General features: G+C 40.6%; 1 long non-coding RNA gene across 1 annotated transcript; it reads right to left on the bottom strand.

Annotated features, from left to right (window-relative positions):
• Positions 1-34,116: 34,116 nt before the first annotated feature.
• Positions 34,117-47,101, bottom strand: LOC131243832 (uncharacterized). The gene is made up of 5 exons (XR_009170203.1): positions 46,865-47,101; positions 46,652-46,774; positions 46,451-46,554; positions 34,781-34,872; positions 34,117-34,221 (listed from the first exon to the last, which is right to left on the bottom strand). It is a non-coding gene; the product is annotated as an uncharacterized LOC131243832 (long non-coding RNA).
• Between the last annotated feature and the right edge of the window lie 24,988 nt (positions 47,102-72,089).

The following is a 72,089-nucleotide window of genomic DNA, read 5'->3' as shown; positions in this document are numbered from 1 at the left end:
GATGTGTTCGAGTCGATTCCTGGATTACCCCCTCAGCGCGAGATTGATTTTACTATCGATCTCATGCCTGGTGCGACACCCATTTCTTTGCCAACCTATCGCATGCCTTCGAGTGAAATGGAGGAATTGAGGAAGTAGATAGATGGCTTGTGGTTTTATTCGACCTAGTGTGTCTCCTTGGGGAGCACCTGTTCTGTTTGTTAAGAAGAAGGATGGTTCCTTGCAATTATGTATTGATTATCGCAGGTTAAATCAGGTGACTGTGAAGAATAAGTATCCTTTGCCCAGGATCAATGATCTATTTGATCAGTTGAAGGCAGCACGGTACTTTTCGAAGGTTGATCTGCAGTCAGGGTATCATCAGTTGCATGTCAAGAATGAGGACGTGTAGAAGACCGCTTTCAGGACTAGCTTCGGCTATTATGAGTTCCTTGTGATGTCGTTCGATCTTACGAACGCACCGGCCGTGTTCATGGATCTGATGAACAGGGTGTTTTGGCCATTTTTGTTCCGATTCTTCATTATTTTTATCGATGAAATTTTGATATACTCTGCGAGTCGGGAAGAGCGTGAGGAGCACTTAAGAGCGGTTTTGGATACTCTCAGGACGAATCAGCTTTTTACGCAGTTCAAGAAGTGTGATTTCTGGAAAGAAGAAGTCAAGTTCCTAAGACATGTGGTGTCTAAGGAAGGGATAGCTGTCGATCTCGCTAAGGTAGCTGCAGTTCAGGACTGGAAGCAACCTGGTTCGGTTACTGAAGTGAGAAGCTTTTTGGGTCTAGCAGGCTATTATCGACATTTCATACGAGACTTCTCGAAGATAACCAGACTGTTGTCTCAGTTGACACGGAAAGACTTGAAGTTTGCTTGGAATGGAAAGGCGGAGATAGCTTTTTAGGAGCTGAAGGACAAGTTGACGTCTGCCCCCGTGCCAGTATTGCCAGATTAAGGGGTTAAGTATACGATATATATTGACGCCTCTCGCATTGGTCTGGGTTGTGTCCTTATGCAGAAGGACAGGGTGATTGCATATACCTCGAGACAGTTGAGGAAGCATGAAGAGAATTACCCTACACACGACCTGGAATTGGCAGCTGTCATTTTCGCACTAAAGTTCTGGAGACATTACCTCTACGGAGAGGAGTTCGAGCTCTTTTGTGACCACAAGTGCCTTAAGTATATTTTCACACAGCATGACTTGAACATGAGGCAATGCCGATGGATGGAAACATTGAAAGACTTTAAGTTCGATGTCTCTTACCATCTGGGCAAGGCAAACCTTGTGGCGGACGCGTTGAGTCGCAAGAAGGCTATAGAGTTTGCGGCTCCGCTAATGATAGCAGAATGGGACATGATAGAATTTGTGTGAGACTTTGAGCAGAAACTTATGGTGGAGGAGCCGTATGAGGTTATCGCACACATTCAAGTACAACCCCTCATTGACGAGAGGATCATTGCACCTCAAGCAGATGATGAGATATTGGCGAAGATGAGAGAGCGGGTTTGTAAAGATGAGGACTCCGAGTGGAGTGTTGGTTCAGATGGGGGCCTACGATATCGTGGTCGGTTATGTGTCCCAGACATTCCTGACTTGAGATGGGAGGTTCTCGAGTCAGCCCATAATTCTAAGCTTACGATGCATCCTGGTAGCATGAAGATGTATCAAGATATGAGAAGATCTTATTGGTGGGACAACATGAAGGTTCACATTGCTGAGTTTATATCTCGTTGTCTCAAATGCCAACAGGTCAAGGCAGAACATCGCCGACCTCCTGGACTGCTTCAGCCCATGCCCATAACAGAATGGAAGTGGGACTTCATCTCTATGGATTTTATTTCAAGGCTACCGAGAACGAAGAAGGGACATGACTCTATTTGGGTGATCGTCGACCGATTGACGAAGTCAGCTCATTTCATACCGATCAGAGTCACAAACTCTGCAGACGAGCTGGCTACGCTGTACATCAAGGAGATTGTACGTCTGCACGGAGTTCCCTTGAAGATTGTGTCTGACAGAAACACGCGATTTACATCTATCTTCTAGACTTGTATCCATAAAGTGATGGGTGTGAAATTGAAATTCAGCATCGCGTTTCATCCGCAGACAGATGGGCAGACAAAATGTGTGAATCAAGTTCTGGAAGTCATGTTGCGAGCCTGTGTTTTGGATTTCAAGGACAGTTGGGATGATTGTCTCCTTTATGCAGAGTTCGCATATAATAACAGTTTTCAATCGAGTATCGGCATGGCTCCCTACGAGGCATTGTATGGTCGCCTGTGTAGGGCACCGCATTGCTGCTCAGAAGTTGGCGAGCGTAGCTTGATTGGCCCAGAGTTGGTGCAGGCGACTTCAGAGAAAGTTGACATTATTCGACGTCGACTTCTGATAGCCCAGAGCAGGCAGAAGAGTTACGCTGATACGAGGCGGTGATCGCTTGAGTTTGAGGTTGGAGACCATGTATTTCTTAAGGTTTCCCATATGAAGGGAGTTCTACGGTTCGGTAAGAAGGGAAAGCTCACGCCGAGATTTATTGGTCCATTTCAAATACTGGATCGAGTGGGAACGGTAGCATACCACCTTGCTTTGCCCACACCACTTGCGGGCGTGCATAACGTATTTCATGTTTCTATGCTGAAGAAGTACGTTCCTGATCCTTCGCATATTATCAGTTGGGAGTAGGTGCAGTTGAGCAAGGATGCCACATATGTACTGCGACCGACATGTATCTTGGACAGGAAGGAGCAGATAATCATAGTGAAGAAGAGGCTACTTGGGAGACTGAAGTTGAGGTCAGAAAGAGCTACCCTCAGATCCTTGAGGAGTATGAGAAGGTACGAATTTCGAGGATGGAATTTTTCTTTAAGGGGGGTAAATTGTAATGACCTGAAAAATTTTACGCAAGGACCCGAGTACTACCTCAAATTCTTGAGAAGTTAATTGTGGGTTATTTAGGGCTAAACTCGATTGCTTGTGAAATTAGCATCAATCACTTTAAATTTGATCTGTAGGACTCAAAACCTGTAGAATCGTTAGCACTATGTTACTCTGAAATCTGGGATTCAATGCTAAATCCAGATGCTCTCGGGAGTATTTGGAAATTTTGGATCGGACCTGGACCGCGCGTTGAAAGTCCGATAGCGATGATCTTAGACATTTATGGTCACCTTGTTGGGCTTGACCATCTCCTTAAAAATCAAGTCCAGATGATGTCCTGGGTCGATTTATTTGAGTCCGGAGTGAAGAGTGTGAGAACGGTAAGAAATTAATTATGATTTTATGAAATCTGAGTCGTCTCGCTTGTGCGACGATTTTTAGCAATCTAACCATTGGATTCTGACCCAATTTCACCCTCGGATCAGGGAAGATGGCCCAGGCATGTCCTAGTGCCGGTGGACCTGATCGAGTTTCGGTGACCGTTGAATTGAGATTGGTCCACCACGGCTGATCTGTAAATCCGATCGGTACGAAGACTTAGTTTGACCTAGATCCATAGTCAGTGAGCTTAAGTCCGACCGTACGTGGAAAAAGGACCACCGGAAGCGCTCCGTTGGATCGAGAGAAGCTTGAATTGGTTATAACCTAAGTATACCTTGGCCCTGGGGCTATTTTCATCAATGTTAGGCCTATATAAAGACCTTAAAACCCTCACTCTCTATTCCATACGAATTTCCTAATCCCTAGCTAAGTGAGAGAAGAAAAGAGAGAGAAAGTGAGAGAGAAGTTGGTGAATCATCTTGAGATTCTTTCTTGTTACTCTGCATCCCTAAACCGTCACTTCTGAATTGTTATTCCGGCGATTCTAAGTTCATTTTTGGGTAAGTTAATCAAACCCTAGTTTTTTTTAGAGCTTAGAATAGTCTATATGTTGATGTAGCTCATTTCTATTCATGCCTTAGGTTATCTAGTCGCCGTTGACGAAGACTTATCATCTGAATTAGATCGGTGCGCTTTTTTTGGTTTAAGGTGCGGACTATATTCGTATAGGTTATGGTTTTCAAGGCTTTCAATGTCAGATAATGGTTTAGTATTGTTATGGGTGTAATTTCACATGCCAAATGCGATGTTTATATTGCATTCCTGATATATATGAGTTATGTTGAGATTTGCGTATTCTATGTATATGTAGAAAGTACCATATATGTATGCAATATGAACATGTGTTTGCCATGATTAATTGTCATGTACTTGTGCTAGTTGTATGTGCGTCAACTCCTTGGCAAAAGGAATTGTCCAAATGTGTGTATCACCAACATACGTCATGTATGTTGGAATTTGTAGTCTAAGTGTTTGAAGAAATGTCTGAATGATCTAATGTGTAATATATTATCCTATTTACGAGCGTTGAGAAGAGATCCTCAACTCTCCTATTGGTGTGTATGATTTCCTACATTCAATTTACATTCTTTGTTATTTAAGTTCAAGCACTACTTATGTTGAAATCCATGTTAGGTTGATATTCTGCAAATGCTCACATATTGTATGGTTTGAATTGTTGTTTCATTACTGTTCTAAATTGTTAGTATGAATATTTGTTATAATTGAATGTGTTTGGGACTATGAAATAGTCTAGGAAATCGGTAACAAACCTTGAGTTCGTGGTCGAGGTTGTTTTCGCCACGTAGGACGTGTTTGACGAACCCGAGTCGTATTAGGGTTGTCGATAGTGGTTTGGCCACATGGAGTGTTTACGCACTCTATGTCGTTTAACTCAACGTGCGCTTGTGCTAGTCGAGTTCGTCAAGTAACCTGATTGTTCCGATGGTTGTTCACCTTGTATGGACACTATTGTTTGAATCTAAGGTACCAAACTTACCGAAGAAATTCCGTTAACCGTTGTACCTTGATCCACTAAGACTCATGAGCCGGGCATGGTGGTATGGGACACCGTGGTCAAGCTGTCCACCTACGCTGGGGTGACGAGCCTCCCCGTAGTGACCAGTGAGCACACCAGGCTCGTGAGCCGATTGTGGTGGTATGAGACACTATATTCGCGCTGGCGGCCTACATTGATTGGTGACGAGCCCTTTGTAGTGACCTCGAGCATACCTTGATACTGCATAAGGCGACGAGCCTTAGAGTAGTAACTAAGGTATGATAAGCGTGCATTGATTGGTGACAAGCCCTTTGCAGTGACCTAGAATTATATGATCGTATGAGACTGCCTAGGACTGACGACCTTAGAATGGATCACTGTGTGGAAATTGATATGAGTAAGGTACCTTAGCTTCCCAATCCTGTTGTATGAAAATGACTAATAACAAGTTGGTAATTTTGTTCATGCACTGCATTGCATGTGTGTAGGAGTCGTTGGCACTGCGGGAGGTTGTCATGCATACCGTAAGATGAAGACGCTGAGGGAGTGCAGGCGAGGGCATGCATCATTTCTTCATACATCCTTGCATTAATAAGATTACTTAGGACGTGTTGATTGTATTGCCTTATCATTACTGCATGATTGATTTGATATCATGTTAACTTTTACTGTATAGTTCCACTGAGTTGATCACTCACTCCCACATTCTGGGGCGGTGTTTCAACACCAACCAGACCCTGTCTTAGATGCAGATGATGACGCGACCCCTGAGGCAGAGCAGGAGTACGAGGATGATGAGGACGCATTTTCTTTTATGCAGTTCTCAGGCGGGTTCATGTGAGTCGTGTCCTGATCGACGGGGATTCTGGGTTTTGTTCTGGAATAGATAATTTCATTTTGATACTTGTATTTTGTAGATAAACACTTGTAATTATGACCTGGCAGAGCATACATATCTCAGGGACTTGCACATGTACACATATATTTCTTTAAGTCTTCCGCTTGCGACTTCCACTTATCCCTGGATTATGTTTGCAGTTTAGCTTAATCTATTCCAAGTTTTATGCACTCATACAGACAACATATATCCATCATTACATATGTTACATAAGTGATGTTTTGGAACTCGGGAGCTGAGTTATGCTCGACCCCTGAATTTCAGGGCGTTACACCTAGTATTAGGATTTTCGAGAAATGACGGAATGAAAGAGGGTTTCCAATCCTAATGGCTCACCAGTGTCCTATACTAAGACAGTTAGATTTTAAGAGCTCATGCATTTGGTTCTTAAGGACCAATTTCTAAGAAGGGTTCGGTAATTACCTCTAGTTGCTGCCGGGAAGATTTCGATAATGCGGCATGGTGCGGCGATGTCGTCGGCTAGAGGCAACATGGAGGATCTTCCACACTAGCTCCTCTCCCTCACTTTATTCCTTTCTTCTCCTCTCTCTCCCTTTCTTGCAATAAAAATTCGTATGGGAGTGAGAGGGTGGAAATGGGGGGCTATTTATAGTGCCTGAATGTGCACAAATAGCCTTGGTGACCCTTTTTCCACTAAGGTTTCCCTGGGTGAGGTTGTTTTCAACTTACAAGGCTTCATCAGAGGCCCACTAGCTTATCTACACCATGACGCAGGTGCCTAGCTATAAGATCTGCATTTCATCATAATCGGGCGGCGATCGGATGCTCCGATTAGCCGTGGGGACTCCAGTTACGATCGACAGTCATCGATGATCGATCGAGGCCTTAGCTATATGGATATGTGTGGGGAAATATCTTAGTCACACATTGAATTTGGTTGAAACCCAACGGTCAAAAAGTCGCGACTTTGCAAAAGAGCATAAAGTCCAATTCACTTAAATTTGTGGTTTCTGCCTAGGGCATTTGCACATCCCCTGCACCTGGCCTTGGCCCAAGTTGAGTATTCTAGACACTATCCCGGATCGACATCTGCGATGGACGTCAAGCCCGGTAAGACGGTCGTTATTCTATAGTTTTGAGTCTATTGGACCACAAACGTGCAATCTTTATCCAATCCGGTGAATCTGGACATTTTTGGGAGGAATTGGGCAGCGATATTTCTCATGCACGATGATGATTGGGGTTTGGATTAGATAAATTCATAGTTTGGCCTACTCACAATTAGTGGAAATGGTAATTCAGCTCTAATCACAATAATCAAGGACCATAATTGAACTATACTCGAAGCTATCTGAATTAGTAAAATATACCAAAAAAATAGAAAATATTAATTTTATTAAATAGGATGACTCCTAGCATGATTATAAGCAATTCTTAATAAGACATCGGATACAAAAACTCTAAGATGAAAAAGATGTGTGCGGTCTATCGGCAACGTGTAGTTGCTGAAATTTTCAGTTTGAATAGGTCTATTCCTTGAAATGCTTTTAATACTTTTAGTAGTCAAATTATTTTTAAAATTTTATATTACTTTATCATTAAGTTTAATTTATCCCTACAAAATTTCATCTCATTTTGAGTTATATAAAATTTATAAAAATTCTGGGAGTACCAGCCACCTGAAACTAATGATTTTGGTACAGTTCCCAAAAAGTCTTAAAATTAACCCACATTAGTTATTTTTTATTTTTTGTTTATTTTTCCATGAAACTAGACTCATTAAGCTTCAATCTTGTTTATAAATCACCTCAATCAAAGTTATAGAAAAATAGATATGACTTTTTGAAGTCAATATACTAAAATTGTCAAAATCCTAACATGCAGAAAATTGCTAAACAGAGTAACTCATTTGTACGGAGTGGGACTTGGTGGTACCGAACCCTGCTATCTAGATTTGCTCAGTTACTCAAGGTTTACTCGGTGCAATCAAGCAGGGATTCCCCAGTTGCCATAGTTTGCTCAGTGCAATCGAACCGTGCTGTCCATATTCTTCAAAATTCTCAAGTTTCACTCAGTCGAGCGGTTTTTGTAGATCCAAGGTCACTCCTTTTGGTCCCAAACATGTGTGAATACACACATGTACATGCACTTAAGTTAATAAATCAAAGGTAACACCCAAGGATATCTAAGTCTTAATTGATAAAAATCCACGGTGTTACAATCTACCCCTCTTAAAAATAATTTCGTCCCCAAAATTGGCTAAGGCTATTATCAAGTTCCTATTAATGAGCCTATTTATGAATACACTGACCTCGGCTATTGTAATTCAGCTTGTGTTAGGCTCGTATCCTAGACCATACCGTTCCATAGGCTTCCGCGGTCCCCCCCGGTCGAATTTCGGTAACCCTCTATTTGTAATTGGCGTTGCACGCGACCTTGAGTCACGTCCTGTCGATCTGAGTCGGCTCAACCTGAGACTTGTACCAGTGCGACCTTGTTATCGCATCAGTTCCGACGTTGCGTCTCGCACGCCAAGGCGATACTTGGGCCAGGAGATGTGGGCCCACGTTCAGTTTGAGAAAAAAACACTGCGCGTTGTAATCCCTAGAGAACATCACATCAATCCCATCAATCACATCAATCAAGTACACATCACTTCCATCACTCACACCCATCCCCAAGTACAACCACCCTCCCCAAAGTCAACTTTATCTAACAACAAAGTACACCCATCACTCACTCACCCATCACACCCAATCATTCTCTCTCATCTCTCTCTCTCTCTCATTGTCCAAGCAACCCACATCCCAACCTCCATGAGAGAGCTTGGTGTGGCCCACCTTCTTACCTCCCATCTCCACCATCTAAGCTTCATCTCAACCATTAAAATTCACCCCTTAGAGCTCTAAGTCACATCGGTGGAAGGAGTCCAAGAAGATCAAATGTGGGTGATTTTTTTATGTGATTTTGATGATTAGAGGGCCCACATATGGTGGGACCTATCTTAATGTATGCATTGTTTAACGAGAGACCTATAGTGGCGGGGTCCCTCCGCTACTCACGTCTCTCTCTCTCTCTCTCTCTCTTCTCTCTCTTTCCCTTTTTATGTGTGGCCCACCATGATTCATGTATTTTATTCATGTTGTGTGGGGTGGCCCACGTGTGGACCCCACCTTGATGTGTGGTATCCGCACCGTCCTTAGGACTGGACGAGGGACCCACCAAATTTATGTATTTTATTCACCATCTCATTAGGACAGTGGGACCCACCCGGCTGTGTGTGATGTGAATAGGCCCACCGTGATATATATTTTTTTATGCACGTTGTGCATCAAGGGAGCCCAACATCCAGGGAGCCCAACATGATGTATGCACTTTTTTACATTCATGCCATCCACACACACATGGATCCAACTTTGATGTATATATCCGATCCACACCGCCCACCCTCTTTCCCTGATCATTTTAGGCATTGAGCCGAAAAATGAAACCAATCTAAATCTCTGGTGGGTTGTTCTGTAGTGTTAAAATTTGTTAGGGCCCACTGCAATGTTTCTATACATCAAAACATATCCAATATTGGGCTTGTTAGACCCGTCACGAACCTAGGAACCCAGCTGATGGACTGGATCCTCCTGATGTGGGCCCCACCTACGACAATCTTTAAAAAAAATCAAATAACAGATGTTGTTACTATCAGCGTCCAGAGGAAGCTACAGCAAGCAGCGTCCGCAGCTTGGTTGGACGCACCATGCATTTAATGGGTCCCCTTTAAAGAATGGGTTGCCCCAAAAATCAGCCATACAAGGAACTCAGGTGGTCCACACTACAAGAAGCAGCTAGGGATTGAACGTCTACCATTGAGACTTCTTTGGGTCCCAAAAGTTTTGAATAAATATGAAATTTTTTCCCCTCTTCATTTAGGTCTGTGTGACCTTATCAACAGATAGGATGGGAAATAAACGTTATGGTGGGCCCCACGTGGGACCCACATGTGAAGGGGATTAGATTGGCTGGTGTACCGCACACCAGCTATGTGCTGTTGTATGTGACATCAGCTAGTTCTAGGACCTACATGATATACCAGCCGCAGCAGCATCTGGGTCTCCCAGCTGGTGGGCCACCCTCGTGGCTTCACCTTGAGGTATATGTTTCATCACACTGTCCATCATCTGGATGGTGGTGCCCAACCGTGATGTATCTGTTACCTCCAACCATCCAGTAACTGGGACGGCTGGACCCTCGTGATGTATCTGTTATATTCAAACCGTCCAGATGGTGGGATGCACCTGATGTATGCGTTGTATCCAGACTGTCCAAACCGTTGGACCCACCGAGATGTAAGTGTTTTATCCATGCTGTCCACCTACGTGGGACCACCATAGTTATATAAAATAATAATAATTATAATAATTAATATAATATATATAGATACGTATCCAGATGCATATCTGGGGACCCCACCTTGCTGTGGCTTGACGTCATCAAGTCCCGTGGGTCCCACGTGTTATGTATGTTTCATATCCAAATCGTCCATGTTGGGACCGTGAGACCCACCCCTAGCATTTTGTTAATCTAACCGTCCATTGCAAGGACGTTACCAGGTGCTATAGACCGCACCATGTTGTATATATTTCATCCACACCTTCCAAAATGCTTGGACGGTGCTAGACAGTATTTGGGCGATACTGTGGATCCCACCTCATGTATGTTTCATATCCACACCGTCTAAAGTGTTTAGATGGTACTGGACAATGACTGGGAGGTGCTGATTTACATGGGCAATGTTTGGGTGATGCTGATCATCACTGGTGCGTCATGTGCTCAATAGAATGATAGTGTACAGTGATACACATGTTGCACCTGCCACTATTGAAATGATTTTAAATGTAATCCAAGCTCTCACCCACACGTGCAGACCCGCCTTAATGTATGTGTGACATCCACACCATCCATCCATCTTGCTGTCTAAATGGTGGAACCCACAGTGATATATGTTTTAATGCACACTGTCCATTTAGGGAGCCCAATGTGACGTTTTTGTAGCCCATAAGATGAGGCCCATTGGTGTGGCCCATTGATGTGACTCGTATGATGTATGTGCGGCCTGTGTAATGAGGCCCATTATGATGTATTGAGGCCTATTATGATGTATTCCTAGCCCATTTAGTAAGGCACATTGAGATGTATTTCCGACCCATATGACGTAGCCCATGTGATATATTTGAGGCTCATGTGATGGGGCCCACATGTTGTGTATTTATGGCCCCTTTTTTGCCATGGCCCATTGAGTTGTATATCAGGCCTAATGTGATGTTTTTGTAGCTCATAAATGAGGCCCATTGTTGCGGCCCATTGATGCGACCCATATGATGTATGTGTGGCCCGTGTAATGAGGCCCATTGTGATGTATTTGCGGCCTATTGTGATGTATTTCCGGCCCATTGAGATGTATTTTTGGCCCATATGAAATAGCCCATTGTGATATATTTGAGGCCCATGAGTTGTGGTCCATTGTGATGTACTGAAGCCAATGGGTCATGGCCCATTAAGATGTATTAATAGCCCATGTGTAGGGCCCACTTATTAGATGCGGCCCATTGTGATGTATATAGGCCCAGGTATGTGGCCCATTGTAATGTATTTGTGGCCCATTTGGTGAGACACGATGTGGTGTATATGTGGCCCTTGAGTGAGGCCCATTGCGATGTATATTAGGCCTTTGTGTGAGGCCATAGGCCCACTATATGTTTAGCTCTATGTGGGCCACTCCTTGGGAGCAATGTTGGTTAAATGTCCACATTGATGGGCAATGATGGTTAAACATCCACATTGTGACCTTCCCTTAAGCCCTTTGTTAAGATGATTTTCGAGGCTGATTCCAATTATCGAGGTCGATTCCGATTGTCGAGGCCGATTGTATAAGCTGATTATCGAGGCTGATTATCGGTGTCGATTGACGATACCGATTATGAGTATGTGACAACATAGCATCATAATACATCCCTATATGCACCATCTGTATGTTTGTTATGAGATGTGATTAACCATTGCATATGTCATTGGGTAGGTTGCTATGAGACTCACTGATAGGCGGAGATTGTTTCACATGAGCGCTTGGTATGCGCAAGATTGATGCATGACTGGACTGTATGACTCATGCATCTTGCATTGTGTGTTATGATTACTGTACGCCCTAGCAACATCAGGGTCATAGCCTCCACAGGCATGTCGTGGATGGTCATATGGGACACCGAAAATCTGTTACTAGCATTGGGCTGCCATAGATGGCCATGGGTGAAAATCCCTAAACCCTCTTGGTACCAGAGGACGCCCCAACAACGAGACCGAGTGGATATATATAGCATATGAGGGCCGTATACTAATAGGCCGCATCTCTCATTATGTCGTGATCGATTGGAGGGGGATGTGGCCTTACTTGCCCTAGGGTAGGGGGCATAGTTAGGCTGAGTTTGACCAACTCATAAACGGGTCTGCTATCGACGTACCAGGTACATATTGGCTGACTACTTGCATGGTTGCACGTCCAGTCAGCGGCGATTGCATGTAGAGTGTACTAGACCCTGGTGATGATCCTAGAGACGTACAGTACTAATTTATGGAGTAGGAGTTACATACTCAACATTTTACCCATTCATTATTCATTCACTGTTCACTCAGGCTGGTGGTGTGCAACTATTTGTTACGTGTACCTTCACTAATCCTAGGATTTTGATTAGGGCGCGCGACTAACCTGAGATCAGGAGTTTACCACTTTGAGTCTGACTATCCAAATTTAGGTATGAAACTGGTTTAAATAGAAGTCCCTTGTGATGAACCCCATAGCCTGCGATACTAATACTATCATCTCGACTTCACACTCCAACTTAGTCATTTCATTCGCATTGCATATTGCATTACATCCACGACATATAGTATTCTGGGTTGGTACATTTCTGCATTTATATGGACTAGATAAGGTTGACGACATTCGTGGACTCGCTAGGATTCGCGTATTGCATTGCATCCTTAGTATTTGATATTTGTCTTATTATGTCACCACATTGCATAGTTGATCTAAATTGCTTCCTTAGTATGTGATATTGGTTTATGTTTTCGCATCGCATAGCCTTGGTACGACTGATGGCACTCATGGACTGGTCAGTATTTCCATTTATTCTGATATCATATGATTCATGATCTTGCCAGTATTTTTGACATTGTATGATTATGGCATTGTATTGAATACTTGACACTTACGCACACACTTTCACCACCCTCTAAGCTTTCTATAAGCTTATGCATGATAGATGCGTGCAGGTGGCGTTAGGTTGCAGCGGCGTTGAGCTTGGAGCATGCAACCGTCTTCTGGAGCTTTGATTTTGATATATGTATTTCCCTTTTAGTATTGTATTTAAATGATTATATTAGTGGATATGTGATGGTGATGTTACCTTTGTGATTTGGGTAAACTTGTGGTTATGCTTATTACGAGTTAAATGTACATTGAAAATTCCTCCTTATAGGATCTAAGGATCGGAATCTGGTGTATGGATGCTGGGAGCCGAGAATGGGGTACTACGGAGGCTGTTGGCACTGGATTCGGTGATCAAAAATTTTGTGAGCCCGGTTTCTAAGATTGGGGCATGACAGCTTGTACCCATTATTGGGCCTATTCTTTAATGATACGATTTATACTTATATGAATTGATCTAGTTCTTGAACCCTAATTATTTTCCTTCGATGATTTCATTATTGACATTCTAAGGACATTTGCTGAGACTCAAATAATGCATAATTTTTCCCATTTATATCTTAGTTTTATGAACATGAATCAGCTTAATGTTCTATTTTACTCATGTTTGTGTTGTAAGGTGAATTTAAGAACTTGGATTGAAAAGGGTGCTGAAAGCATGAATTTGATGCTCAAGAATCACCAAGGTAAGGGATGGATCTTAGGAGACTAAGATTGAAGAATTTACATGCCAAAGATCCAAGAAAACCAAGTGAGGAATGAAGAGAATCAAAGATTTGAAGTGAAGAATCCTGAAATTATCTTAAAAAAGCGTATTCTAAAACTCTGAAGTCTATTTTGGAAAATTGTGCAGAGTGAAGTCGAATGAAGAGAATCAAAGATTTGAAGTGAAGAATCCTGAAATCATCCTAAAAAAGCGTATTCTAAAACCTGAAGTCTATTTTGGAAAACTATGGAGAGTGAAGTCTATTTTAGCAAACTATGTAAATTTGAGGTGGTTTCTAGAGTTTTCCAACTTGGTGTAATAGTTGGAGTTCCCCACTTATAAATAGGGCTTCTCAGGGCATTCTTAAGTATCATTCAAGGCATTTCAAAGTAAGATCTAGGGTTTTTATAAAGTTTTATAGTTTTAATTTATTTTTCTTTGCAAGCTTTTAGATATTTATTCTTTCTTGTTTCTTTCTTTCTTTATTCTAGTTATGTTTTTCTAAGTTCCCTCTAGCCCAAGCCAGAAGAGAAACACATTGGTTTAATGTTTTCATAGTTATGGTGATTGATTATTTTAATGATGAGAAGAATGGTGTATGCATGTTATCTATTGTTTAGGTTTAATTTTTTATCCTAATGTGAGATCCATATGTTTCCATCATATGAGATCCACATTCATGGATAGGCTTACCCTGAATCAATTAGATTTCCTAGATAGGAAGGTTCTGAACCTGCTACATTTCTTCGATACTCATTATCTTATAGATATGAATTCTTAAAATCACTAGCGCTTGGGAATATATATCAATGGTGCAAATCGATGATTTTCTAATGTTTTATATCATTTATTTAAAATGTTTAAATTGTTTTATTTTCTGATTAGGCCGACCATAGTGCTCGGATCCTAGTTGTGTTATCCAAGTCATCAAGATTTTGGAACATTAACCTATATGTGAAACTTTGAAGCTTGGGTGTTGTTTTAATTTAGTTGAATTACATCCATTCAAAACTCTCAAAATCAAATCATCAGTTTAGTTTTTATTACTTAGTTTGTTTTGCATTTGATTTTCTCCTTCTCGCAATTCATCTCCCTGTGGGATCAACCCTATATTTACGGGATATTACTTATGAACCTCTGCACTTAGAGGCAAGCAATCAATAATTCACATCCCATTTAGTGATCTAACCTTTCTATAACATGGGTTAATTTCCTTCGATCCTAGGCCAATGGAATATGGGCCCACCATGCTTCTGCTAAGCCACTCTGATCAGATGGATCATTTACCAATATAACTAGACTGGATTCTTAACGTTCTACCCCCCTTGAAAATATATCTACCCTTAAGGCTCAAGAATCTATGTCTCGATCCGTATGTCGGAATGAGTTGTAATTAAGGCCTATTTCGCTTCTTCAATATAGTGATTGATTTCTTCAATCCTATGACATCCGTGAGAGGGAGCTTGTTAAAATGTAACCATGTTCCCAGTTGTGGGAAATTGAAAATGAAAAGCACACTCCTGATCGGGGGAGGCTAAGATGATGGGAAGTGACCACCTTGTTGGGTATTCACTGAAATTGTAGTAGGACCGCTGTAATTAAAGTATGGAAATATGTCCAAGTGTCCTAGAGGGGTGTGAATAGGACTTTTCAAAAAGTATTTTCTTATGACACCATAAATACCTAAATTTAATCAAGATAAGTAAGGCAAATTAACTCTATGGCTTCCAAGCCAATAGAGGGTCCAATTACATAGGTTACACAAGGTTTGTATGTAAAGCAACTAGCCTATGGAGATAGTGTATGTGAGAGTGTGCGGAATGTGATTCCTATCAATGCTTAGACATTTATTCAATCATGCATTATAAATAATCTTTCAAGAAATAAAAGCATAGTTAGATCAATGCACAAATATCAATCACAAACACAAACATATACAGTGGTTCGGCTACTTGCCTACTGCACTATCCAATGGTTTTAAATCAGGTTAACCATGAACCTTCACAACCTACACAAGGTTAATTAAGTAGCCTATACAAGAAAATCTTAGATGCTTACACAAGGCAACAAGTCCTACACATGGATAACTTGGAGCCTACACAAGGCAGCCTATGCCTACACAAGGCAACATGCCCTACACAAGGACAACGTATTCTCCTGTCGAAGGCCAACGAAAGGTCTTAAAAATTTTGTTAACTCAAACTATGAATCCTAATCCTACACAATGAAAGGGCTTCAGACTCAACAGACTATGTATACTTACAAATAAGTGAGTGAGCACCATTTTAGCACAATCGGAAGATAATCTTCCCTAATGATGGAGAGTCTTCAGCTCCCTTGAACTGCAACCACTTATTGATGCTCCATTCAATGTTCTGAGGTTGTGAGGTTTAGGTTTTTGTCTAATCTTCTCTATTAAATGATATAAATTAAATACTTAGAGAAGATTCCCATGAGCTAAACATTCAAGTATTCTAGCACAATGATTTTCCTTTAAGAAGAGTTACTAGAATCTTAATGAATGTCAAAGTTCATGATTCAATCCAATCAATGAAGATAAGAGTAAATGCTTATGCAAAGGTTTGAATGATGAACTCCTATGGGAAAAGGGCTTGAGGATGAGGGTATTAACTATTGCAATAACTCTCTCAAACTCTCTTTAAGTATAGCTCATTTTACCTAGAAGCAACCCATGGGTTTATATAAAGTTGAATCTCAACGGTAAAAAAACGGACAAAAATTTGTCATTGTCGATGTTATTGAGGTGTCTTCGATGTCATCGAAATTTGAATTTCGATGTCATCGAACCTTCTCCGATTACATCGACTACCTACACCAAGATATTCAGTTGGGTGTAGGTAAGATTCTGATCGATCTCATCGAGCACCCTTCGACATCATCGAGGGATGTTTCAATCCCATCAGAATTTCCTTTTAAAAATTACCCATTAGTTGCTGGACAAATCTATCCCTTTTCGATGCAATCGATCAGACGTTCGATGTCATCGAATTTTGAATTTTTATTTCATCGAATTGTCTTTGATGCAATCGAAAATATTGGATTTTCTTAGAAAGCTTGCTGGACAAACTGGTCCTTATATCGATGCATTCGAACAACCTTTGATTCCATCGATAACTTACTCTCGATGTTATCAAATAAGGTTCGATTACACCATGGAAAATAGAGAATTTCACATGTGGAGGTATTGTTGAGTGTCAAATATTATATATTCTCCCCTATTTATATCTTGGTTTTATGAACATGATACTGCTTAAAGGTATATTTTATGCATGTTTGTGTTGCAAGGTGAATCTGAGAGCTTGGATTGAAAAGAATCCTAAAAGCATGGATTTGATACTCAAGAATCACCTAAGCAAAGGAGGGATCTTAAGAGACCGAGAATGAAGAATTTAAATGCCAAAGGTCCAAGGAAACCAAGTACAAAAGCTGAAGAAAGCACTTAAAATATCACAGAATCTGTAATAGAAAATAAACAGGTTCAGTCCGATTGAACCCATGTTCGGTTCAACCGAACTTGCACAAAACAGTGCAGCGATAAACAATGGAATTTAGAAGCTAATTCGGTTCAACCGATGGATAATTTGGTCCAACCGATACCATGTTCAGTCCAATCGAAAGGAGGATTCAGTGCGACCGAAAGTGCACAAAAAGATCTAGCAAAGAACGATGAATTTTGGAGTTAATTTGGTTCGACCGAAGATTAATTCGGTCTAATCGACAACTTAAGTTTGGTCCGACTGAATCTAACTCGGTTCGACCGAAATCGGGCAACTGCTGAAACAAAATCCTTTCCAAATTCGGACTTGACTTCTAATTTAACTTTGGTCAGATTGAAGCGTAACGCAAAAAAGCTACGGACTGCGTAATTCAAGTCGGTTTGTGGAAATTTCAAGTTGGTGCGTAAGGTGGAGCTTCACAATTATAAATAGGAGTCCCTAGGACGTTCTTAGGTATCATCTAGGGTTTAAGGAGTGGAGCAAAAGGGTGGAGAGTCGTCGCCAAGATTCTTTCTTCTTATTCTTTAGTTGTTTTTATATTTTATTTAAGAGTTCTTAGTTAAATCATGTCTATGGTTGGCTAAACCTCTTAGCTAGGGCTATGAGGTGAAGCTTGTAGCATGATTGGGATGTTTACTTTGTTTTGACTCATGTTTATGTTGAATGTCATTAATTTCTGGTTGATTTTAAGGAATATTTTCAGTTTTCAATGGTTTATTGTGACTCAAATTACTATAGAGCCTGTGATAGCTTTGAATACCTTCTTTTCCTATTTAAGATTGTTGGATTGGTAAATCCTGTTGTTTGCCATAGTCTCCTGGGCATGGTTGGGTGATGGAATCCCTTCCAATCTCCACAATTCTCTTCCATTGAGGCTAGATCAACGAGAAGTTTAGAGATTTGATCATCTCTTCCTCCAACTGGATAAGATAGGACTTTGATCATCTCTTGAATTAAGTAAGGTAGCATCCCAGTTGCTACAAGTGGATCCTTAGCACCCTAATTCCCACCATTAAATTCACAAGTTTCAATCTACGATATCACAATTACTCCCTTATTCCAGATTTCGAATTTAAATCTTCTTCTAGTTCTAATTCTTTTCAAAAACATATGAGATTAGTCCCTGTGGATTTGACCTCGGTCTCACCGAGATTATTACTACATCGCGACCCTACACTTGGGGTTGTGAACAGGTAGTAAGCCCATAATCGATTTAAACGAAGTGGGTTCAACGCCATTGAAATTTGAATTTCGATATCATCGAACTTCCTTCGATGCAATCGACAATTCCTAGCTTTTGTTTAGTTTGTTGATGGACTATATGGGCTTGTTTTTTATGCAATCGAACCATGTTCGATGCCGTCAAGATTGTCCTTGATTGCATATCGATGCAATCATCAGGACATTGATTTTTTCCTGTATAGTTCATTTTCCTCCAATACTCAAAGTGTTCAATCCTAAGCTTACCAAGGGATTTTTAAAAATAGTTGTGGATAAGTTTTAGTTCTTATGGATAGGGTCTTGTACCTCAAGGGTTTGGTTAGGGAAGTGAGGTTTATTTACCTTTTTGAACACTCAAACTTCTTCAGTTTGATTGAGTCTTTGGTCTTGTAATCTTTACTTGGGGCTTACTTGTCAGACTGACTCAACACTCACGTAATTTGACAAACCAGGGCACTTTTAATCTCTCCCTTTGTCAATTATGTGACAAAACACCTAACAAGCCCTAAATATTTCACATAACTCAACATGTTTATAGATTTTCCTATTTACAGCTCGATTACACACTTTCTATGACTTGAGTTGCTTGTAACTCCCCCTTTCTTCATACTCCCCCTATTTCCCAACATCACCATTATCATCAAAGCAACGTACCACACATAGTGGTGGGAAATATTGTTCTCCCCAATTTTGTTAGTCATTGGCAAAGGGTTAGTAATGTAAGAAATATGCCAAAGGAAAAAAGGAACTGGAAGTTGGAATTTGTCAAGCACATTGGGAAGATAGGGGCAATAATCACAAAAGTTCATACGATAATGAAGTTCACATTTAGAACATGCTGTGAAAGTAAAATGCCATAGATTGAAAAGGCCGAGCTCTAAGTTCGAGAAGGGGGGGGGGGGGGGTGAATAGGACTATGCCAAATTAAAAAATAAATGCAGAATACAAAGATAGATAATACAAATAAAAGCAACCTCAAATGCACAAGTCTTGAGAGGTTGATACAAACTGAGTTTTAAGGACAACCTTACACCAAAAACCAAGATTTATAGTAGGACAACCTGATTTCTAGAATGTTTATAAGTATCAAAAACTCAAACTTAGAAAGAGGCAAATGAAATAAACTAAATTATTACAACATTCACCACAAGTGCATAAAAGGAAATTACAACATTCACCACACATACATCACCATCAACATCAACCAAACACTAGGAATTATAGTGGTTCGTGTGTGTACACCAATTGTTCAAGAACAGCCACACAACTACTCCACTCCCAATATCCACACCCACGGGATATTGGCTTTCACTATAAAATAAAGTTTTTCAAGGTTCACCTTAAAACCTTCACAATTGTGTTTTTCAAATGGGCTTTACACAATCACAAAAACCCCACAATGAGTTTTTCCTGATTAAATCTCACAAACCAAAAATGTAGAAATTGAAATTGTACTTATCTGAAGATTCTTCTTCTGATGTAGCCCATTAGGACCAATTCGATATAGACATAGATGTTTAATGTCCAATCTCACAAATGAAGGGGTTTTAGGTCTAAATGAAACTTATAACAGCGGAATTAAAAAGAATATGATAGCCAAAATAAATCACAATGCCAGAAAGTAAAATAACCTCAAAATTCAGATCTTGAGAGGTTGATACAAATGTTGTTCTAAGGACAACCTTACACCAAAAACCGAGTTTATGGTAGGACAACCTTATTTCTAGAAAGATCTTTCTATCAAATCTCAAATCGAAGAGGAATACGAAAATAAATATAAGCTGAATTAAAATAAATTGTAATCACAAATGTATTGTTCTAGGGACGACCATACACCATAAAAATGGCGAGGGCAACCTTCTGGAACAACTTTTAAAAGAAATAGAATATCAAGTGATAAAGGAATAACGAAAATAAATTCTAAACTATTACAACATTCTCACAATGCTTGAATTAAATGATTACAACATTCACCACCATACATACATCCCACAAAAGAATAATTAAAGATCGAAGTATAAATCATTCAACCACAACACAAGGGATTATAGTGGTTAGCCTGTGTGTTCACCAACTGTTAAACAACAGCCACACAAAATGCTACTCCACTCCTAATATCCTCACACGGGATATTAGCGTTCACTAACAAAATAGGTTTTCCCGAGGTTCACCCAAAACCTTTACAATTGTGTCTTTGTCGTGGGCTTACACAATTACAAAACCCCACTTCTACGAGTTTTCTGGCTCTCCTCGGATAACCAATACAACAAGATTTTTACGCAAATCTTGAAAGAAACCAAAACAGAAAGGAATTTACAATTAAATGTAAAATACTGATTATCTCCTTTGTTGTAGCAGCCGGTAGAACCAAATCGAGTAGATGATTGAATGTCCAAGTTCAATGTCTAGTACTCAATTACAATGGTTCTAATTCTAATAGATTTTAAATTAAACCAAATAGGGCTTGCCTTAATTGATTTTGATTATAAAGAAAGGGAATAACAATTCCTCTTATCAAATTAGATTGGAATAGCCGAAACAAAATCAATTAAATAAAGCTAAGGAAAGAGAATATTAAATAAGCACACTTAGCTTAGATGGAGCACGAATTATCTCTCGGAAGTTCGACGAAGATTGGCTTGAATGGATTAATTAATTCAATGATTTCTTGAGATTCATGCACTATTTATAGGTGAGCGGATCGTGTCTTCGACTGGTCTAGGAGCTCTTCGACTAGTCAAAGCAATAACGAGATATTTGAAAGATCCCGGGATAAGCTCGGCCGTTCTACGCGGTCGAAGGTCTCCTTCGAGTGGTCGTAGGTCACTTCGACTAGTCGAAGGTTTCCTTCGATAGGTCGAAGAACCTAAAACACATCGCTGGATTTTAAGTCGAAGATTTTCGAAGTCGAAGATGCGGTCGACACTGTTCCTTCGGTCGAACAGATTCTGGACTAGTCGAAGCCTAATGATTTTATCCGAAATTTATAACAAACTCACGACAGATCGAGGAATTTCTTAGGTGGTCGAAGCAAGTCTAGGACTAGTCGAAGAAGGCCTAGGACTAGTCGAAGAACAGACCAACCTCATGTAAAATAAACATTCGACTTATGTATCCAAAATGACCTACTTCTAAGGTCAACCTATGGTCAGTCAAACCTCAACCATGAAGTATGGACATTGAAACATTAGGAACTAGTGACCTTGAAGTATGAGCCTTGAAGTCTTGATGTAGTTGAAATCTTGATGTAGCTCAATCTTGAAAGTGTCTTGAGTTCTTTACAAACTGCCTTGTACTCTTCTTGAAGTCTTGCAGCTTGAGTCTTGTCTTGTGAGCAGTTCTTGCATTCAAGATTGATCCTTGTACTTGTGAGCTTTGCTTGTTGTGAGCTTAGCTTGTTCATGAATGTTGATCCTTGAGAGAGCTTCACATATGCAAGTTATATATAACAGTGATTTTGGCACCACAAATTTGACAACAGACAGGGATATAAACTATAGCACTTACAATCTCCCCCTTGTCAAATTAGTGACAAAACACATAACCAAGATAAACATAAAGTAAAACAACTGGTTAAAGAGTTATGAACCAGGTCATATCAATTGGCTTACCTGCAAATCAATATTCAACATTCAACATTCAACCAGTTACATTTAACCAGTTCATACATACCCCCCCCGAGTAACATAACCAATGCTACTCCGCTCACAATCAAATCGTTTAGAACATACCCTTCTCCCTCTTTTTGTCACAATATGACAAAGGAGACAACAATAAAGGAGAACTAAATAAGGGAATATATGAGAGTAAATATGAGGAGTTATGAGAATAGAGCAAAATAGCATAGCTTCACATAGAATAAATATCCGGCATAAAACATAGATAATATCCAACTCAAAATCAATCAACCAAGTGCTAAGTTATAAAGTTATTACGGACCAGAAGTCTCATAAAAACTAATCAGAACTAGAACCAGATATGGAGCAGGAATAGAAGGATTAAGTTGGTGCATGCCTTTGTTCAAGCGCCTAAGATATTTGCGCATGTACTTGAATTGCAAATCATGAGCAACAGACATGTTTTCCAACTTTACATTTATATTCTCAACTTTACCCTCTAATGCACTCAGACGTGTATCAACATCAGATGGTTCAAAACTGGATCATTTGTTGAGTAAGAATCCAGTTCCTCAAAAATGTCATCCATATTAATGTCATCACCAGCTTCTTCATGACCACCAACACCACCACCACCTTGTTCAGGAAGTAGATCTAGTTTCATCTTATTGATATTAGTATTGTTGAAGATCAGATAATGGATAGGTGCCTCATCAACCGGCATATCGACTAACATATGTGTAGCCAATACAGCCATAAAATAGGCAAAAGGAATGTCACTATGACCAGGATGGAGTCGAAACTGAAGAATGAAATGACAGATTAAGGATGGCAAACAAATCTAAGTACCATTGGAAATAGCATAGATAACACGAACCATAAACGAAGTCAAGTCAGATTTATTACCCGAACGAGGATACAAATTAGACACAAAGATTTTGTGGAGAATTCTGTATTTGGGTAACAAATACCTTACGGGGAGTGCATTCCCTTTTTGAGTCCATTGAACATCCATGTTGCACAAGTCTCTAGTGAGCATGCGTTTTTCAGACATTGAGGGTTTATCAGTTAAGTTATGGATAGGAATACCCTCATCATTCACAGGAATGTCCATAAGGGCTGAAATTAAATGACGATCAACGTCAAAAGGCCCTTCTCTAGTAGATATTTTAAAAGTTAAATTATCCTGTGAGAAAGCACTAATACATGTAAACATGGATTGGGCAATGGACCGTTATGCATGTCCACCCCAATGTAATAAGTTAACCCAACCTACAGCTTCAAGCATAGGAAGGATGTCAAAAGGTGCAATATGATTAACATCAACAGGATGTTCAACAATAACATTACGTAATCTAATGTCCCTAACATATGATGGATCATCATTGGGAACAAGAAGATGACGCTTAGAGATAATGGTCGATCTGGAGGAAGAAGAAGGACCACGGGAAGTAGTTTTTCTACCTCTAGAAGCCATTTGCAACAAGGATATCAAGGAAATAAGAAGTTGCAAAGGATTGAGAAGTGGGTTTACTCAAAACAGATTTTTCAAAATCCAAACCCCAAATCTCAATGAAATCCAAAATACAAAGCTTAAAGCTTGAAAAGAAAACAATCTAGACACAAATCTGCAAGAAAAACGTGATTTGGAACACTAACCTTGAAGAACATGAAAGATGGGTTCGACAAGTCGAAGCACGGCTCCTTAGAGAAGAAAACCGAAATGAGGAAGAAAGCAAAAATCCCCAAATTTAAGTGATTCCCGAGTTCTACGACTGGTCGTGGGTATCTACGACCGGTCGTAGGTCGACAGGTCGAGTATACTCACGACAGGTCGAAGAATGCCCAAAAATTCATATTTCTTGCAAATTATACAAAAATTAGAATTCAATCTAGCAAATATATACACTATAATACAAGTAGGCATAAATAATCAATTTAAAATGCACATGCCAAGATCAAATTTCATCTTTTTGAACCTGCTTTTATCGAGAGGTTTTGTGAAAATGTCAGCTCGTTGATCTTCGGTAGGAATATATTCTAGAGATATAACTTTTTCTTCTACTAATTCCCTTATATAATGAAATCTAATGTCAATGTGCTTAGTACGAGAATGCTGAATAGGATTTTTTGAAATATTTATCGCACTGGAATTATCACAATGTAATAACATAGAATCCTGTTTAATTCCATAATCACTTAGCATTCGTTGCATCCAAACAAGCTGTGTACATGCATTACCAGCTGCGATATTCGGCTATTGAAAGTGATATAGAATTTTGTTTCTTACTAAACCAGGAAACTAGACAATTTCCAATGTAAAAACAACCACCACTGGTTGATTTTCTATCATCTAGATTACCAGCCCAGTCAGCATCCGAGTACCCAGCTAATTGGACACTGGTCTCATGAGGATACCAGAGACCAAGATTTACAGTACTTGCGACATATCTAATAATTCGCTACGGCAATCAAGTGAGATTCTTTTGGATCAGATTGATATCTTGCGCAAATACCAACACTTAGAGAAATATCAGGTCTACTAGCAGTTAAATATAACAAACTACCAATCATACTCCGATAAAGTTTTGAGTCAACATTTTTACCATTAGAGTCTTTTAAGAGTTTCAGGGTAGTACTCATAGGAGTATCAAAATTCTTGCCATTCTCAAATCCAAATCTCTTGATTAGATTCAAAGCATACTTAGATTGAGAAATGAATATTCCTTGAGTTGTTGCTTTACTTGCAATCCAAGGAAATAAGTCAATTCCCCAACCATGCTCATTTGATTGTGATTTCATCAAATCTGCAAACTCGGTAGTTAAGTCGGTACAAGTTGATCCATAAATGATATCATCAACATAAATCGCACCATTAAGATATGATCATTATGTTTTTTAACAAATAGAGTTTTATCAACAGATCCCATTTGAAAATTATGACTTAAAAGAAATTTCGTTAGTTTCTCATACCATGCCCTAGGTGCTTGTTTTAATCCATAAAGTGCCTTTTAAGCCGATATACATAATCAGTATTTTTGGAATCTTCAAAACCCATTGACTATTCAACATAGACTTCTTCATGTGAATCGCCATTTAGAAAAGCACTTTTCACATCCATCTGATAGATCTTTATCTTTCTAAAACATGCAATGGATATAAATAGTTTGATAGATTCAAGACGTGCTACTGGTGCAAAAGTTTCATCGAAATCAATCCCTTCAATTTGAGTATAACCTTGTACCACTAGTCTAGTCTTGTTTCTAATTATATTTCCACACTCGTCAGACTTATTTTTGAAAATTCATTTTGTTCCAATGATGTGTTTATCTTTAGGTCTTGGTACGAGATACCAAACATCATTTCTTACGAATTGGTTGAGTTCTTCTTGCATCGCAACAATCCAGTTCTCATCAGCAAGAGCTTCTTTTACGTTAGATGGTTCTATTTGGGATGTAAAACATACAAAATTACATATATCCTCAAGTTGTTTACGGTGCGAACACCGGTGAGAGGGTTTCCAAGAATTTGTGTGGTTGGATGATCTTTAACAATCCTCAACTCAGAATCAGTCTAATTCAATAAAGTATCAGGTTTATCAATGATTAGTACTTCATCATTATCTGAATTAGAAATTGGCGTGTTTAAGTGATCATCAATGACAACATTAATGGATTCTTGAATCACACCAGTCCTTTTGTTCAGAACCCTATAAGCTTGACTGTTTAAGGAATATCCTAGAAAAATACCTTCATCACTCTTCGCATCGAATTTTCTCAAATTTTCACGATCACGTAAAATATAGCACTTGTTGTCAAAAACTCGAAAGTATTTAACAGTAGGCTTTTTATTAAACCACATTATTAAACCACAATTCGTAAGCCGTTTTATTATTATCTTTGCTAGTGTAGACTCGGTTAATAATATAGCAAGCTGTGTTGACTGCTTCAGCCCAAAGATTTTTAGAGAGCTTCATGCTATTCAACATGACATTAGCCATTTCTTGAAGCACCCTATTCTTTCTTTCTACAATTCCATTTTGTTGTAGAGTTTTGGGAGCATAGAATTCATGTAATATTCCTTGGTCGGTACAGAACTTCTCAAAATTGCTATTCTTAAATTCAGATCCATGATCACTACGAATTTTACTAATTTGAGAAGATTTTTCAGTTTGAATCCTTTTGAAAACTTTTCTTATTTCTTCAAGGGTTTCAGATTTATCCCTTAAGAAGACTACCCAAGTGAATCTGGTAAAGTCATCAACTATTACCAGGATATACTTTTTCCCACCACGACTTTCTGTTCTGGTAGGTCCTATCAGATCCATGTGGAGAAGTTCGAGTGGTCTTGATGTGGTATTTGAATTCACCTTTTTGTGTGAGTTCCTTGTTTGTTTGCCTATCTGGCACTCACCACATATTTTATCTAATTTTTGAAGTTTGGGTAAACCTCTTATAAGTTCTCGTTTGCTCAATCTATATAAATTTCGATAATGTACATGTCCAAGACGTTTGTGCCATAAATCGGTCTATCTGTATGGACCATGTAACATGTTTGATTAGATGAGTGGATTCGCTAATAATATAGCAATTTTCGGACGTTCTACGTCGTTAATATTAGAGAACCCTTATTGTTTAGTATCTCACGGCTTTGATTAGAAAACCGAACATTATGTTTATTATAACATATTTGTGATATAATAAGCAAGTTATGTTTTAAGCATTCAACATATAAAAAATTTTTAAACACGGGAAGAATAAAAATTTGAACAGTAACTTGGCCAATAATCTTGCGATTGCTACCATCACCAAATGTGACTGAACCATCAGTCATATCTTTCAGAGATCCGTGAATAAAGCTTTGTCACCTGTCATATGCCTGGAGCATCCACTATCTAGGTACCACTTTGAATGACTTGTTGCTTTGAAAGCGGTGTGAGCAACCAAGCAGGTGACTAGGAACCCATTTCATAGCTGTTTTGGGTTTAGGAACATAGTTGGTCTTCTTTTGTGTATATTTGTAGGAATGACCTATAGAGTTAGATTTTAAGAGCTCCTTGAGTAAATTAACTATCTTTTCAGCTAGTGGATTTCATTTCTGGATTAAAGTTGACATGGCTGCTTCTAGGTTTTGAAAAGTTTTTGAATTTCTAGAAAAATCTTGATAAGTACTTTTCCCTTTTGAGTTTGAGGACTCTCCTTTAACAAACATAGGAGGAGTATACTTTTTTTTAGGAGGTAGATTTTTATCATAGCCCAACCCGGATCGATCACCACATTTTCTAGATCCGGATAAAAGTTTTCTAACTTTGGATCACCTTGGGCATATTTCCATGTGTCCTTTAAACTCGAAGAGAAGATACTTTAGTTTTAAGTTTCTCAATTTCAGATTTTAAATCAATAATTAGTGAGTTTTTGAATTCCAAATCGCATTTTGATTTTTCAAAACAATCTAAATTTGTGATTTTTCTAAGACAAGTGATTCAAAACAATTTTTGAGTTTAGAAAACTTTTCTTTTTGAAGTTTAAGTTTGTCACAATTTTACAACTTTCCTTATATAGGGCATTGTAAGCGTCTTGAAGATCATCTTCATTTTCACATTCACTATTCAGATTTTCTTCACTTGTTGAGTCATTATCCGAAAATGTGAATTTGGCTAGAGTCATAAGAGCTTTAACCTCATTGCCCGACTCAGTTTGAGAATTCAGGAGAACCTTCAGAATCGGATGATTCATCCCATGTAGCCAACATACCCTTCTTCTTGGGTTTGTCCCTTTTAGGACATCTATTTGCTAAGTGCCCATATTCTGGACAGTTGTAACATTGCTATCTTTCAAAAAATTTTGAGATTTGGGTCTAAACTTCTTTTTATCATTTGATTTTTGAAAATCAACCCTTTTCTTGCTTTTGAAAATCTTGTAAAATTTCTTAGCTAAAAGAGCCATATCATCTTTTGAATTAGAATTTTCTTTTGAATTACATTTAGAAGATTTTAGTGCGATAGATTTACCTTTAGGAGCTTTAAAGTTTAACTCGTAGGTTTGTAGAGAACCAACTAGTTCTTCTACCCTCATATTATCCATATCACGAAGTTCCTGGATCGCGGTTACTTTAGAATTGAACCGTTCAGGAAGTGAGCGTAATATTTTTGCACACACTTTACTTTCTGGGATTTTATCGCCAAGACCCCACATTGAGTTTACAATGTCATTCAATCTAGTGTAAAAGTCCATAAACATTTCATTTTCCTCCATATGAATTTCTTCAAATCTGGTTGTGAGGAGTTGGACTTTAGATTGTTTGACAATTGTAGTACCCTCGTGTGTCTTTTCTAATATATCCCAAGCTTGCTTTGCGGTATCACAAGAAATGATTCTTTTGAACTCATCCGGTGATAGTGCGCAAGTAATTGCATTTAGTGCTTTAACATTTACACTACTCTCACTTTTCTAAAGAGTGGTCCATTGGTAATATGGTGTGACTTTCATAGATTTTGAACCATCAACCCCAGTAACTTCCATGATAGGAGGATTCCATTCAGTCACTGTGGCTTGCCACACATTTTCATCCATTGATTTGAGGAAGATCCTCATTCTGGCTTTCCAAATGGCATAGTTGGAGCCATCCAAAGGTGGAGGCCTAGTGACTGAAAAGGCTATCAAAATTTGACATCTTAAATGCTTAAATCGTTAGCTCAGGAATTAAATCCAAGAATAAAAAAGTGCTATTAGGCTTTGATACCACTTGAAAAGGCCTAGCTATATGTCCTAGAGGAGGGTGAATAGGACAATGCCAAATAAAACTTATAACAGCGGAATTAAAAAGAATATGATAGCCAAAATAAATCACAATGCCAGAAGGTAAAATAACCTCAAAATTCAGATTTTGAGAGGTTGATACAAATGTTGTTCTGAGGACAACCTTACACCAAAACCGAGTTTATGGTAGGACAACCTTATTTCTAGAAAGATCTTTGTATCAAATCTCAAATCGAAGAGGAATACGAAAATAAATACAAGCTGAATTAAAATAAATTGTAATCACAAATGTATTGTTCTAGGGACAGCCATACACCATAAAAATGGCAGGGGAACCTTGCTGGAACAACTTTTAAAAGAAATAGAATATCAAGCGATAAAGGAATAGCAGAAAATAAATTCTAAACTATTACAACATTCTCACAATGCTTGAATTAAATGATTACAACATTCACCACCATACATACATCCCACAAAAGAATAATTAAAGATCAAGTATAAATCATTCAACCACAACACAAGGGATTATAGTGGTTCGCTTTGTGTACACCAACTGTTAAACAACGACCACACAAAATGCTACTCCACTCTAATATCCTCACACAGGGATATTAGCTTCACTAACAAAATAGGTTTTCCCGGTTCACCCAAAACCTTTACAATTGTGTCTTTGTCATGGGCTTACACAATTAAAAACCCCACTTCGAGTTTTCTGGCTCTCCTCGGATAACCAATACAACAAGATTTTTCCGGCAAATCTTGAAAGAAACCAAAACAGAAAGGAATTTACAATTAAATGTAAAATACCGATTATCTCCTTCGTTGTAGCGGCCCGGTAGAACCAAATCAGAGTAGATGATTGAATGTCCAAGTTCAATGTCCAGTACTCAATTACAATGGTTTTAATTCTAATAGATTTTAAATTAAACCAAATAGGGCTTGCTTAATTGATTTTGATTCCAAAGAAAGGGAATAACAATTCCTCTTATCAAATTAGATTGGAATAGCGAAACAAAATCAATTAAATAAAGCTAAGGAAAGAGAATATTAAATAAGCACACTTAGCTTAGATGGAGCACGAAATTATCTCTCGGAAGTTCGACGAAGATTGGCTTAAATGGATTAATTAATTCGATGATTTCTTGAGATTCGTGCACTATTTATAGGTGAGCGGATCGCGCTTCGACTAGTCTAGGGAGCTCTTCGACTAGTCGAAGCAATAGATATTTGAAAGATCCGGCGGGATAAGCTCGACCGTTCTACGATGGTCGAAGGTCTCCTTCGTGGTCGTAGGTCTCCTCGAGTCTAGGTTTCCTTCGACAGTCGAAGAACCTAAAACATCGCTGGATTTTGAGTCGAAGATTTTCGGCTGGTCGAAGATGCAGTCGAAATTGTTCCTACATGTTCGACTGGTCGAACAGATTCTGGACTAGTCGAAGCCTAACATATTTTATCCGAAATTTGTAACAAACTCACGACGAGGAATTTCTTAGACCGGTCGAAGCAAGTCTAGGACTAGTCGAAGAAGGCCTAGGACTAGTCGAAGAACAGACCAAACTCATGTAAAATAAACATTCGACTTATGTATCCAAAATGACCTACTTCTAAGGTCAACCTATGGTCATCAAACCTCAACCATGAAGTATGGACATTGAAACATTAGGAACTAATGACCTTAAAGTATGGGCCTTGAAGTCTTGATGTAGTTAAACTCTTGATGTAGCTCAATCTTGAAAGTGTCTTGAGTTCTTTACAAACGCCTTGTACTCTTCTTGAAGTCTTGCGGCTTGAGTCTTGTCTTGTGAGCAGTTCTTGCATTTAAGATTGATCCTTGTACTTGTGAGCTTTGCTTGTTGTGAGCTTAGCTTGTTCATGAATGTTGATCCTTGAGAGAGCTTCACATATGCAAGTTATATATAACAGTGATTTTGGCACCACAAATTTGACAATAGACAGGGATATAAATTAGGACCAATTCGATATAGACATAGATGTTTAATGTCCAATCTCACAAATGAAGGGGTTTTAGGTCTAAATGATTTTTAAATTAAATTAACTTGGGCTAGCTTGATTTGATTTTGATCTCATAAGGATAAATCACAATTCTCCTTTTTTAATACAATAAAGTTGAATCAAGAGATCACAAAATCAAATACAAAAAGCTATAAAAAGAATCTAAAATGAATAAGTAATAGCTTCACAATATGCAGGAACTTATCTCTCAGAGTGATGACTTGATTAAGCTTGGAGTCGTCCGAAGTTGTGGTGGCTATAAGTTGGGTTCCTTCCTCAACAGATGTGATGCGTTTTAAATTCTTGAGCTTCGGCAAAGTGGACAATATCACATGCTATGGGGACAGGCCTTACAAGTGGTATCAGAGCTGAGGACGGCTCTGCCCTCGGTGTGGGATATTGTGACGCCCCATCACTGTGGTCACATGTGGGCGGGCACATGTGGGCGGACGCTGATGTGGGCGGGGCCTAAGGGCCTGGGTGAGCTACCAGTGGTTAGTAGGCTACTGTGCACATAGTGAAGGTAGAACTTTGTCCCACATCAGAAGAATCGTCCGAAGTTGTTGTGGATATAAGTTGAGTTCCTTCCTTAACAGATGTGACACGTTTTAAATCCGTGAGCTTCGGGAAAATGGACAATATCACATGTTGTGGGGACGAGCCTTACAATCAATCTCACTAGCCATTGATGAGATTGGGCACCCTTACACATGTGGTGCAGATGGAGCTACATTCCAGTAGAGGGAAGTAGGGAGTGGTTTACACTCAAGGTGGAAGTTGTATGGGAGGGTTTCACGGTGACTTGGCAAAATGTGAGTCAAGGTGAAGATTGTCGTGTAGATGCCTTGCACTATGTAGGGCACAATCGATCATGAGAATCCACGGTTGATCGTGACTCACTTTGATGTTCACGGTCAATGTGGAATTCCATGGTCGACTGTGACTCGCTGTGATGTTCATAGTTGATCGTCGATCGACCGTGGTGCAATTGTCAGGTTTTATGATTTTACGTGAAGCAATGTATTTAAGTCTGATTTTTTCATTATGACTATATTTTATACGAGTGTTTTCTCTTAAGGGGCTAGGCTTTATTAAGGGAGAGGTTTTTCTACACTTGTAAAGGGCTTGGGAAGGTGTTCTCAAAGGACCTATGTATTTTTTTTAGAGGTGCACAGTGTAAGGGAAGATCGGGTACATCCACTACTAGAAAAAGGGGCGAAGGTTATGGATAAAAACCGTAGCTAAAGGCCTTTTGCTACAGATCTAGTCCGTAGCACGTCCGTAGCTATTGGTGGTGTAGTTAAAGGTCAAAAAACTGATGGCTACGGATTGCATCCGTAACAATAGAGATCAATGGCTACGAATAAAAGCCGTAGCTATAGTTTCAGTAGCGAAATGTACCTACGCCTATAGATTAAATCCATAGCAATAGATATCACTAACTACGGATAAAGGCCGTAGCTATAATTTCTGAAGTGAAATATACCTACGGCTACAGATTACATATGTAGCAATAGATATCACTAGCTATGGAAAAAAGCAGTAGATATAATTTCTGTAGTGAAATGTACCTACGGCTACAGATAATATCAGTAGCTAAAAGTGAAATGAAATCCGTAGCAATATGCTGAAGTTAGCAATAGCTATGGTTTTTTAAAACAAGAGCTACGGCTAAAATCCGTAGCTATTTTAAAAAAATTATAATAGTGGTGCCTGTTTCCATTGCAAGAACCCACTATGATTAATAACTCATCTAAGCTTAATGCTGATAGGAATAGTACATAAAATGCAATTAGGAAAAAAATAATGCATTTATTACAAATAACAATCAAATCATACAATGCATCCACTACCAAAAAATGTATTATCGAACTTTTCAGCACCAGATGCACTTAATTTATTATTATTTTTTTTTAAATGCAGCTCAAAATAGAAGAAATGGAGTGATAGACAAGCATTTGAAAATGATGTGTTTGACTTGGACACTAAGTGCACCCATCACCAAGGAATTTGAAGTGGGCATCTAGGGTAAGTGAAGAAATATCGATTCAACCTATTACTAGGACGTGCATTTTCTAAGTAGAAATATCGTTTCAACCTATTACAGGAGCATAACAAAATTCATACAACTTCAAAGATACCATTTATAGGGATGACAAGATGCAAGACAGTTCCAATGATCCTTAGGGGAGAGAGCAAGAATAACATCAAATCAAAACTATTTGACGTATAAATGATGAAAACATGCACCAAGATATGGCATCTGTTGTTTGACCAAACTCTATGATTTCAGTAATAGTGCATCAAAGATCATAAATGAAAAGAAAAGCTAGCCTTTTTTCTAAATTCCTTTCTTAACAAGGGCAATAAAAACCTTAAAGCATTTCCCTCCATCTATCACCCAACCTGCACATGAACATCTGAGCTATCCATCAGGTGGGCCTGAAATTGTGATTGGATTATAGAACAACGACTGGTTCTATAATGACTGGAAATCGGACTATAGACTTGTCCAATGGAAGAGATTTTCAGCGCCAGAGACCATTTATGATGGAGCCCATCAGAGGTTAACAACACATGCCAGCGAAAGGAGGGCCACAGAGGTGAATTTGACAGTTAAACCAAGCATCATGCAACAACTCAACGACAATAGTTTTAGAAAGAAAAAACAAAAAAACTCACATTTTCTAAACTCATGTTGTGTACAGAATAGAAACGGATGCCACACTGAGTGAAAGCTCCAGCCATCGGATCAGATAACAACAATGACCATCCCCTTCAAAGGTAGAGAAGCATCGATATTCTCCACAACTCTAGCAAAATTTTCAAAATTTCCCTTGCTATCTTCACTGTCTTCCTCCTATGTTTCAAAACGAATGGAATTCCGTACATCTGATCTTTTAAGCCTACAGAAGCAGCATTCGCCCCAGCAATTCCAGCTACTGACCTCGGGCTCTTATGGCTATAAACAATCCCAAACATCTGACGGTTCAAATCCTCTGCCATTTCCATCACTGTCACTATTGATCCATCCCTACTGTCTACCCTGATACTAGTCCATTTAAGACCTTTGCATTTTGGAGTTCTTTAGATGGGGCCCAATGCTTCACGCTATACATCTAGGTTTCTACGTGATTTTCATCACCTAAAAATCCAAAAACCTGCAAAAGTCTCCATCTTCAGACCATAGATACCGAAAGGTAGAAAGTAAAAACTCAGAGAACGCTACATAATTTCCCTGCTACAATTTTCCCATTGAAACTGCTACTTAAAAAAAAAAAGTGCTCTTCTGAGAGAGAGTACCTCTGCACATGAACCTCATTAATGAACAAGAGGACGCCGTATACTTGTGTTGGAATAGCTGTACATGCACAACCAAGTATTCACATAAGTTTTATCTATACCCAATCTAATGTGAATCTTGATCATCCAAACAAAGTGCTCTTCTGAGAGAGAGTACCTGCAAATTTGATTGCTCCAAATTGGTAATACCAATTACTTTATCAATATCTGGGTTGAAAAGTTCGCCTCTGCAAACCTATTTTCTACAACTCACTACCAGTCTACCAGAATATACTTATCCATGTTTATCTAGTTTACAAGTCCATTCACCATGAATCAAAATCAGCAACAAAAACCAAACAAAAGAAAAGAAAAGAACTCAGGCCAAGCACCTAAGGCCAACTATGTAGGATCCATGACCTTGTTGTCTATTGAAGATGGAATTGGATCAGTCATGTTTTTGTTGGGATTGCTTTTGCCTATGTTGATGCGCAAATGCGAGACACATCTCATGAAAATATCTGCAGTTCCAGATCAAACCTATAAATCAACAGCAAAATAGAAGTGCAGTTTGGGTAGTATCGCATAAGTGAGCAATGTACATACCATCTGATTTATCTATGAATTCAGGCTCCACTGTAGAAAAATGAGATAAAGCCAAAAAACTACCAACTGATCAATGTACATATCGGATGATTTATCTAGTTATTCAATGTTTTAAGTGGAAATGAACTAACCTTGAGAGCTTTTTTCCTCATTAGTATACTGAAATACCGACATAGAGAAAATGCCTCCATTGAAAATGTAGTCCTCAACCAGAGCTTGCATCCTATGAGAAAACGTCATAATGAAATAGATAAATTAAACTTTGACAATAAAACCATTGGTATAAAGTAAAAGGAATTAGAATAAAGAAATCACTGCCAGCAGAACATCCTACATTTGAGAAACTCACTGATATTGAATTCAATGGAAGCATGTTGCATGCACAAAGAAATCAGAACATCCAAATGTAGACTTTAGGGGCTGAGGACAATAATATCTATGACTGTTAGAAGTGCCCCCCTTTTTTTTCTTTTTCATTTTCTTTCTTGTCAAAAGCATGAGGTGGGTTGGTGATCTTGGTAACATTGGAATGGACAGCTGGTTCCACACTTAGGCCTTACGTTATCACTATTCTACCCAATGTATTCTTACTTCTAAAACTTCATCCTAGTGTTAATTAATTTTATTTTTTATCTTTCCATTTTCATTATTATTTTGTGAAATTTTTTCCAACAGCCACGCAATCCACATCCCAACACCACCAAGTTACTTGTTGTCATGGACACCATGCAAACCACATCCCTTAAATTGTGAACCTTATGTGGATACAACACAGCCTAAAAGCTACAAGGACAAGTTCATCAATGCCCATCTAACTGGTGTAAAATTTATTAGGCAAAATTAGATTGACAATTGTAATGTAACGCCCTGGATTTCGAGGGCCGAGCAAAGCTCAACTCCCGAGATCCAATGCATTATTTATGTAACATAGATAATGATGTTTAAATGTTGTCCATATTATTGCATTAAACATGTGAGGGATTACACTAAATCGACATATCATACTCCAAAGTTAATGTAATTAAGCAAGTGGAAGACTGAGATAGATTTATAAGGTATATGTATGTGTTTCACAACCTTTAGAGTATGAGTATATTACTAGGCCGAATATATACATGTTTTAACTCAAAATATACAAAATGACAAAATGTAAGTGTTCGACTAATCCATGTATCCCTGAAATCCCATCGAAGCAGCACGAGGTCTACAAAGACCTGCCAGAGAGCTGAACTTAGGAGAACTCTTCCTCCTCATCTACGAAGTCCAACTCCGCTGCATATACATCCTCATCACCTGCATCTATAATAGAGTCTGGTTGGTGTTTTAAAACACCATCCCAGAGTGGGAGTGAGTGATCAACTCAGTGATATTATAAGGTAAAGGTTAACATGTTATCAATTCAATCAAGTAGTAATGATAAAGCAATACAACAATCATTCCCTAACTACTCTTATTAATGCAGGGATGGTATGCAGTAATGATGTATGCCCTCGTATGACACTCCCTCAAGCGACTACATCAACCATTCGCGCATGGTAAACTCTCTAAAGTGCTCCAAAGCAAATGTAATGCAGTGCATGATCGTGTTAGCCGAGTACTTAATTAGGCTTATTTATACAACAGATTCGGGAAGCTAAGGTACCTCTTTTTATATCATATACCCAACCGAAAGGCAAGTTGTAGGGCATCACTCCTAATGAAAAGTAGTGGATAGGTAAGTTTGAGAGCGTATACTCGAGGTCACTATGGGGAGGCTCGTTACCTTAGCGCAGGCCAACAGATCGAATATAGTGTCTCATACCACCGTATTCGACTCATGAGTTTAGATTGCTCACTGGTCACTACAGGGAGGCTCATCACCCCAGTGTAGGCCGACAGCTCGACCACGGTGTCTCATACCACCATGCCCAGCTCATGAGTCATAGCGAATCGTAGTACCATAGTTGAAATGGGTCTTTACATTAGTAAGTGGTACCTTAGATTCAACCAGTGATATCCATACATGGTGAACACACAATAGGCCAGTTGGTTTATTAGACAAGTTCGATTAGTACGAGCACACGCCATATTAATCGACATGGAGCGCGTAAGCACTCGCCGTGGCCTAACCACTGTCGACAATCATCGTACGACCTAGATTTACCGAACGTATCAATGTGGCGAGACTAGTTCGGCCACTCAAACGGGAATTGTTATCGACTGCCTGGACTCTGTTGTAGTCCCAATCTTACTTAGATATAGCATGTGGATAGATATGATAATCATATAAGCATTTAATGAACAATCCAAATACAACACTTATTTGAGCTTTTTATCAAACACATGGAATATGTTGTTGTCATGCCCCAAACTCGGAAACCGGGTCCACAAAATTCCCGATCACCGAATTCGGCGCCAACAGCCTCCGTAGTACCCCATTCTCGGCTCCTAGCATCCATATGCCAAGTTCTGATCCTGGGATCCTACAAGGAGAATTTTTAATATGAATTTTTTTTTTTTTTGTAATGGAGCATAACCACAAGCATAACCAATTCACAAAACAACGTCACCACATATCCACTATATCAAAAACTTTAAGTACATTGCGGAAAGGAAAATACAAGATAATCAAAAAGCTCCAAAATAAACTGATGCGGGCTCCTACCTCAACGCTGCTGCTATCCAACGACACCTGCACGCAACTGTCGTGCATAAGCTTATAAAAGCTTAGAGGGTGGTGTAAGTGTATGCCAAGTGCCAAGTGTATAATATCAGAGTAATGCGGAAAGATGCGGTAAGTCCATGAATGCTATCAGGTGTACCAAAGCTATGTGATGCAAGGCATGAATGCTATCGGCCATACCAAGGCCATGCGATGCGAGGCCTATGTAGCCAAATGTCATATGCAAGATGCAAAGCAAGCATGTCAGTCCTCATTAAGTACACATATCAGTATAGTTCCTCTCTGGATATCACCAGGATCTAATACACCTCACATTGATTGCCTCCTCCCTAGCTGCACAATCAAGTAAGTGGAAGAGACCACACTATCCGCTTAACCAGTAGTCTGCCAATACCTACCCGGCTCCTCGATAACGGACTCATTTGCGAGCTGGTCAAGCTTAGCCTAACTTATAGCCCCCTCACTCAGGCGGATAAGGCTACACCCCCTTACAACCGACCATGACACAATGGGAGACGCAGCCTATTTGTATTCGGCACTCGGGCGCTCGTGTATCCACTTGGTCTAGATGTTGGAGCACCTCCTGGTACCAAAAAGGTTCTGAAATTTTTACCCAAGGACATCCTAAGTGCCCACAATACTAGAGCCAATATTTTCGGTATCTGATACGACCATCCACGATGTGCCTGTGGAGGCCACGACCCTGATGTCACTAGGGCATGCAGTGATCAAGTCACACATATGCAGAATGCATGAGTCACATCGTCAAATCATGCAGTAATCCTGCGCGTACCACACACTCATATGGGGGCACTCCGTCTCATAAGGAGTCTCGTAAATGTCTCAGCCCAACGGCTTATGCTATGATCAAACATTCCTCATATCAAGCATATCTATGATGCGTATGGGCATGAATCATGGAGCTTACTAAGCATGTTATAAAGTGATGAATTATCAACAAGTTTGGGCCGATCAATGGGCCCTAAGGAGAGTCATAATGCGGACATTTAACCAACATTATTCTTACAATGTGGACGTCAAACCAACATTGTTCCCTAGGCATGGCCCGCCATAAAACATCATTACACAAACTATAGGGAATCACACATTGCAATGGACCAATATACATCTCATTGGGCCTCGACCCATAGGCCTCAAATACATCAAATGGGCCATATCATATGGGCCTTATATAATCAAGTGGGCCACATAAATGGGCCTTAGAATACATTGTAATGGGCCATAACCCATGGGCCTTGAATACATCAAAATGGGCCTTATAACATGGGCCTTATATTCATATCAAGGTGGGCCTCAACAACGGCCACAAATACATCGAATGGGCCTAATCACATGGGCCTTATGTACATTAGATGGGCCACACCAATTGGGCCCCATGTCTATACTCAAGTGGGCCCAACAATAGGCCATAATATATCAAGATGGGCCTAATCCTATGGCCTTGTATATATATATACCAAAGTGGGGTCCACTTAGACTATAGATCTGTCTTATTTTTAGTCTCAAGCTTGTAAAAAGAGCTTTTAAAATGGTTGGATAGATTGTATGCAACACAAGCATCATGGTGGGGGGGGGGGGGGGGGTCCACATGAAGGCCCACCATCATATATATATTATGTATAATATAATATATAATTTATATATAGTATATATATACAATATTATATATATACAGATATATATAAATATATCTACACACGCACACACACACACACACGCGCACACACACACACACGCGCGCACAGACCATCTCCTGGACGGTGTGGATAGAACATAGGGGGGATTGGTTTCACCGTCCACTGTCAGTGGACGATGAGAATGAACACATACATCATTATGGGTCCCATGTGGGGCCCACCATAATATTTATTTGTAATCTAACCCATTGATAAGGTCACACGACCCTGAATGAAAGGGAAAAACAAATTTCATCTTGATCCAAAACTCCTGTGGACCCAAAAATGGGTTTCAATGGCAGACAGTTTAACCCCACTCTTTCCTCTGATGTGGGCCACCTGAGTCTTGGATGTGGCTGAAATTTGGAGGGGGCCCACTGCTGTAAGTGGCCCACCATATGAACGGTTTGGATGACATACAAACACCATGGTGGGGCCCACGGTTGGGACCGTGGGTCCCTACTCGTTCCCCCGCCTGCCAGCAGCAGCAGGCGCTGCCTATGGCTCTGACAGCAGCAGCGTCAGTTGCTGCATGCTTTTTTTTTTGAAAACCTGTGTTCTCAAGGTTTTTCACACGTGGGGCCCGCATCAGGGAAATCCGACCCCGCCATTGATCCCCATAGCTCAAGACAAGCAGGACGAGCCTAATATTCAATATATTTTGGTGAATAAAAATGGCAGTTGGTTTTTCAACGGTAACCACCATAGTTTCTCATGCTATGGCCCACCAGATACTCGGGTCAGCTTCATTTTTCGGTTCAACGCCTAAAATGAACTCTAGAATGGAATGGACGGCGTGGATTGAATACTTGCATCAAGGTGGGGCCTGCATGAGCGGCTCATCCAAAAGCTTTAAACCAAGCTGATATTTTTGTTTTCCCAATCCAGGACGCTGGACAGTTGGACGTAACACATACATTCGAGGTGGGCCCGGCTTAGGTGGGCCACCACATGGAGGATGGTATGGGTGCAACGCATATAAGGTGGGCCCTACTTATAAATGGCTTGGATAAAAGTCATCTCTTATGGTGGGGTCCATCCAAGTGGGCCACACAATCACATCTTCACACACCAAAACAAATGAAAAAGAGAGGGAGAGAGAGAGAGAGAAAAAGAGAGTGGGACACGTGTGATGTAGGGACTCCGACACTATGGGCCCTCCCTTACATAATTTAAAACATACATCAAGTGGGTCCCAATACATTTGGGCCTACCAAATCAAGGATTAACGATGGAGATCCCTTCTCCACTCAAAATGGACGGTCTAGAGGACCTCTTTTCATGCAAGGAAAGTAAACATCATGATGGGGTCCATGGAGAATGGCCACATCATGGAATGATCATGAGCACCAAGGTGGGCCATCGGCCACACCTAGGGTCCAAAGTGAGATCCATACCATCAATCGGTAGGCCTCACTTGGCCCATCATCAAAACATGAAAAATCTAGCCTAATAAGCACCCACCGTTCGATCTTCTTGGTTCATTGGAAAGCCGATCTCCATGTGCTTCACTTTGATGGAGGGAGATGAGGTTTGAATGGCTAGGATGAAGGTTAAAGGGATGGGAAAGTGGGCCACAGAACTCACTTTTCTCTCATGGAAAAGCTTGGACGTGTGATGCTCTTGCTAGCTTGGGAGTTGTGTTGAGAAATGAGAGAGAGAGAGGGGGGGGGGGGATGGGATGATATGGTGGGAGGTTATGGTGGTTATAAGGAAAGGATATGGATGGGTATGGTTTGGTTTGAAAATTGGTAAAAGAGGGATGGGTATGGGAGAGAGTGTTGACTTATTGGAAAAGAGAGAGATGGGTTGCATGTACTTGAGGTATGGAGTGTACTTGATTAATTAATTGATTGATTGATGGGATACATTGTAGAGATTCCCTCAAAATTCGCAACGCTCGGCATTTTCTTCGAATTGAACGCGGGCCCACATCTTCTGACCTGGGTATCGCATCGGTGCATGAGTCACAGCGTTGGAACCGCGGCGACATTGCGGTCGCAATGATACAAGTCTCAGATTAAGCTGACTAAATTCTAAAAGATATAACTTAGGGTTGCACGCAAACGTCGATTATCGGTCGCAGGTTACTGGAATTCAACGGGAAGGATCGCGGGAGTCGATGGAACAGTACAGACTAGGATACGGGTCTTACAGTTGCCAAACACTTGCATTAAATCCATAAGTCGTGTAGCAGCGATATGATTTCATGAAAGAAGCCATACATATGATTAAGGAAATTAAGAATCCTATCTTATTACACTTAATAAATACCAACCATCAATATTTTTTTTTCATTCAGACATTTTATCAAACACTTAAACTACACCTTACTAAATACATAGACTAAATTAATTACGACATTCACTATAACAATTCATTTCACAACATCGGTTATAAAGCATATAATACACATGGAAATTAGATTAATAATCATGACAAGCACAAATCAGGATTTCATATTCATTCAAACATTTCACCAAACACATGGAGTGCATTTTTATACAACATAGTTCACACATGTGTAATATATCGAAATCGACATGTCTAAGATGATATGATAGTAGTCAAGTTAGACATAAATCATTAGCTAACATTGAAAGCCTTGAAAACCATAACCTAAACATTTATGGTACGCACCTTTCACTGGAAAGCTCAATTTGGACCTGGTTCAGATTGTACGTTTTCGAAAACGAGACGACAAACACCTACACGATGTAATAGGTTAGCTAGGTCGACAAACTACCAACTTGGATTTCTACAACAAGATTAGGGTTAGGATTTCTTACCCAAATCGTATTTGAAAATGATGGTGTAGGGAAACGGGAGAGGTGATTCAGCCCGTGGAGTAGTGAGAGTGAATCTCAGCAACGATCTCCTTATCTCTCTCTCTTCTCCTCACTCTTTTCACCTATTTTCTCTCTTCTCTCTCCTAAGGTTAGAGAAATTCGTATGAAATGGGAATGTGGTGGTTTAAGGGCATTATATAAGCCCGGAACTGGTGTAAATGGCCCCAGGGCCATGATATACTTAGGTTATAGCCAAAGGGTGCCCGTTTTGGGCAAAAGGGACTCATCTGAAGGTCCATTACTCACCTACGGCATGGAGCAAGTTCTTTGACCATGGATCTAAGCCAGGTTATGATTTTGGTATAAGCGGATGTAACATCCCAAAAAATTTTTATGCAAAGACCCGAGCACCACCTCAATCAGGTTTCCATTAGGACTCAAGCCTTTAGAAGTTAAATGTGAATTAACTAGCACTAAACTCGATTGCCTATGAAATTAGCATCAATCACTTTAAATTTGATCTGCAAGACCCAAAACTTGTAGAATTGTTAGCGCTATGTTACCCTGAAATCTAGGATTCAACGCTAAATCCAGTTGCTCTCGGGAGTACTTGAAAACTTTGAATCGGACCTGGACTGCGCGTCGAAAGTCCGATAGCGATGATCTTAGATAATTGTGATCACCTTGTTGGGCTTGACAATCACCTTAAAAATCAAGTCCAGATGACGTCCTGAGACGATTTGCTTGAGTCCGGAGTAAAAAGTGTGAGAAATGTGAAATTATTTAGAAATTAAATATGAATTTAAGAAATTTGGGTCGTGTCGCTTGTGCGCCGATTTTAAGCATTCTGACCATTAGAATCTGACCCAAATTTACCCTCGGATCAGGGAAGATGGCCCATACATGTCAAAGTGCCGGTGGACCTGATCGAGTTTCGGTGACCGTTGAATTGAAACTGGTCCGCCATGGCTAATCTGTAAATTTGATCGGTACAAAAAATCAGCCTGACCTAGATCCATGGTCAGGGAGCTTAAGTCCGACCACACGTGGAAAAGGGACCACCAGAAGTGCTCCGTTGGACCGAAATGGACCCGATTTGGTTATAACCTAAGTATACCTTGGCCCTGGGGCTATTTTCATCAATATTAGGCCTATATAAAGACCTTAAATCCTCACTCTCAAATTCCATACGAATTTTCCAAACCCTAACCAAGAGAGAGAGGAAAAGAGAGAAAGTGAGAGAGAAGTTGGTGAATCATCTTGAGATTCTTCCCTGTTACTCTGCGTACCTAAACCAATGCATCTGAATCGTTATTCCGGCGATTCTAAGTTCATTTTTGGGTAAGTCAATCAAACCCTAACCTGTTTTGAAGCTTAGAATAGTCTAAGTGTTGATGTAGCTAATCTAAATCCTACCTTAGGTTATCTAGTTGCCGTTGACGAAGACTTATCGTCTGAATCAGATCTGTTGCACACTTTCTGGTTTAAGGTGCGGACTATATTCATATAGGTTATGGTTTTCAAGGCTTTCAATGTCGGTTAATGGTTTATTGTTGTTGTGGGTGAGATTTCACATGCCAAATGCGATGTTTGTATTGCGTTTCTGATATATATGAATTATATTGAGATTTGTGTATTCCATGTATATGTAGAAAGTATCGTATACATATGAAATACGAGCATGTGTTTGCCATGATTAATTGTTACATGTTTATACTAGTTGTATGTGTAGCAACTCCTTGGCAAGAGGAATTGTCCTAATGTGAGCTATCACCAACATACGTCATGTATGTTGGAATATGTAGCCTAAGTGTTTGTAGAAATGTTTGAATGAATAAGTGTATCATATATTGTACTTTTTATGGGCGTTGAGAAGAGATTCTCAACTATCTTAATGATGTGTATGATTTCCTCCATACAATTTATATTCTTTATCTGTTTAACCTAGACGCTACTTACGTGTGAATTCATGTTAAGTTGATATTCATCAAATGCTCACATGCTGTATGATTAGAATTGTTGATCCATTACTGTTCTGAATTGCTGGTATGAATTTCTATTACACTTGAATGTGTTTAGGACTATGAAATAGTCCAGGGAATCGGTAACAAATCTTGAGTTCGTGGTCGAGGTTGTTTTCGCCACGTAGGACGTGTTTGACGAACCCGAGTCGTATTAGGGCTGTCAGCAGTGGTTTGGCCACACGGAGTGTTTGCGCACTTCATGTCGTTTAACTAAACGTGCGCTCGTGCTAGTCGAGCTCGTCAAGTAACCCGATTGTCCCGGTGGATGTTCACCATGTATGGACACTACTGTTTGAATCTAGGGTACCAAACTTACTAGTGCAATCTCGTTAACTATGGTACTTCGATCCGCTAAGACTCATGAGCCGGGCATGGTGGTATGGGACACCATGGTCGAGCTGTCGGCCTACGCTGGGGTGACGAGCCTCTCCGTAGTGACCAGTGAGCAATTCAGACTCGTGAGCCGATTATGGTGGTATGGGACACTATATTCGTGCTGTCAGCATACATTGATTGGTGACAAGCCCTTTGTAGTGACCTCGAGCATACCTTGATACTGCATTGAGGCGACAAGCCTTAGGGTAGTAACTAAGGTATGATAGGCATGCATTGATTGGTGATGAGCCCTTTGCAGCGACCTAGAACCACAATATCGTATGAGATTGTTTAGGACTGACGACCCTAGAATGGATCACCGTTTGGGAATTGATATGAGGAAGGTACCTTAGCTTCCCAATCTTGTTGTATGAAAAGGACTAATAACAACTTGGTAACATGCACCGCATTACATGTGCCTTGGCATTGTGGAGCACTGCGGAAGGTTGTCATGCGTACCTTAAGATGAAGACGCTGAGGGAGTGCAGGCGAGGGCATGCATCATTTCTACATACATCCTTACATTAACAAGAGTAATTAGGACATGTTTGATTGTATTGCCTTATCATTACTGCCTGATTGAATTGATAATATGTTAACTTTTACTATATAGTTCCACTGAGTTGATCACTCACTCCCACATTCTGAGACGGTATTTCAACACCAACCAGACTCTATCTTAGATGTAGATGATGATGCGACCTTTGAGGCAGAGCAGGAGTGTGAGGATGAGGAGGACGCGTTTTTCTTTATGCAGTTCTCAGGCGAGTTCATGTGAACCGTGTCCTGAGCTACGGGGATTCAGGGTTTATTTTGTAATGGGTGATTTCATTTTGATACTCATATTTTGACACAAACACTTGTAATTATGACCTAGCAGAGCATCCATATCTTAGGGACTTATATAGCTATATACATGTGTTTTTTCAGTCTTTCGCTTGCATATTTCACCTATCCCTGGATTATGTTTGCAATTTGGCTTAATTTACTCCATGTTTTATGCACTAATACAGACAACATACATTCATCATTTCATATGTTGCATAAGTGATGTTTTTGAAACTCGGGAGCTGAGTTATGCTCAACCCCCGAATTTCAGGGCATTACATCGGATTAGTGGATCGACCATGGAGGACTCGGGTCAGATAAACGGTCATCGTCGCTCGATCATGACCATAAGTATACAGATATGTGCAGGAAAATTTCCCTAATCCATGGGTGAAGTTCGGTCAGAAACTGATGGTCTGAAATCTTCAATTTCGCCCGCAAGCGAATGGCCTAATTCACTTAAGTTTCAATACCTTTTCTAAGGATATTCGCATTTCTCACACACTTCGCTGAGGGCTCAAGTTGTACGTTTCTAGATACTATTTGGGCTCGATTCCCACGTTGGTCATCAAGCCCAGTAAGGCGGACATAAACTTATAGTTTCGCGGTCATCAGACTTTCGACGTGTAGTATAGGTCCGATTCGAAGTTTTAATGTGCTCCCAAGAGCAAATGGCTTTTGGGATTTCTCCTAGGTTATTAAGTAGTGTTGAGTAATTGCTTTTGATAGTTTTGGGTCTTGTCATTTGTATAGATAGTGGTTCAAGCTAAATCCATCCCCTATTTAGTTTAGTATTTAACTAAATTTTGCCTAAATTTCTACAGGATACGATCCTTAGGGATTTCTGCCTGAGGTGGTACTCGGGCCTTTGTACGGATTTTTCCGAGACGTTACATGTAAAGATTGTCTAGATTGGGTGGTGGTGACTGAACACCACCTAGCTAAGTGGTGATGGCTACTGTGGGGCCCACTGCAATGTATGTATTTTATCCATGTTGTCCATCTGTTTCATCCGTCCTTCTCATAAAAGTATATCAAAAGCTTAAGTAGACCATATCACCAGAAACAACGGTGATTGAATGCCCACTACTAAAACCTTTTTTGTTGGCTGTAAAAGTTGATATTTATGTTTTCCCTTCATCTAGGTCTATGTGACCTTATCATGATCAATAAGTTGGATGACAAGTAAACATTTCGATGGGCCTAAGAAGGTTTCAAAAGTGGGTGTATTATTCCATTATCCAAATTCAAGAATGTGGTCACAATGTGCTCACATAAGTTTTTCCTTGTAAATTACTCCTATAATGCAATCCAAGCTGCTTTCTACAACTAGATGTAAACTGAAAGAAAGAGAGTCGTGCACGAGCACCAGGCTGCATGCATGCACACACACACACACACAGAGCCGGGGGATTGGTAATCTAACTAGCATCTAGATCAACAGGCTGAAAAATAGACGTGTCCTCCAATATCTCTATTTAAGGCAGCTGTTAATGCCTCCACATCCTTTCTAGAATGTATGGTCTCATCCTGGAGCATCAAGAAGAAATAAAAGAACATGTTCTTAGTTGGAAAAATAAAAAGCTAGAAACTACCATTAAAAAAATAAATAAATAAATTTGGAAACCTTCAATAAATATAGCAAAAGGTAAATCTTAGAAGAATGTTGTTAACCTCATCATCCTCAAGAAGCTTGACGATCAAAGGGTCCATTTGAACTTGGTTTGAAATATACAAAGAAGATAGCTCGCTACAAAATTACTGTGTTCTGTGCTCCTCTCCAGAAATTAGTTGTTTTCTAATTATTTTTGGTACATAAACCTAACCATGCAATGCTAACCTTGAGAGCTTTTTTCCTCATTAGTATATTGAAATACCGGCACAGAGAAAATGCCTCCACTGAAAATGTAGTCCTCAACTAGAGCTTGCATCCTATGAGAAAACACCATAATGAAATAGATAAATTAAACTTTGAGAATAAAAACATTGGTATAAAGTAAAAGGAATTAGAACAAAGAAATCACTGCTAGCAAAACATCCAACATTTGAGAAACTCACTGATATTGAATTCAATGGAAAAAAAATTGCATGCACAAAGAAATCAGAACATCCAAATGCAGACTCTAGGGGCCAAGGACAATAATATCTATGACTGCTAGAAGTGCCACCTTTTTTTCTTTTTCATTTTTTTTTTTTTTTTTCCAAAAGAATGAGGTGGGTTGGTGATCTTGGTAACATTGGAATGGACAACTAGTTCCACACCTAGGCCGCATCAAACATATCCATGTCAAGTCCATGAGCTTGATATGTTGACGCATTTGCAGGGCTGAGATTGCATGGGTGGTTTTTGGTGCATTAAAATCATAAGCATATATGATAATTCAAACGCGTGGATTGCAAAAACTCATAGAATATCTATACACATCTAAATCATAATATAAAGGACAGAAAGCATATCTGAATCACGTGTAGCCAGGCTATAAGCCCCAGCCTCATCCGCATCCTCAGGCTCAGCTGCAAGCCTAGCCCCAGCCTCATAGCCAGCTGCCTCCATATTTACAGCCCCTACTCATGGGCTTATATAGGCCCTTCTTTACCTGCAACACATTTATAAAATCAACAATTTTAGCAATTTCATTTTATTTAACAAAAAATGTATGGTCTACATGACAGTTAACCAACCTGAAATGAAATACATTGTTGGTTCCACCTGATACATGGTTCGTTTGTCCCATGCGTACCGGCATTGATGTGTGTGACCTGGTGCTATAAACACCAATGTCTAAGTTAGTTAACAAGCACTCACATTTATGGGATTTGGACCGTTCATCTGTTTGGCCATGCACAAAGAACCACACCAATCTAATGATCCTAGATGTTGAAATGCCACTGACATTTGCTTGATGTAATTAAAATATCTTAAATCAGTCTCCAAACTTAAGTTAATTACATATTTGAAGGCGGTGAGCTTGATTTATGGATAACATGATGCATACATGAGTCCATATGTGGCAAACTAACCTAGAAACACTCGGTGATGTTTGCAAAGGAGCAAATCTCAAAATGGGGTTAAGGGCGGATGGGGCGGATGAGTTAAGAAGGTACAAGAAAGAGAATGCAACAATCCACATGCATATACGTAGCCATTGTGCATGTGCCATCCTTGTTGAGGCATTTTATCAAATAGTTTTAATCACATAAACAAAACCCTAAATGGAGAAACGAGAGCAAAAACGTCGGAAATGCAGCAAATGAGGCGATAAATTCCAAAATCAAAATCCCATTTCTTCACTGATAATCGAGATCTTCAGTCGTGAATCAGAAAAGATCCGCAAAACATAAGGAAATCAACAAAAAAGAAAAGGAGAAATCACTCACCTTTCCAAATCCATTGAGATTACGAGAGAGAGAAAATGCTAATGCTTTTGAAAATGGGATGATTTTTTAATTTTATTATTATTATTTTTTTTTAGAAAAGATAATCAACGTCTCATTGAAACCCCCAAACATTGGCTTCATGGACGAAAAAAAGAAGGGAAGGAAAAATCCTAAACCCCCTCACATTGCATCTAAAAGACCCCCTTTTTTCTTTACAAAAAGACCCCTCCTTTTTTTAAAAAAGGAAAAAAACCCAAGGACCTAAAAAAAATAGCAAAAACCCATCCAAAACCGTCAAACCCTAGTCTTCTGCAACAGGGGCGTGAAGCCATGGCAAGATCCCATCGTTTCCTTGCAAGGATCAAAACTAACCTTGGAAAAAGTCTTAAAAACCTCTTCCAGTTCTACTCCACAGAATCTCTACTCGTCCTTCTCAAGAATCTTCAAAACCCCTTTGAAAAAACCCACCTCGCAGGGCAAAACCAGGCCACCACACGTTTGGAATCCAAACTCCTCTTCTACTTTCTTCAGGAGGGAGACAAAAATCGGGAGGTTGAGGAACTGGGTCGGGATCACGAACCGGTGTCACTCGGCCCCAACATAAACTGTGAGGTAGTCGGACGGGATCACGAACCGGCGCCGCTTGGCCCCAACGAAAATGAGATGATTAAGAGAAAGGGAGAGAGGGAGGGAGAAAGGGTTTAGGGCGCATAGAGGGGACTCAATTTTGGGCACAGAGAGAGTGAGAGAGAGAGAGGAATAGAAGGGGACAAAGGGCCGCATATTCATTTAGGTGCACGGCTCTGTTTTGAGTGCACGCCCAAAATAATTGGACGTGGATTTGGTACCTACGTGGGGCCCACCATGATGTATAGGGTTTATCCATTCCGTCCATTTATTTTTATAAATACATTTAGTTAATGATCCAAAAAATGAGGTATATTGAATGCCCAACTGGACCACACCATAGACATTGCGTGTGATTTAATCTCTACTATTTCCTATCATGTGGTCCAGTTGAGCCTTAGAAATACCTCATTTTTTGGGATGATACTTAAAATTATATTTAAAAACAGATGGACGGATTAGATAGAACACATATATTGTGGTGGGCCTCAAAAAGTCCCTTACAGGACCGTCAATTTTCAATGGTGTAGCAACTTTTTTGCTACGGATATAATCTACAGCAATTTAGCTACGGTTTATATCCGTAACTAAAAACCTACATTGTCTGTATCCTTTGCCCATTTTTTTGGTAGTAATCTGTAATTGAAGAAGGTGAGTCTGTACAACTCTAAGTTTTTTATTATAGTGGATCTCTATCGATTTTGTGCGGTGATTTTTTCCCACAAGGGTTTTTCATGTAAAATATTATGTGTTTGTGAATTGTTTGCTTTTGATATGGTTATCCTGCATTGTTATATTGTTCTATATTTGTTTATCATGCTTCCACAAAGCGCATGGATTGGGAGTGGTGTTTGATACAAATTTCTAATACCTAGGGTTTGATCCAGGTTTGTTGTTGGCTTAGATTTACATCATTGTGATATGATATACAGTGGGTTCACTCACAACAAAGAATAAAAGACCCAAATGATTGATGGTATAGATAAATGAATGGATCTTTCATTTCCATAAGCATTCATTGGAAAATTAGGATCATGCAAGCAAATTGATTTTCTAATATGGAAACAAACAGTGGATTGTTCAGATCAATGATGAGTTTGCCTATAGCATGACTAATAAAAATTACAGTTTGAATTTGTGCTGCGTGTTTAGTTGTATTTTCACAAATCCTATCTACTTGCACTCTACTTGAAATTTATGCTAAAAAGCCAGTTGCAGAACGTTGACTGATTTTGCTGAAACAGAAATTGCAGAAAAACCCTTTTAGGAGTTGCGTTCAGATGGGCCTTAGATGTTCCTTATACATGTGAACTGTAAATCAGTTTAGAAGGGTTTTGTTTTATTTTCATAGGCCCAGGAGAAGTTCAAAGGAAAAGGAAATTCGAATGAAGCAATTGTCTCAAGTAGAATAGATTGTTATTAACAAAGGTGTGCCCCATAGCTCAACGGGGGTTCTTTGTGCGTCATTACTTGATAGAAAGTAGCTCGTCCATTACCATCATAATAGCCAGTGGAGCGGTGTTCAGTCATCTGAGTTACTTATGCTATTTTGTATGTTAAGAAGAAAATATCTCCTTAGACTTTTAATTAAGCCCTTATTACAAAGTGTTCTTAGAAATTAAGCAAGGATGAGTGCGTTACATGCAACCCAAAGAGTTACACAACCACTTCCTTTGTACATTTTTGATTAGTATGGTGATAAGTCATTGCCCATTGACTCAACACCCTATGGTGATAAGTGATTTCCCATTCACTTAACTACCAGGTTTGGATCTTGAGACCTGTGGGTTATGGGCCCACATATTCACACGGTTTTGTGTGCCGCCCACAATTATAAGTTTGCATAGTAAGGCTGGCCCATGGTTTCAACAGTTTGTCATCATGGTGGACCTGCATGACAGGTTGGATGGCATACGAACATCACGACGGGACTCACTGTCCCACAGACAGTGTGCCAGCACGCGGTAGGCCCCACTTCCAGTGGCCACAAAAGTTTGGATCAACCCAATATTTATGTTTTCGATTTTATCCTGGCAAGAATAACCTTATGAACGGCATGGGTGGTGTGTGAACCTAACAGTGGGGTCCGTAGGGGGCCCACAGCGGTTGGGTGGCAAATAAACATTACTGTGGGTCCCACGTCAGATTGGTGGGGCCCACAACAGTTTGGGTGACAAGCAAACATTTCGGTGGACCCAGGAAGCTTTCAACGGTTGGTGTCATTATCTCCATTGCTTTCCGTGGTTGGTCCCACTCCCTGGTGAGCCCAGGGAATGGTTCAATGGTAGGTCCTACTGATTCTACGTGGTAGGGCCCGTCTGAGTTAGTGGGTCGTACAGCTATTTGAGATTCCTTTCGTCCGAGGACTGGTGCCCAAAACGACAGGTGCCCACGGGTGATATTAACGGTGGAGTGCAGTGAGGTCCACAGGGTGGACGGCCAACCCCTTCATCACGGTGGGCCCTAGTAGATTTCAACGGTGGTGTCATCATCTCACTGTTTTCTGAGATGGGGTGGCAGATCAACTAGGTCATGAGTGTGGCCCTGTGAGCAGTCAGACGGCAAATTACCATTACAATGGGCCCTAGGATATTTTCAACGGGCAGTATTTAATCACCACCGTTTTCTGTGGTGGGCCCCACTTGATCTTTGAATCTGCTACATGTGTAGGCCCCACCCACGAGCAGGCCTGAGTGACCCTATGGTCAAGTCAGATGGCAAACAAACATTACAGTGGGCTCCATCCCCACTGTTCGCATCGGCGGTGCCCGCAAAGTTTTTGTCTCAAACTGCTATTTGTATTTCCATGCCATCCAGGTCTACTTGACCTTTCCAACAAGTTGGATGTCAAATGCCTATCCCCACTTGGGTTTGAAATCAAGTTGTTATTTGTGTGGTCCCTTCTTCCTGGTCCGGCTGATCAAATCATCACATTGGGAGGTGGACTGCACAGTGTGGGGTCCATGCTGTCGGGACAGTCCTCACAGTGTGGCCCACCGCTTATGGGCCCCGGTCACCTTTACCATGGTGATTCACCACTTACTCGTTGTGTTGCTGTCCACTTGATGAACCGTTGATAAACACAATCATTGAGATGGGCTCCACCGTGTGGGGTCCATGTTGTCTGGACAGTCCTCAGAGTGTGGCCCACCACTTATGGGGCCAACAAGGTTTCAATGATGCAGGTTTAATCAGCGCCATTCCCAACAGTGTCAACCTGAACTTTGGGCCTGCCTCTTTATTATGCCCAAGCCCTGAAATCGGCTGAAAAAATGGATTTACTGCATACATGAATATATACATCAAGTGGACCATAACCTCGTAAGAATAAAGGAGGGAGGGAAGGTGCAAGGTGACCTATCGAATTATTTTGTTTGTGTTGTGTCCTGCCCTCTGATCCAGTCTAATCAAAGCTCTTGGTTCACTTTGATGGTTCACCAAGGGTCCCGAATTTCAGCAATTCCCCTCTTTACTTCCCCAAATTCCCTAACTCTTTCCTCTCTTGAAAGTCCAAAGGAGTTCTCTCTCTCTCTCTCTCTCTCTCTCTCTCTCTCTCTCTCTCTCCATATATATATATATATATATATATATATATATATAGGGAGATGTCATGCCCTAAATTCAGAAATCGGGTTCATAAAATTCTTGATCGTCGAATCCAGTGCCGACAGCTTTTATAGTATCTTATTTTCAGCTCCTAGTGCCCATACGACAGATTCCTATCCTAGGATCCTACAAGGAGGATTTTCCAACGTACATTTATCTCGTAAGAAGCATAACCACAAGTTTACGCAAATCACAAAAGCAACATCATCATCATATATCCACTAATATAAACAGTCCAATACAGTGCTGAAAGGGAAGTACATATATCGAAAATTTAAGCTCCAGAAGACAGCTGCACTCTCCAAGCTCAATGCTGCTGTGACCTAACGCCACCTGTACGCATCTATCGTGTATGAGCTTATAGAAAGCTTACAGGGTGGTGTAAGTGTGTGTGCAAGGTAAGTGTCAAATATGCAATATCAGAGAAATGTGGAAACATGCTGGTAAGTTCATAAATCATCAGAGCAATGTGGAAATATGCTGGTAAGTCCATAAATAATCAGAGCAACGTAAAAATATGCTGGTAAGTCCATAAATACCATCAGAGTAACGCAAAAATATGTTGGTAAGTCCATAAATACCATTAGCCTTATCCAGGCTATGCGATGCAAAAACATAATAAGCCAATATCATATATCAATGAAGCAATATAGATCAGCTATGCAATGCGGAAACATAGTTAGCCAAATATCATATACTGAGGATGCAATGTAATATGCAGTGCGAATGAAATGACCAAGCTGGAGTGTGAAGTCGGGATGATAGTACATAGTATCACATGCTATGAGGTCCATCATAAGGGACTTCTATCCAAACTAGTCCCATACCTAAATTTAGAAAGCCAGGCTCAATGTGGTAAACTCTTGATCTCAGGTTGGTCGCGCGCCCCAACCGAAATCCTAGCCATTACGAAGGTACACAAAACAATTAGTTGTGCACCACCAGCCCGAGTGGATAGTGAATGAATGAATGAACGAGTATGCAACTCCTGCTCAATAAGTTCACATATCAGTACCATACGTCTCTGAGATTATCACTGGGGTCGAGTAAACTCTACGCCAGCTTGCCGCTCCTATCCGAGCTCGTAACTGGGTAAGTTTAAGAGACCTTACTATCCACCTGCCAATATTGGGCCTGGCTCGTCGATAGGGGACCCATTCCACAAGCTGGTTAGATTCAGCCTAACATTGCTTACTCCCTCAAGTGGATAAGGCGACACCCCCTCCCAACCGACCACGACACAGTAGGAAGTACGACTTCCTAGTATTCGGCACTCAACGCTCATGTCTTCCACTTAATCTAGACGTTGGAGCATCCCCTAGCCATGGGAGTTTAGAGACTTTTACTCACAGACATCCAAAGTGCCCTATGCTCAAACCAAACATTTTTAGTGTTCCATTTGGCCATCCACAATATGCCTGTGGAGGCCACAGCCCTTATGTCGCTAGGGTGCCAAATGATCATGTCACAAAATGCGAGACGCATAAGCCATACCATTCAGTCATGCATCAAACCTGCGCGTATTGCGCGCTCATATGGGGCAACTCCGTCTCTCAGGGAGTCCCATAAACAATCAATCCAACGACACATGCAATGCTCAATCACTCCTCATAACAAGCATGCGAATGATGCATATGCGCATGTATCATGAAGTATATTAAGCATGATTATATTCACATATATCATGGAGGGCCTGCATAAGGTAGCCCATGGCTCGTAATAATGAACGAGTGACATGCACACAATCACATACACATGGTAGGTCTCACACATCACAATTGGGCCTCGTACATACAAGGGGCTTCACACAATCATAATGGGCCTCATATAATTACGATGGGCCTCGTACAATCACAATGGGCTTCATATAATCACAATGAGCCTCATATAATCGCAATAGGTCTCATACAATCACACAATAGACCCCATACAATCACGATGGGTCTCACATAGTCACAATAGGCCTCATACAATCACAATGTTATGCTAACACATACTCAGTAGTAATCAATAATTAGCCTATATATATAACGGGGTTCATAGAAGGACAGTAGATCTAATCTATAACATGAGAATTAGTCCTCAACAGTGGATATATCGAACCTGATACCACTGATCTTTCCACCTACGGTGACGATGTACTCTCCTCATATCAAGGATGGGCCTAGATGACCTACTTATATCAAGAATGGGCCTAAGAACAAGGAGTGGACTTCCTTGCCCGATCCATCACGTAACGATCTAGGCTTCCTAAGGGCTCAATAAGCACAATGTGGGCCACATTCCCTATGGAAGGCTCGGTATGAACGCAAGATGGCTCCAAGGCTTGGGTGGTCTCATAAGGTATGGTGGAAAGCATCATTATCAAATGTAGGCCCAATGGATTGGGGTAGCCTAATCAAGTGAAAGATGGGTAATATAATCATCAATGGGGGGCCCAACGGTTTGGGTTAGCCCATAAAGGGGAGATGAGAATAGGCCTAACAACGGGCCCTAGGGAGAGTTACAATGTGGACATTTAGCCATCATTACTCATACAATGTGGACATTAAACCATCATTGCTCCCAAAGTATGACCCATTTAATATCAACTAGGAACATGGATGGGCATCATAAACATCACTACCTACATCCTGGTGGAATCACACATCACAATGGGCCTCATATATATCACCTCGGGCCTCACATGAGGGCTTTATATACATCACATTAGGCCTCACTCATGGGCCATATATACATCATAATGGGCCTCAACACATGGGCCGTATCACATGGGCCTTACACATGGGCTGCATATACATCACTTGGGCCTCATACATGGGCCGCATATACATCACAACGTGCCTCATTACATGGGATGTATACACTTCACATCGGGCCTCATATACATCAATGGGCCACATCGCATGGGCCTCATATACATCAAGTGGGCCGCATTGCATGGACCGCAAATACATCACAATGAGCCCTATCCCAAGGGCCTTAAATACATCAAGGTGGGCCTCATAGATGGGCCATAAATACATTAAGGTGAGCCTCATGGATGGGCCATAAGTACATCAAAGTGGGCCTCATGGATGGGCCATAAATACATCACTGGGTGGCCCATGCAGCACCGTCCAGATCAATGGTGTGCATTCACAACACATACATCAGGGAGGGCCCACGCAACACCATCTAGATGGACGGTGTGCATGTACAACACATACATCAGGGAGGGTCCACGCATCACCGTTCAAAGGGACGACTGAAATGAAATACATATATCATGTAGGTCTCGCAGAACTTGATGACATCATTATAGAAGCCATAGCTGCTGGTGAGGTCCACATAGATGGACGGTTGGATAACAAATACATTAGAGGTGGGTCTCACCATTTAGCAGTTGCTGGACGGTGCGGGATAAGACCTATGCACCAAGGTAGGCCCCACATGGCACCGTCTAGATGGACAGTACTAATGTACAACACATCATAGGTGGGCTCCACTCCCCAAGATGGAGGACGACATGGATACAACACATTCCTTATGATCAGACAGAACTTGTTGATGTCCATACATCAGCTATATAGCTAGTTTGAGGTCCTCCAGCTAATCCGCTTCCAAAAAGGTGGGTCCCAAGTGGGGCCCACCACATACATATAATATTTATATAATATAATAATATATTATTACTATTATTATGTAACGCTCTGAAATTTGAGGGTCGAGCATAACTCAGCTCCCGAGTTTCAAAACATCACTTATGCAACATATTGAACAATGGATGTATGTTGTCTATATGAGTGCATAAAACATGAAATATATTAAGCCAAAATGCAAATATAAGTGTATATGTGCAAATCCCTGAAATACATATATATACCAGGTCGTGTTACAAGTGTTACTATCAAAATTACAAGTATCAAATTACATTATTTAATCCCAAAAGAAATCCCAGAATCCCACGCATCAGAACAAGGCTCACTAGAACCCATTTGAAAACTGCATGAAAGAAAATGCAGTCTCATCATCCTCAATCTCCTGCTCTGCCTCAGAGGTCTCATCAACATCTGCAGTTAAGACAGAGTCTGGTGGGTGTTTAAACACCGCCCCAGAACGTGGGAGTGAGTGATCAACTCAGTGGAACAATAAAGCAAAGGTTAACATGTTATCAATTTAATCAAGCAGTAATGATAAAGCAGAATAATCAAACATGTCCTAAGTACTCTTGTTAATGCAAGGATGTATGCAGAATGATGCGTACCCTCGCACGTACATCCTCAGCGTCTTCATCTTATGTTACGCATGACATCGCCTCAAAGTGTGCCACGTCTTCCAGGCACATGCAAATGCGGTGCATGAACATGATTACCAAGTTGTTATTAGTCCTTTTCATATAGCAGGATTGGGAAGCTAAGGTACCTTCCTCATATCAACGTCCAAACAGTGATCCATTCTAGGGTCGTCAGTCTTAGACAATCTCACACGATCATATGGTTTTAGGTCGTTGCAGAGGGCTCGTCACCAATCAATGCACGCCTATCATACCTTCGTTACAACACTAAGGCTCGTCACCTCAATGCGGTATCTAGGCATGCTCGAGGTCACTACAAAGGGCTCGTCACCAATCAATGTAGGCCGACAACACGAATATAGTGTCCCATACCACCATAATCTGCTCACGAGTTTGGTTGCTCACTGGTCACTACAGGGAGGCTTGTCACCCCAGCGTAGGCCGACAGCTCGACCACGGTGTCCTATACCACTATGTCCAGCTCATGAGTCTTAGAGGATCAAGGTACAATAGTTAATAGGATTTCATCGGTAAGTTTGGTACCCTAGATTCAAACAATAGCGTCCATACATGGTGAACATACATCGAACAATCGGGTTACTTGACGAACTCGACTAGCACGAGCACACGTTGGGTTGAATGACATAAAGTGCACAAACACTCCGTGTGGCCAAACCACTACCGACAACTCTAATACGACTCGGGTTCGTCAAATCACGTCCTATGTGGTGAAAGCAATCTCAGCCACAATCTCAAGGCCGATTACCGATTTCCTGGACTATTCATAGTCCCATACATATTCCACTACAACAGATATTCATATCAACAATTTAGGATAGTTATAGAACAACAACTCAAATCATGTGGTACATGAGCATTTGAAGAATATCAACTTAACATGGATTTTCACATAAGTAATACTTGAAATTAAACAACAAGGAATGTCACTTGCATGAAGGAAATCATACACACTAGTGGGAGAGTTGAGAATCGCTTCTCAACACCCATACTAGGTTGATATATTACACTTTATATCATTCAGACATTTCTACCAACACTTAGAATACATAGAGCAACATACATGACGTTTGTTGAAATACACGCATTCGGACAATTCCTTTTGCCAAGGAGTTGTCACACATACATCTAGCATAAATTCACGACAAATAATCATGGCAAACACATGTGCATATTTTATACGTATACGGTACTTCCTACATATACATAGAATACACAAATCTTAATATATCACATGCATATCAGGAACGCAACATAAACATAGCATTTGACATGTGAAATCTCATCCATAACAAGAATAAACCATTAGCTAACATTGAAAGCCTTGAAAACCATAACCTATACAATTAAAGTCCGCACCTTTAACCAGAAATAGAACACCGAACTGATTCAGACGATATGTCTTCATCAACGGCGACAAGATAACCTAAAGCAAGAATAAAAATGAGCTACAACAACATAAAGACTATTCTAAGCTCTAACACAGATTAGGGTTAGGTTAACTTACCCAAGGATGAACTTAGAATCGCCGGAATAATGATTCTAAAGTGATGGTTTAAGGATGAAGGAGAACAGGAAAGAATCTAAGATGATTCACCAACTTCTCTCTCACTTTCTCTCTCTTTTCCTCTCTCTTTCTTAGCTAGGGTTAGGAAATTCGTATGGAAAAGAGAGCTAGGGTTTTAAGGTCTATATATAGGCCTAACATTGATGAAAATAACCCCAGGGCCAAGGTATACTTAGGTTATAACCAAAACAGGCTTCTCTCGATCCAACAGAGTACTTTCAGTAGGCCTTTTTCCACGAGAGGTCAGACTTAAGCTCACTGACCATGGATCTAGGTCAAGCTGAGTTTTCGTACCGATCGGATCTTCAGATCAGCCGTGGCAGACCACACTCAATTCAACGGTCACCGAAACTTGATCAGGTCCACAAGCATAAAGACATGCCTGGGCCATCTTCCCTGATCAGAGGGTGAAATTGGGTCAGAATCCAACGGTCAGATTGCTTAAAATCGTCGGGCAAGCGACACGACTTAGATTTCATAAAATCACATTTAATTTCTCACCGTTCTCACACTCTTCACTCCAGACTCAATCAAATCGACCCAGAACATCATCTGGACTTGATTTTTGAGGTGATGGCCAATTCCAACATGGTGACCAATATAGCCTAAGATCATCGCTATCGGACTTACGACGCGCGGTCCAGGTCCGATCCAGAACTTCCAAAAATTCCCAAGAGCAACTGGATTTAACAATGAATCCTAGATTTCAGAGTAACCCAGCGCCAACTATTCTACAGATTTTGAGTCATGCAGATCAAATTTAAAGTGATTGACGTGAATTTCACAAGCAATCGAGTTTAGCGCTAATTACCCCAATTAATTATTAAGGAAAAATAGAGGTAGTACTCGGGTCTTGGCACAAAATTTTCCAAGTCATTACATATTATTATTATTATTATTATTATTATTATTATTATTATATTTTTTTGAGAATCTCCAGCATCCAGCGTCCAGATAGATGGACGGCTGGATAAAATGCATACATTAAAATGGCCCACCGTCCAAGCAACGAACGGTGTGGATCCACACAAACATCATGGTGGGCTACACATGCACCATCTAGATGGACGGTACATAGATAAAATATGTACATTAAGGTGGGTCCCACTTGCCCACACATGTCACACGTGTGGGGTGGGCCTACGTCCAAACAGATGGACAGTAAGTATAAAACACATATATCTTAGTGGCCTACAGTGCTCATCAACAGCAGCTAGGAGTTGCTGGCCGTCCAGCAGATGGACGGCCCAGCTGCAACATGTGCACGAGGTGGGTCCACCTGTGTGGCCCACCTCATCTTTGGATTAGGTTGATACTTGTGTTCTCTTCGTTTAGGGACGCTGGACGTCTAGCGGACAAACGACCCCAGATGGGGCACGGCATCAAGATGGGTCCCGCGCAATGGTCCACCGTGGGTTAAATCAAACTGATATTTGTGTTTTTACTTCATCCATGGCAGTGGGAAGGGGGCCCAACAGATGCACGGTCTAGATCAAGTAGGCCACAATCCATCACAAAAGAGAGAGAGAAAGAGAGATAGAGAGAGATCGGCATATTGGAGGGACCCCGCCACTACGGGCCCCTCTTTGTTACAACACAAACATCAAGATGGGTCCCATCACAAGTAGTCCTTGCATAAAAAAAATCAAGATCCTACGCTATGATCACCCACCAATTGACCTTCTTCTTGGTCCCTTGGTTTCGTAGCTCCTATGCTCAACCTTTGATGGTGGATGATAAAGTATGGATGGCTAAGATGGGAGATTGGGTGGTAGGGAGTGGTCCACGCTTGGCTCTTCTCTCCTTAGTCTTTTTCTCTCTTAGTTGTTAGGAAAAATGGTAGAGAATGAGTGAAAGATGGGAGTGTAAGGAGAGAGGGATGGGTGTGTAAGAGGGATGGGATGAGAGGTATGGTGGTGCAAGGAGAGATGACATGAGGGTTGACTTTTGGGTGAGAGAGGGATGGGTTGTACTTGATTGATTGATGTGATGTTTGGTAAAGATTCTTTTTTGGGATTTACAACGTGCGGCATTTTTTTGAAATAAACACAGGCCAACAACTCCTGGCCTGGGTATCTCATCGGTGCGTGAGATGCGACGTTGGAATCGCGGCGACTACGTAGTCGCTAGGGTACAAGTTTCGAGTCGAGCCGGTTCTAATATACGGGATGCCACTTAGGGTCGCGCGCAAACGTTGATTACAGGTCACGAGTCGCCGAAATTCGACGGGGAGGATCGCAAGAGTCTATGGAATGGTACGGACTAGGATACGGGCTTGACAGCTCTCCCCTCCTAGTAAAAATTTTTTCTTCGAAATTTAAAGCACGACACAACCAAACAGTGCTCACAAGGGAGGAAAATCCTATCACTATAGATATAATCAGAACACAGCATACCAACATAATTAAACACCTAAGAGATGGGGATAACGCCCACGAATCTTAGCCTCTTACTCCCAAGATGCCTCATTAACACTATGATGACCCCACTAATCCTCGTATCCCGGTTAGAAACGATCGAGACTAGAATACTATGCACCCTCACAATCTCAACGGTAGGGAGCTATGTCAGAAAGTTTCTAAGTTATTCGAACTCAAGGATTTAATCATTCTATGTTCTCCACAAGCATAAGGTGAAAGGTAGTTATCAGCAGATATGTGATGTTATCCTCAGGTATTCCCAAGTTATACTCTGATACCAACTTCTGTCACGCCTTAAACTCGAAAATAGGACTCATAAAATTTTCGATCGTCGAATCTGGTGCCAACAGTCTACGTAGTACCCCATTCTCTGCTCCCAGTGGCCAGACGCTAGATTCCGATCCTGCGATCCTACAAGGAGGATTTTTCAATGTACATTTATCTTGTAAGAAGCATAACCACAAGTTTACCCAAATCACAAAGGCAACATCATCATCACATATCCACTAATATAAACAGTTGAATACAACGTTGAAAGGAAAATACATATATCGAAAATCAAAGCTCCAGAGGACAGTTGTACGCTTCAAGCTCAATGCTGCTGCGACCTAATGCTACCTGCACGCATCTATATTGCATAAGCTTATAGAAAGCTTAGAGGGTGGTGTAAGTGTGTGTGCAAGGTAAGTACCAAATATGCAATATCAGGGAAATTTGAAAACATGCTGGTAAGTCCATAAATAATCTGAGCAATGCGAAAATATGCTGGTAAGTCCATAAATAATCAGAGCAATGCGGAAATATGCTGGTAAGTCCATAAATACCATCAGAGCAGTGCAGAAATATGCTGATAAGTCCATAAATACCCTCAGAGCAGTGTGAAAATATGCTAGTAAGTTCATAAATACCATCAGCCTTATCCAGGCTATGTGATGCCAAAACATAATAAGCTAATATCATATACCGAGGAAGCAATATAGATAAACTATGCAATGTGGAGACATAGTCAGCCAAATATCATATACTGAGGATGCAATGTAATATGCAGTGCGAATGAAATGACCAAGATGGAGTACGAAGTCAGGATGATAGTACGTAGTATCGTAGGCTATGGGGTCCATCACAAGGGACTTCCATCGAAACTAATCCCATTCTTAAATTTAGATAGCCAAGCTTAATGTGGTAAACTCCTGATCTCATGTTGGTCGCGCGCCCTAATCGAAATACTGGGCATTGTGAAGGGACATAAAATAATTAGTTGTGCACCACCAGCCCAAGTGGATAGTGAATGATGAATGAACGAGTATGCAACTCCTGCTCGATAGTCCACATATCAGTACCGTACATCTCTGGGATCATCACTGGGGTCTAGTACACTCTACGCCAGCTTGTCGTCCCTATCCGAGTGCACAACTGGGTAAGTTTAAGAGACCTCACTATCCACCTGCTAATATCGGGCCCGGCTCATCGATAGCGGACCCATTCCACAAGCTGGTCAGACTCAGCCTAACATTGCCTACTCCCTCACACGGGTAAGGCCACACCCCCTCCTAACCAACCACGACACAGTGGGAAGCGCGGCCTCCTACTATTCGGCACTCAGCGCTCATGTATTCCACTCGGTCTAGACATTGGAGCATCCCCTGGCCATGGGAGTTTAGGGACTTTCACCCACGGACATGCAAAGTACTCATATGCTCAAACCAAATATTTTCAGTGTCCCATTTGGCCATCCACGATATGCCTGTGGAGGCCGCAGCCCTGATGTTGCTAGGGTGCCAAATGATCATGTCACAAAATGCAAGATGCATGAGCCATACCATCCAGTCATGCATCAAACCTGAGCATATCGCATGCTCATGTGGGGTAACTCCATCTCTCAGGGTGTCCCATAAACAATCGGCCTAACGACACATGCTGTGCTCAATCACTCCTCATAACAAGCATGCGAATGATGCATATGGGCATGTATCATGAAGTATACTAAGCATGATTATATTCACATACATCATGGAGGGCCTGCATAAGGCGGCCCATGGTTCATGGAGTGACATGCACACAATCACATACACATGGCGGGTCTCACACATCACAATTGGGCCTCACACATATAAGGGGCTTCACACAATCATAATGGTCCTCATATAATCACAATGGGCCTCGTACAATCACAATGGGCCTCATATAATCACAATGAGCCTCATATAATCGCAATGGGCCTCATACAATCACACAATGGGCCCTATACAATCATGATGGTTCTCACATAGTCACAATAGGCCTCATACAATCACAATGTTATACTAACACAAACTTAGTCGTAATCAATAATTGGCCTATATATATAGTGAGGTTCATAGAAGGACAATAAATCTAATCCATAACATGAGGATCGGTTGTCAACAATGGATATACCAAACTTAATACCACCGATCTTTTCACCTACGGTGACGATGTACTCTCCTCATATCAGGATGGGCATAGATGGCCTACTCATATCAAGAATGGGCCTAAGAACAAGGAGTGGGCTTCCTTGCCCGATCCATCACATAGCGATCTAGGCTTCCTAAGAGCTTAACAAGCACAAGGTGGGCCACATTCCCTATGGAAGGCACGGTATGAATACAAGATGGGCTCCAAGGCTTGGGTGGTCTTACAAGGTATGGTGGAAAGCATCATTATCAAATGGGGGCCCAACGGATTGGGATAGCCTAATTAAGAGAAAGATGGGTAGTATAATCATCAATGGGGGGCCTAACGGTTTGGGTTAGCCCATAAAGGGGAGATGAGAATGGGCCTAACAATGGGCCCTAGGGAGAGTTACAATGTGGACATCTAACCATCATTGCTCATACAATGTGAACATTAAACCATCATTGCACCCAAAGCATGGCCCATTTAATATCAACTAGGAACATGGATGGGCATCATAAACATTATTACCTACATCTTGGTGGAATCACAAATCACAATGGGCCTCATATACATCACCTCGGGCCTCACACAAGGGCTTTATATACATCACATTGGGCCTCACTCATGGGCCATATATACATCATAATGGGCCTCAGCACATGGGCCATAAATACATCCCATGGGTCGTATCACGTGGGCCTTACACATGGGCTGATATACATCACTTGGGCCTCATACACGGGCCGCATATACATCACAACGGGTTTCATTACATGGGATGCATATACTTCACATCGAGCCTCATATACATCAAGTGGGCCATATTACATCAAGTGGGCTGCATTACATGGGCCATAAATACATCACAACGGGCCCTATCCCATGAGCCTTAAATATACATCAAGGTGGGCCTCATGGATAAACCATAAATACATCAAGGTGGGCCTCATGGATGGGCCATAAATACATCACTGGGTGGCTATGCAGCACCGTCCAGATCAATGGTGTGCATTCACAGCACATACATCGGGGAGGGCCAGCAGCATCGTCCAGATGGATGGTGTGCATGTACAACACATACATCAAGGAGGGCCCACGCATCACCGTCCAAATGGACGGCTAGAAGGAAATACATATATCATGCAGGTGGGGTCCTCATAGATGGACCGTTGGATAACAAATACATCAGAGGTGGGTCCCACCGTCCAGCAGCTGGACGGTGCAGGATAAGACCCATACACCAAAGTAGGCCCCACATGGCACCGTCCAGATGGACGGTGTTGATATACAACACATCATAGGTGGGCCCCCTCCCCAACACGGAGGATGGCATGGATACAACACATTCCTCATGATCAGATAGAACTTGCTAACATCCATAAATCATCTATATAGTTGGTTTGAGGTCCTCCAGCCAATCCGCTTCCAAAAAGGTAGGTCCCACGTGGGGCCCACCACATACGTATAATATTTATATAATATAATATTATATTATTACTGTTATTATTTATTATTATTTTTATTTTGAGAATCTCCAGCATCCAGCGTCCAGATAGATGGATGGCTGGATAAAATACATACATTAAAGTGGCTCACCGTCCAAGCAATGGACGGTGTGGATCCACATGTACATCATGGTGGGCTACACATGCACCGTCCAGATGGACGGTGCGTAGATAAAATACGTACATTAAGGTGGGTCCCACCTGCCCACATGTGTCACACGTGTGGGCTGGGCCCACGTCCAAACAGATGGACAGTAAGTATAAAACACATGTATCTTAGTGGCCCATGGAGCTCGTCAACAGCAACCAGGTGCTGCTGGCTGTCCAGCAGATGGACGGCCCAGCTACAACACATGCACGAGGTGGGTCCACACGTGTGGCTCACCTCAGCTTTGGATTAAGTGGATACTTGTGTTTTCTCTTCGTCCAAGGACGCTGGACGTCTAGCGGACGGATGCCCCTAGATAGGGCATGCCATCGAGGTGGATCCCGCGTGATGGCCCACCGTGGGTTAGATCAAACTGATATTTTTATTTTTTACTTCATCCATGGTAGCGGGAAGGGGGCCCAACAGATGGACAATCTAGATCAAGTGAGAGAGAAAGAGAGATAGAGAGAGATCAGCATATTGGATGGACCCCGCCACTATGGGCCCCTCTTTCTTACAACATAAACATCAAGATGGGTCCCATCACAAGTGGGCCTTACATAAAAAAAATCAAGATCCTATGCTATGATCACCCACCGATTGGCCTTCTTCTTAGTCCCTTGGCTTCCTTAGCTCCCATGCTCAACCTTTGATGGTGGATGATGAAGTATGGATGACTAGGATGGGAGATTGGGTGGTAGGGAGTGGGCCACACTTGACTCTTCTCTCCTTAGTCTTTTTCTCTCTTAGTTGTTAGAAAAAATGGTAGAGAATGAGTGAAAGATGGGAGATGTAAGGAGAGAGGGATGAGTGTGTGAGAGGGATGGGATGAGAGGTATGGTGGTGTAAGGAGAGATGACATGAGGGTTGACTTTTGGGTGAGAGAGGAATGGGTGAGTGATGGGTTGTACTTGATTAATTGATGTGATGTTTGGTAGAGATTCTTTTCTTAGGATTTACAATGTGCGACATTTTTTCAAAATAAACACGGGCCCACACCTCCTGGCCTGAGTATCGCATCGGTGTGTGAGACGCGGTGTTGGAACTGCAGCGACGGTGCGGTCATTAGGGTATAAGTTTCGAGTCGAGCCGATTCTGATATATGGGATGCAACTTAGGGTCATGTGCAAACACCGACTATAAGTTGCGGGTCATTGGAATTTGATGGGGAGGATCTCATAAGGCTACAGAATGGTACGTACTAGGATACAGGCCTGACAGGAGAAGTCCAACTTGTGCTAGCATGGTTGTTATCTGGAGGGCATACTTGGTGAGAGGGAGTCATAGTAGTTAGCATGCATTAACTAGAGAATGAGGTGGGCCACATGCATTGGTTGTTGGTGAGGTAGTGGAAGAAAAGAGAATTAGTGGAGGATGTAGTGGAAGATGAATGTGAATGAGATAAGAGAGATAGAGAGAGAGAGAGAGAGAGAGAGAGAGAGAGAGAGAGTTAGTGGATGATGTAGAAGTGGGCTTTAGGCTTTGGTAGCTCATCAGCTTGACCAAGTCAAAGGCCCATCTATAAAGGAGTAAAGTGGTGCACTAATATGTGGAAGAAGTGTAAAGTGAAGTCAATATCTCCCTAAATGTCAATATTTTGTGAAAAAGGGCTTTGGTGTGTGTATGTGTATGCGGGGCAAGCACGCTCATTCACAAGGGTTCACACATGCATGGGTGCAGGTGTATGGTCACTTAGGTATGGAGGGTTAATCTCTCTCTCTCTCTCTCTCTCACACACACACACACACACACACATGAGGGTGTGGACTTGTACACATGAGGGGTACAGAAGCACGCGTGTAGGAGAACATCCGCAAACATATAGGAAGCTAGGACACACACATGAAAAGTGGTTGGACATGGATGGTCAGGTGGAGTGTGTTCATCCTCATTATCACCATACCTTGCCAGGACTAATCAGGTGGAGTTACGTGTGATATGTACAGATACGCATGGTGCATTCCAAGATTTGCAGATATGTATGAAGGAGATTTCTTGATAAGCATAGCCAGGACATATCAAGTGGTGCCGTATACTACTTGAGCGGCCAATAGAGAAATGACCTTGTTCGAACGATTATATGATAGGTGGTAAGAAAAGAAGTAAAGGAAGCTAAGAACGTGTGAAGCATCCAAAGAGAAGTAATAGAAAATGTTTATAACAACCATTAGAACATGGGAAGAATCCAAAATGGCTCTATAAATAGAAGATAAATGCAAGAAGGAAAATTGTATCATACCAACCCAAACAAACCAAATCTATCTTTTGAATTATCCTTTCAATTATCTTGTCAATTTACATTCCGTAGTGTAATCTTTGCTTGCCTTGTTAAGCAATTTATATTTCTTAGTCTAATTTTTACTTTCCAAGCCTGCTGTTTTACATTCCTTAGTGTAATCTGTAGCAATAATCGAGTAGTTGGTAATCTTTAGCTGTAATTTTAGTCTAAGCTCCTACACTGGATTTAGTTCTTCCATCGGAAAGGTGTTCTACATCTGTTCTTCATGACCAACTATAAGGAACTCTTTCCCATTTCATTTTATCTACATTGAAAAGTCCCTTCGCATGGAAGGCAAATGTGCAACCCATTATCAAAGGACGAACCCCACCCTCTAAATATCGCTTGATCTGATTTTACACACCAAATGAGTGGCTGAATAGGTGATCGATCTCTTTAGATCTCGGTTATACACTATGTATCTGCTTATCTTGGCACTTGGGGTCATTATTGTTTGATTTGAATTGAAGTCATAGTTTTAACTCTGGCACACCCATGCACTCAATGCAGAAAATAATGACAAATAATTTTCTGGCACACCCGGTGGGACCCTGTTTAACATACCATATAATATTTCCACCAATGAATATAAGACGTACTCCCATTGCCTGGGTTGAGCCCTTTACACCAACCCTACTACTTCCAGTTGAGGACGTTCTAGTTCCCACAGCTCCTAAGGCATTGAATTTAAACAATAGCCCAATAATTACTACTAGAGACCTGGGAGGGCAATCCACATCCTGAACTATTCTTCTGAACAAGGTGGTTGTTGTGCTCCGAGATGTTCAGATGAACATTCAACTTGTGTAAGAATATAGAAGAGCCCACGGGGAACAATTCCATATTTAAGCTGAGAACACCAATTGATACATGGCTAGCTAGAACGAAGCCATTCAACAATTGATAGCTCTGATAACTGAACGAACGCCATCAATAATATAATACAATGTCAAGGGAAGTTCGATCAGCAACGCAACACCATTACCACCTTTGCTGCCTCCACAACATAATCCACCTTCGGTTCTTGTCTCGGAGATGATAAACACACCACCTCCTATGGAGGTTAAGAAATTGGAGCGAGAGGCTAGAAATTTTATGCTTGAAAATATGAATCAAGGATTACCAGGCAGATTCAATCCCCAATAGTTCCTTAGATTCTAGGACAATGTAATTCGATTTGGTCCTGACCACTCACCAACCTTGGAACCTCGATGGATGGATCATGATCAAAGTTTACAAATTGTTTATGAAGTTGTTGGCCAAGTGCTCGGCCTCAACATTATCTCGGTGTATCACAAGCCATACCTTGAGTGAATTAATTGCCAACACCTGTTGTAGAGGAATTATCAATCGGATTTTGCTTTATTTTCAAGCGAACCCGGTCAGTCGGCCATTGAGTATGTTGGTTGATTCACAATGCATTGTGGGGAATTGACCAAAAGCTGTTGTAAAGTTGTCATGACTGAGGCTGAATTTGTGCAATTGACATAAGACAGACTTGAATATAAACTCCATAAGAAATTCATAGGTACGAAATTTGTTGATTTGTATGACCTGACTAAAAGGGTCTCTCGTTATGAAGAACTCTTGCAAGAAGGAGCTATATAAAAGAACTCGTCATTAGGGACGTACTACAATGATCCCAATTACGAGATTGTAATTGTTGAAGTAGTGACCAAGAAGCCATTACTATATTCTACATTGGTCAAAGCAGAGTCAACCGCTTTGACCACATAAAAGGCTCAGAAGATTTACACCTTTGATATTACCAGAGCCCAGGAGATATTTGACATTCTATTGGCCAGAAAATTCATTAAAGTTCTTATGAATCATATGATACCTTCGGCCAATGAATTGTAAAAGACCGAGTACTGCAAATGGCATGAAACTTAGTCCCATTCATCTAACAAGTGTGTCATATTCAAGAACGTTATCTAGGACCACATTAACCGAGGATTGTTGAAATTTTTGAAAAATGGCAAGGAGGCAATGTTGATCGATACCGACCCGTTCCCATTTAATATTAAAGTAAACATGGTCACCACTAACTTGAGAAATTAGCCACGACTGAGGGTTGATCTCAACCCGGGCAAGTATTGGAATGTGCCATATCAACCCACACAAGGACGTCGAGGGTCCCCTCATCCTAGTGATGGTCGGTTGAATGTCATAAGGAGAACCCATCGGGCCCTCCATCTTTACAATTGATGCGCTTTAGAAACTCTCTCGATGGGAAGACCCCACTAAACAAGGATGGAAACATCGCCACACTACCATTCGGCCGGATAATGGCCCCGATTGCCATCACTCTTCGTAGATGGCCCCAAATTGATGCTTGCATTAGGGGTAACCTGTGCCAAGGATGGTTAAAACCCCTATCACACATGAAGGGGTTAAGAAACGGGTCATGCACCCAAAATTTTCAGCAGTACTGGAAGCATTGACATGAACCCAGAAGCGTCGATGGCAGAGGTAGTGGGCTACCCCAAGTAAAGGATTAGGAGAAAAGATGATACTTCCTTAACCAGAGGTGAATATGCCTAAGCCTTTTTAGAGGATTCCTAAAGAACAGGTGGCCGTAAACACGGTCGAAGTAGTGTTATCTACTACAGTACAAATGAAGGATTCTGATTCTTGTGACAACATGGATCGGTTAATTAATGAACCCTAAAGAGGAAGATAGCTGTGGCAACTTGTCAGATTACCTTAGTGAAGAATGCTTCCCAACATATGAATGGTTGGCGAATGAATTGTCATCGATCATTGATGAACTGAAGATCATCTCGCCTATCAACCTATCGGTTGAGCTTGTGGCTGATGAATATGAAAAGGCCAAGCTAAACATCCTAGAGGGGGAATAGGACTATGCCAAATTAAAAATAAATGTGGAATACAAAGATAAATAACATAATCAAATAATAAAATAGCACAAATAAATAGCAACCTCAAATGCACTAGTCTTAAGAGGTTGATACAAACTTAGTTCTAAGACAACCTAACACCAAAAACCAAAGGCTTATGGCAGGACAACCTTACTAGAACATTTGTAAGTATTAAAAACCCAAACCACTAAAGAGGCAAAGGAAATAAAATAAGGTATTATAACATTCACCACAAGTGTATAAAGTAAATTACACCATTCATCACAAGTGCATAAAGTAAATTACAACATTCACACACATAAGCAAATTTAATCATCGACCACAACTCCAGGAATTATAGTTGTTTGTTTGTGTGTACACCAACTGTTAGAAAATAGCCACACAACTACTCCATTCCTAATATCCTCTCCCTCGGGATATTAGCTTTCACTATGAAAAAGGTTTTCCAAGGTTCACCTTAAAACCTTCACAATTGTGTCTTTAAATGGGCTTACAAAATTACAAAAACCCCACACTCTGAGATTTTTTAGATCACCTCAGACAAAATCAAAAATGAGATTTTCTAGCACAACTTCACAAACCACAAAAAATACACAAAGATTAAATGGTACTTATTTGGAAAATTCTTCTTCTGAAGAAGCCCCGGTAGAACCAATTTGATGTAGATGAAGATGTTCAATGTCCAGTCTCACAAATGAAAGGTTCTAGATCTAAATGATTTTTAGATTAATTCAGCTTGGGCTAGCTTGATTTGATTTTAATCTCAAAGAGGGTAAAATCACAATTCCCTTCTTTAAAGAAATTGAGTTGAATGAAGATCACAAAATCAAATACAAAAAGCTATTTAAGAGAATTTAAAATGAACACAATATAGCTTAAAAAATGCAGGAAATTATCTCTCAGAGTGATGGTTTGATATAGCTTGGAATGAATGAAAAACTCTGAGATTCGTCCTCTATTTATAGGTGAAAATATTGTTCTCTCGACTGGTCTAAGAGTTGGTTTGACTAGTCGAAGGACCATCCAAATTTCAAAATTTTTGGCGCGATAAGATAAGGTCGTTACTCGACTGGTCGAGTGGCCTGCTTGACTGGTCGAGCAATGCATTCGACTGGTCGACTGGGACCAAAAAACCTTGTTGGACTTTGAGTCGAGCCTGCACGACTGGTCAAGTATTGTTTACTCGACTGGTCGAGCAGTCTCCACGACTAGTCAAGGGTCCAATAGAAAATTCTAAAAATTCACAATAAACCTTGGACTGATCGAAAAATTCTTAGACTGGTCGAGCCAGAGCTTGGACTAGTTGAACAAAGACTAGGACTAGTCGAGGAAATGACCTATAAACTTATGAAATGACCCACATAAAATATGCCATGAATATGACTCAACCTATGGTCAATCTAGGGTCATCTATACCTTGTTTGTGAGTTTGAACAATTGAAACATCGTTTGCTCTACTAATTCACACACTTGAAATACTTGAAGCTTGTCTTCAAATCTTGAACTTGAGCTTGAGTAAAGACTTGAGTCTTTAAAGTACTAACCTTGAAGATTAAACTTGAACTAGAGACTTAAACTTGTACTTGTACTTGAGCTTGAAATCTTGAACTTCAACAACGCTTCTTCAACTTGAATACATAGAGAAGTTTGACGAAGACTTGCACAACTTTAAAGTGCACGAAGTCTATTAATTCATCTCATCAATACATGATACAGATTCTAAATGATTTGGCACAATAAAATTTGACAACTTTAGGTGCTAGATTTACAATATAGCATTTATAATCTCCCCCTTTGTCAAATTTGTGACAAAACTAAATAAAGAATCATGTACCGGTTACCATAAAAAAAATCATGCACAGTAAAGAATCATGCACCAAATCTGCAACAATTACTCTCCCCTTCAGTCCATTACTCCCCCTCACTCTAGGCGAGGTGATATGTA

This window comes from Magnolia sinica, chromosome 1 (genome assembly GCF_029962835.1).
Source record: "Magnolia sinica isolate HGM2019 chromosome 1, MsV1, whole genome shotgun sequence".
NCBI lineage: Eukaryota > Viridiplantae > Streptophyta > Magnoliopsida > Magnoliales > Magnoliaceae > Magnolia > Magnolia sinica.
This window is presented reverse-complemented; position numbering and strand designations above follow the sequence as displayed.